The 72,089-nt window shown below is 36.5% G+C and overlaps 2 long non-coding RNA genes across 2 annotated transcripts; one reads left to right on the top strand and one right to left on the bottom strand.

Moving 5' to 3' along the window:
- The first annotated feature begins 16,321 nt into the window (after positions 1 to 16,321).
- Positions 16,322 to 26,421, top strand: LOC134737098 (uncharacterized). The gene is made up of 3 exons (XR_010121671.1): positions 16,322 to 16,513; positions 16,992 to 17,067; positions 26,056 to 26,421. It is a non-coding gene; the product is annotated as an uncharacterized lncRNA (long non-coding RNA).
- Positions 26,422 to 34,782: 8,361 nt separating this feature from the next.
- Positions 34,783 to 53,753, bottom strand: LOC129486053 (uncharacterized). The gene is made up of 4 exons (XR_008658844.2): positions 53,634 to 53,753; positions 51,085 to 51,148; positions 35,595 to 35,776; positions 34,783 to 35,000 (listed from the first exon to the last, which is right to left on the bottom strand). It is a non-coding gene; the product is annotated as an uncharacterized lncRNA (long non-coding RNA).
- Positions 53,754 to 72,089: the final 18,336 nt, after the last annotated feature.

Genomic DNA, 72,089 nt, shown 5'->3' with positions numbered 1-72,089 from the left:
GTTATGTGTGAATTTGATCCTATAATTATGATGTTAGTTGGTTATTTTGCTCGTTAGTTGATGCAGTTTCTTCCTAGCCTCAATGGTCTTTACAATTTGGCATGTTTTTGCAGTGGCTGGTACCGGTTGTTCCTTTCCATGTTTAGTGCTTCCTTCAGGAGCTCTTTTAGGGCAGGCCTGGTGGTGACAAAATCACTCAGCGTTTGCTTGTCTGTAAAGTATTTTATTTCTCCTTCACTTATGAAGCTTAGTTTGGCTGGATATGAAATTCTGGGTTGAAAATTCTTTTCTTTAAGAATGTTGAATATCAGCCCCCACTCTCTTCTAGCTTGTAGAGTTTCTGCCAAGAGATCAGCTGTTAGTCTGATGGGCTTCCCTTTGTGGGTAACCCGACCTTTCTCTCTGGCTGCCCTTAACATTTTTTCCTTCATTTCAACTTTGGTGAATCTGACAATTATGTGTCTTGGAGTTGCTCTTCTCGAGGAGTATCTTTGTGGCATTCTCTGTATTTCCTGAATCTGAATGTTGGCCTGCCTTGCTAGATTGGGGAAGTTCTCCTGTATAATATCTTGCAGAGTGTTTTCCAACTTGGTTCCATTCTCCCCTTCATTTTTAGGTACACCAATCAGACGTAGGTTTGGTCTTTTCACATAGTCCCAAATTTCTTGGAGGCTTTGTTCATTTCTATTTATTCTTTTTTCTCTAAACTTCCCTTCTCGCTTCATTTCATTCATTTCATCTTCCATCACTGATACCCTTTCTTCCAGTTGATCGCATCGGCTACTGAGGCTTCTGCAATCTTTGCGTAGTTCTTGAAACTTGGCTTTCAGCTCCATCAGCTCCTTTAAGCCCTTCTCTCCATTGGTTATTCTAGTTATCCATTCTTCTAATTTTTTTTCAAAGTTTTTAACTTCTTTGCTATTGTTTTGAATTTCCTCCCGTGGCTCGGAGTAGTTTGATTGTCTGAAGCCTTCTTCTCTCAACACATCAAAGTCATTCTCCATCCAGCTTTGTTCCGTTGCTGGTGAGGAACTGCGTTCCTTTGGAGGAGGAGAGGTGCTCTGCTTTTTAGAGTTTCCAGTTTTTCTGCTCTGTTTTTTCCCCATCTTTGTGGTATTATCTACTTTTTGTCTTTGATGATGGTGATGTACAGATGGGCTTTTGGTGTGGATGTCCTTTCTGTTTGTTAGTTTTCCTTCTACCAGACAGGACCCTCAGCTGCAGGTCTGTTGGAGTTTGCTAGAGGTCCACTCCAGACCCTGTTTGGCTGGGTGTCAGCAGCAGTGGCTGCAGAACAGCAGATTTTCGTGAGACCACAAATTCAGCTTTCTGATAGTTCCTCTGGAAGTTTTGTCTCAGAGGAGTACCTGGCCGAGTGAGGAGTCAGTCTGTCCCTACTGGGAGGTGCCTCCCAGTTAGGCTGCTCGGGGGTCACGGACCCACTTTAGGAGGCAGTCTGTCCATTCTCAGATCTCCAGCTGCATGCTGGGAGAACCACTACTCTCTTCAAAGCTGTCAGTCAGACAGGGACATTTAAGTCTGCAGAGGTTCCTGCTGAATTTTTGTTTGTCTGTGCCCTGCCCCCAGAGGTGGAGCCTACAGAGGCAGACAGGCCTCCTTGAGCTGTGGTGGCCACCCAGTTCGAGCTTCCTGGCTGCTTTGTTTACCTAAGCAAGCCTGGGCAATGGCGAGCACCCCTCCCCCAGCCTCGCTGCTGCCTTGCAGTTTGATCTCAGACTGCTGTGCTAGCAATCAGGGAGACTCCGTGGGCTTAGGACCCTCCGAGCCAGGTGTGGGACACAATCTCCTGGTGTGCCGTTTTCCAAGCCTGTTGGAAAAGCGCAGTATTAGGGTGGGACTGACCTGATTTTCCAGGTGCCATCTGTTACCCCTCTCTTTGACTAGGAAAGGGAACTCCCTGACCCTTTGCACTTCCCGAGTGAGGCAATGCCTCGCCCTGCTTCGGCTCACGCACAGTGCGTTGCACCAACTGTCCTGCGCCCCCTCTTTGGCACTCCCTAGTGAGATGAACCAGGTACCTCAAATGGAAATGCAGAAATCATCCGTCTTCTGTGTCGCTCAGGCTGGAAGCTGTAGACCAGAGCTGTTCCTATTAGGCCATCTTGGCTCCACCCTCTGTTTAGTACTTTCAAGACCAATTTTTATAAATAAAAGTTACATAAACCAGATATTTTGAGGATAGCAATAGAATGCTATTGGAGGGGTAGCTTTCAGTATGAAATATTGGTAGCTAGACAACACAGAAGGAAAATGATGATTTCATAAATAAAAAAGGTGTTAGGAAATAAGGGTAAATCTGCACACCATTCATTTTGGGTATAAAAAGCATCTTTCTAAGAAAAATCCATATAAATCTCTGCAGAAAATAAAATTGGTTCCATATTCTAAAATGATTTTTTATTAATTTTATTTATTTTAAAATATATTTTCTTTTTATTTTATGATTTTTATGTAACATATCTTATTAAATTGATTTTTAAATTTTTATATTTTATGTATTCATTTTAAAATTTTTTAACTTTTATTTTAGATTCAAGGGTACATATGCAGGTTTGTTATATAGGTAAATTGCATGGAACGGTGTTTTGGTGTACAGATTATTTTACCACCCAGCTAATAAAGATTAGTATCTGATAGGTAGTCTTTTGATCCTCACCCTCCTCCCACCCTCCCCTCTCAAGCAGGCCCTGGTATCTGTTGTTGCCATCATTGTGTCCATATGTACTCAATATTTAGCTCTCACTTATAAGTGAGAAAATGTGGTATTTGTTTTTCTGCCCCTGTGTTAGTTCACTTAAGGTAATGAATTCCAACTCCATCCATGTTGCTGCAAAAGAGACAATTTTGTTCCTATATATGGCTGCCTAGTATTTCATGGTATGTATGTACCACATTTTCTTTATTCAGTCTGCTGTTCATGGGAATTTAGGTTGATTTCACATCTTTGCTGTTGTGACTAGTGCTTTAGTGAACATACACATGCATATGTCTTTATGGTAGAACAATTTCTATTCTTTTGGTTCTGTATCCATTAATGGGTTTGCTGGGTCAAATGCTGATTCTGCTTTGAGTTCTTTGAGAAATCCCCAAAGTGTTTTTAACAATGGCTGAACTAATTTATATTCCCACCATCAGTTTCTTCATAACTTCGCCAGCATCTGTAATTTTTTGACTTTTTAATAATAGCCATTCTGAGTAGTGTAATATGGTATCTTATTGTGGTTTTGATTTGCATTTCTCTAATAATTAGTGATGTTGAGCATTTTTTCATATGCTTCTTGGCTGGGCGTATGTCTTCTCTTGAAAAGTGTCTGCTCATGTCCTTTGCCCACTTTTTCATGTTTGTTTTTTGTTTGTAGATTTGTTTAAGTTCCTTATAGATTCTGGATAATACACCTTTGTCACATGCATAGTTTGCAAATACTGTTGCTCACTCCGTAGGTTATCTGTTTTCTCTGTTGATAGTTTCTTTTGCTCTGCAGAAGCTCTTTAGTTTAATTAGGTCCCATTTGTCAATTTTTGTTTTTGTTGCCATTGCTTTTGGTATCATCGTCTTGAAATCTTTGCCAGGTCTTATGTTTAGAACAGTATTTCGTAGATTATCCTCCAGGGTTTTTATAGTTTTAGGTTTTCTACTGAAGTTTTCAATCCATCTTGAGTTTATTTTTATATATGGTGTAAGGAAGGGGTCTAGTTTCAGTCTTATTCATATTACTAACCAGTTATCCCAGCACTATTTATTGAACAGGGAGTCCATTCCCCATTGCTTGTTTTTGTCACCTTTGTCAGATTTCAGATTGTTGTAGGTGTGAAGCATTATTTCTTGGCTCTATATTCTGTTCCATTAAGCTACGTGTCTGTCTTTCTCCCAGTACCATGCTGTTTTGGTGAGTGTGGCCTTGTGCAATTTGAAGTCAGGTAGCATGATGCCTCTAGCTTTTTTCTTTTTGCTTAGGATTGCTTTAGCTATTAAAGCTCTTTGTTTTTGACTCCATATGAATTTTTAAGTAGTTTTCTTCTAACTCTGTGAAGAATATCCTTAGGAGTTTGGTAGGAATAGCGCTGAATCTGTAAACTGCTTTGGGCCATTTAAAATGGCCATTTTAAAAATATTGATTCTTCTTATCTATGAGCACGAAATATTTTTACATTTGTTTGTATCATCTCTCACTTCTTTAAGTAGTGTTTTGTAATTCGCATTGTAGAGATATTTTTCCTCCCTGATTAGCTGTATTCCTAGATATTTTATTATTTTTGTGGCTATTGTGAATGGGATTGCATTCCTGACTTGGCTTTCAGCTTGGATGTTGTTGGTGTATAGTAATGTTCCTGACTTTTGTATGTTGATTTGGTGCCCTGAGACTTTGCTAAAGCTGTTTATCAGATCTAGAGGCTTTGGGGCAGAGACTGCAGGGTTTTCTAGGTATAGAATCATATAATCTGCAAATAGGGATAGTTTGACTTCCTTTCTTCCTATATGGATGCCTTTTTTTTTTCCTCATGCCTGATTGCTCTGGTGAGGGATTCCAGTACTGTGTTGAATAGGAGTGGTTTGAGGGGGCATTCTTATCTTGTTGTAGTTCTCAGAAAGAATGCTTCCAGCCTTTGCCCATTCAGTGTGATGCTGGCTGTGGGTTTGATATGGATAGCTTTTATTATGTTGAAGTATGTTCATTCAATGCCTAGTTTGTTGGGGCTTTTTTTAAGATAAAGCGATGTTGGATTTTATCAAAAGCATTTTCTGCATCTATTGAGATAATCATGTGGTTGTGTTTTTACTTCTGTTTATGTGATGAATCACATGTACTGGTTTATGTAGGTTGAACTAACCTTGCATCCCAGGGATAATGCTTACTTGATCATGGTGGATTAGCTTTTTCATGTGCTGCTGGATTCAGCTGGCTAGTATTTTGTTGAGGATTTTTACATCTATGTTCATCAAGGATATTGGCCTGAAGTTTGTGTGTGTATGTGTGTGTATCTCCCAAGCTTTGGTATCAGGATGATGCCTACCTCATAGAATGAGTTAGAGAGTAGCCCTTGCACCTCTATTTTCTGGAATAGTTTCACTAAGAATTGTACCAGCTTTTCTTTATATATCTGGTAGAATTTACTGTCAATCTGTCTGGTCCTGGGCTTTTTTTGGTTGGCAGACTTTTTATTACTGATTCAATTTTGGAACTCGTTATCAATCTGTTCAAGGATTCAATTCCTTCCTGCTTCAGTTTTTGGAGATTGTATGTATCCAGAAATTTACCCATTTATTTTAGGTTTTCTAGATTGTGTGCATAGAGATTTTTCTAATGGTCTCTTAGGGATTTTTTGTTTGTTTGTTTAAGGAATGAAGGGTTTTATTGAAAATGAAAGTACTCGACAGTGTGGGCCTGAACATAGGGGGTCAAAGGCCCTGTTACAGAGTTTTTGTGAGTTTAAATACCCTCTACTTGGGGTACGCCCTATGTAGATGGAGAGAACGAAGTAAAGTTACAAAGTCATTTACTCAGTGTCTGCCCTATGGAGAGGATATTTCCTGTTATAGGTGTAATGTGAATTGGCCTATGTTCCCTGCCAGACTCTATTTTCCTGCCTCATCTCCCCACTTAGAGATGTGATCCTCATAAATCTTTATGGGAGGCAAAGGGACCAGTGGTCTTTTTTTTCTGTAACTGCTTCATGCTGACTTGGGGCATAGTCTCTCCCTACTGGGGATCACAGAACTCTAGCCCTGCTCTATCTAGTGGAGGCAGGGTAGTTTCTTGATGGTCAGGGGTGGTGTCCACCTGGAACTGGCTGGACCCTTTGTTGCATGATCATCTGAAGCTTGATGGTCTCTCAGGGGTTCCAATGGGTGTACAGTTCCAAAAGTGTGGAGGGACCCTTCTCAGTTGCAAGACCATGAACCCAAAGTTCAAGGTCCCAAAGTTTTGTTGTAGTGTGGATGGCAAGGACAGCCTTTCTCTGATGTTTCCAGAAGATTCAAATCATAAATAGCTTTCTTTACCCTTTTGCCAGCATGCCAGGCTTCTGGGTTCTCTCTCCCTGAGCAGCCCTGGTGAACCTGCATTACTCTTCCTCCTGGCTGGCTCACCAAAATATGTTAACGGTGGAGGGTGTCCAAGTTCTTGGCATCTTGAATAAAGAATTGGACAAAATGCACAAAGCAAGGAAGGAATGAAGGGTTTTATTGAAAGTGAAAGTATATTCCACAGTCTGGGAGTGGGCCTGAGCATTGGGGCTCAAAGTCCTCTCTGAGGGTCTTTTTGTGTTTCTGTCAGATCAGTGGTCATGTCTCTTTTGATTTGTCTGATTGTGTTTATTTGAATCTTCTTTCTTTTTTCTTTATTCATCTAGCTCACACTCTATATATCTTATTATTTATTTCAAATAAACCAGCTCCTGTATTTGTTAATCTTTTGTATAATTTTTTGCATCTCAGTTGACTTCAATTCAGGTTTGGTTTTGGTTATTTCTTGTCTTATGCTAGCTTTGGGGTTGGTTTGCTTTTGTTTTTCTAGTTCCTCTAGTTGCAATGTTAGGTTGTTAATTTAAGATCTTTTTAAAATTTTTGATGTGGGCTTTTAGTGCTGTAAACTTCCCTCTTAACCCTGCCTTAGCTGTTTCCAAGGTTCTGGTGTGTTGTATCTTTGTCCATATTATTTTCAATGTATTTCTTGATTTCTTTCTTAATTTCATTATTTACCCAATAGTCATTCAGGAGCAGGTTGTTTAATTTCCATGTAATTATATGGTTTTGAGCAATTTTATTAATATTGACTTCTATTTTTGTTGTGCTTTGGTCCAAGAGCATGGTTAGTATGATTTTGATTTTCTTGAAATTTGCTGAGAATTATTTTGTGTCCAATTGTGTGGTTGATTTTAGAGTTTCTGCTGTATACAGATGAGAAGAATGTATATTCTTTATTTTTGGGTGGAATATTCTATAGATCTCTATTAGGTCCATTTGGTCAAGTATTGAGTTCAGTTCCTGAATATCTTTGTTCGTTTTCTGCTTTAATGATCTGTCTAATACTACCATTAGGGTATTTAAATCTCCTGCAATTATTTTGTATTTATCTAATTCTCTTCACTGGTCTCTAAGAACTTGTTTTATAAATCTGGGTGCTCCTCTGTTGGGTGTATATATATATTTAGGATATTTAGGTCTTCTTGTTGGATTGAGCCCTTTACCATTATGCAATGCCTTTCTTTTTCTTCTTTGATCTTTACTGGTTTAAACTCTGCTTCCTCTGAAATTAGAATAGTAACACCTGCTTATTTCTGTTTTCCATTTGCTCGGGAGATTGTTCTCTATTCCTTTACTTTGAGCTTATGAGTGTCATTGCATGTGGGATGGGTCTCAGTCTCTTGAAGACAGCATACCACTGGGTCTTGATCCTTTGTCCAGCCTACCACTCTGTGCCTTTTAATTGGGCCATTTAACCCATTTACATTCAAATTTAGTATTGATATGTATGGATTTGTTTCTGTCATCATGTTGTTAGCTGGTTATCACGCAGGCTTGTTTATATGGATGCTTTATAGTGTCGCTACTCTACATAGTTAAGTGTGTTTTTGTAGCGGCCAGTAACGGTCTTTCCTTTCCATGTTTAGCACTCCCTTCAGGACTTCTTATAATGTAAGTCTGGTGGTAACAAAATCCTTTAGCATTTTCTTATCTGAAAATGATCTTATTTCTCCTTCACTTATGAATCTTAGTTGGCTGAATATAAAATTCTTGCTTGGAAATTATTTTCTTTAAGAAAGTTGAGTATAGGTCCCCATTCTCTTTCGGCTTGTTAGGGTTTCTGGTGAAATGTCTGTTGTTAGCCTGATGGGATTCCCTTTGTAGATGGCTTTCCCCTTCTCTCTAACTGCCTTTGTGCTTTTTCTTTCATTTAGACCTTGGAGAATCTGATGACTATGTGTCTTGAGAATGGTATTCTTGTGTAGTATGTCACAGGAGTTATCTGCATTTCCTGAGTTTAAATATAGGCCTCTCGAGAGATTTTGTGGAAATTTTCATGGATGATATCCTGAAATATGTTTCCCATGTTTTGTTCCTATCTCTTTCAGGGATGCCAGTGAGCCATAGATTTGGTCTGCTCACATAATTCCATATTTCTCAGAGACTTTATTCTTTCTTTTTTACTATTTTTATTATTTTTGGCTGAGTTAGTTTGGAGAACCAATTTCAAGCTCTGAGATTCTTTCCTCAGCTGGATCTTTTCTACTGTTAATATTTGTGATTGCATTATGAAATTCTTAAACTGTGTTTTTCAGTTTTACCAGATCAGTTTTGTTCTTTCGATAATGGCCGTTTAGTCTATAAGCTTCTCTATCATTTTGTTGTAATCCTTAGATTCCTTCAATTGAGTTTCAACGTTCCCCCAAATCCTGATGATCTTTGTTCTTATTTATGTTTTGAATCCAATTTATGTCATTTCAACCATTTAAGTTTGGTTAAGAACCCTTGCTGGGGAACTAGTGAGGTCATTTGGATGAAAGAGGACACTCTGGCTTTTTGAATTGTCAGAGTTTCTTGGGCTGGTTCTTTCTCATCTGTGTGGACTGATGATCCTCTAACTGTGGTGTGATTTGAGTACAGTTGGTAGACTACTTTTCTGGATGTTTTCAGTGGGCCAAGGCTTTGTCCAGGGTTTATCTTTGTAGCGGAATTCTTGCCCTTAGCTTTACAGGGGAGTATATCAACAAAGTATTTTTGGTGTTGAAGTTTGGGCTGTGATCTAGCATATGATGCTTAAGTAAAATGGTAGTAGGTACTCTCTTGCTCAGCCAGGTGGCCCCTCTGTATTTCCTCAGGATTGCAGCCATGTTCCCTCTCAGTGCTCTGAAAGGGTGAGCTCCTTTCCCACTCAAGTGCTGGCTGCAGGTCTCACCTTGACACTCTGGAGTTACACACCACAGTTATAGGGTGAGCTCAGGCTTTATGTTCCTTCCCAGCTGGAGGGAGCAGGGGAAGGTAATTTGACAGTTGCTGTGGCAGACCCCTTTCACTTGTTTCTTGGGGATCCACCCCAGAGAAATGCAGAGCTGCTACCAATCAGTGCAGTTGGCCCAGTGTGGGGTGGTTGCATTGTGGGCCCAAGCCTAGGGCCCCACCTGGTGACAAGCAGGGAGTGCAGGAGGCTTGTTAGGCAGACAAACTGGCCTCTCCTCCTTAGGGCAGCTTTGGTCTGCTGGAGGTGTGATTAAAGTACTCAGAGTCTTCATTCCTTCCCCAGTCCAAGGGCAATAGGGGCAGTACCACTGCAGCAGCAGGGGCACAGGGGCTTTCAGTTGACCCAGGGAGCTGCACCTCAGAGAAACTGCTATGGGGAGTGTTCAGCCAGAGGTGCTGAGGCTGAACGCTCACATGGAAAACAGTCTGGCCATTTTTCCATAAGACAGTTGCACTGTGTTGGGGGTCTGCATTAGTCCCTCATCACTACATGCCCTCTGGAGCCTAAAGGCAACAGGAGCGAGGGATGCAGAGTAGCAAAATGGTGTCCTGCCTGCTCCCTCTGGGAGCTCTGTCCCACAGAAATGCAGAGCTGCTACTGGCCCAAGAGCCCAGGTCAGTGATGGCTGGAGTCCAGGTCAAGAGGCCCTGCCCAGTGAGGAGTAACAGGGTTGGAGACTCTTGTAGAAAACAGTCTGGCTGCTCTCCATAAAGTGACTGCTCTCTGCTGGGGGTCTGCTTTAGCTAAAATGACTTAATGAAACATCAGACACATAGACTTTAAAAATCAGACCTGTACTTGACTGAAGCATTGCTCTTTTTGTAAATTGGGTAATAATGATACCATAGTCACCAGGTGGTAAAATCTGACCATTTAAAGGGTTACAAAGCATCCATTTTTAATAGGAAAATCAAAAACTCCTAAAATTCCCAAATTTGACTGTTGGCAAAATCATGTTTTAGGGGGTGCAGGGGGAGATAGAGGTAGAAGAATTTATGAAAGCAAGAAATCTACTGTAATAAAATGCCAGGAAGCTTCAGAGAAATGAGATACTAATGTTGACTGAGGTAGAAAGAATATGAATGATTCAATCTAAACTTTGTTTAGGAAAGATAGGGTTCATGCAGTTGTACAATGCCTGATACTTAGGCCCTATGCTTTGATTAATGCATTATTATTGCCATCTTGAAATTCTTAATAATACTTGTACAGGGAGGCTTGGCTTGCATTTTCTTTGCACTGGACCAAGCGAATTATATACCCACTTTTGAGGACAAATCATTATTAGAAGGATTTGCAAAAAAGTTAAGAAAATAACACAAGCAAAGGATTATGAGGGGGCAGTGAGTTCAATTTTAGTAGAGTGAAAATTTCATAGCAAGGCAAGAGTGTTTTTCTAAAGGAAAGGAAGGATATTAGACATGAACCCCAACAGCATAGGGCAACTCATATCTCTTCATTCTCATCTGCCACCTGTCCTTCCAGGTGCTAACCCATTAGTCAAAATAATATTTAGTTTGCAAAGCTGCAATTTATAATATCTACCTCTGTCTATCTATCTGCTTTTTAATTACTGGATTCTGATTTACACAGCATGATCAATGCTGCAATGCTAATGTCTTGAGGAGTCAGGATTTATTTTATCATGAACTAGTTATGCAAATGAAATAAAATGACTCAGGAAGAGAAAGGGAGAAGGAGAAGACACATAAAAAAGCCCTGGTTTGATTACTTGCTGTAGCTCTCTTCTCTCATATTCTACCCAAATAACCTTGTGACATTCTGATTGTCCAAGACCTTTGATGTTATTAACCAGGTTTCTAAGTGTTTATTAGTATTGTGAATAATCAAACTAGCATCATGTGAATAATATCCACAATTAAAATCTATTCTGCTACTATGTATCTTACACACAAATGTGGAACAGTGAAGAAGTAATAAGGGGATAGGGCATGCTATCTGTACATGGACAAGGACAAGATATTGCTCATTTTAATAAGAATTGACCAGTATGATTGTGTCAGAGTCATTGTTCTACTGAAAGCATGTTTTAAGATTTAAATTATTTTTGGTAGTTTGCATTAACTTCAGATAAGTGTTCTCAGTGATAATATCACAATACATAGTACATTCAGACAGATAATTATTCACATAGTGACATGGCAAAACCCTGGATTGTTTCTTGTCCAAAAAGCAATCATTTCTAGTGGACTCATCTTCGACAAAGAAGCAAAGACAACTCTATTGAGAAAGGATAGTCTTTCAACAAATGGTGCTACAAAAAATGGACATCCACACATTACAAAAATGAATTTAGATGTTGATTTTACATCTTTCATAAAAACTAACTCCAGAAGGGTCATAGATCTAAATGTAAAACACAAAAGTATAAAACTCCTAGAAGATAGCATAGGAGAAAATCTAGGTCACCCTAGGTTGGTAAAGCATTTTTAAAGCACAATCCATGAAGGAAAAGAATTATGAGTTGGACTTCACTAAAATATAAATCTGCTCTGTGAAATATACATTTAAGAAAATGTAAAGACAAGCCACAGACTAGGAGAAAATATTTGCAAAAAACATATCTGGTAAATAACTTGTATCCAAAATATACAAAGAATTCTTAAAACTCAATAAAAAGACAGCAAACAACCAGCCTAGCCAATATGGCAAAACCCTGACTCCACTGAAAAAAAATTAAAAATTATCTGGGCATGGCGGTGCATGCTTGTAGTCCCAACTCTTCAGGAGACTAAGGCAAAAGAATTGTTTGAACCCAGGAGGTAGAGTTTGCAGTGTGCTGAGATTGTGCCACTGCACTCCAACCTGGGTGACAAAGCAACTCTCTGTCTGAAAAATAACAACAACAACAACAACAAATAGAAAGCAAACAAACCAATTAAAAGTGAGCAGAAGCTCTCCAAGGAGACCTCCCTGAAAGAGCTATGGAGATGGCAAACAACCGTATGAAAGGATGATCAATATTATATGTTATTAGAGAACTACCAATTAAAGCAACAATGAGATACCCCACACACCTATTAGATCAGCTAAAGCCCAAAACTGACAACACCAAATGCTGACAAGTATGTAGAGCAACAGGAACTCTCATTTATTACTGGTGGGAATGAAACATGATGTAGCCACTTTGGAAGACAGTTTTGCAGTTTCTTCCAAAGGTAAACACAGTCTTACAATACAAAAATTATGCTCCTAGGTATTTACCCACACCTAGGAGCATGATTTTTGTATTATAAGATAAGACTGTGTTGAAAACTTATGTCATGTAAAAACTTGTACATAAAGGATTATAACACTGTTACTCATAATTGCCCCAAATTGGAAGCAACCAAGATGTCCTTCAATATGTAAATAGATAAACACTGGTATATCTGTACAGTTGAACATGATTCAGTGATAGGCACAGAAAGACAAATACTGCATGCTCTCACTCATATGTGGAATCTAACATAAAGTTGAACTCACAGAATCAGAGAGTAGAATGGTGGTTACCAGGTGCTCGGGGAGAGGAGGCAGGACTACTGGAGAGATGTTAGTCAAAGGATACAAAATTTCAGTTAGGAGGAATAAGCTGAAGAGATCTATTGCATAACCTGGTGACTATAGTTAATAACATTGTATTGTGTTCTTGCAAATTGCTAAGAGAATAAATTTTAAGTTTTCATCACAAAAAATGATAAATATATGAAGTGATGCATATGTTGATTAGCTCAGTTTAACTGTTCCACAATGTATGCATATTTCAAAATGTCATGCTGTCCATGATATGACATGATATAGAGATAACAATTATCTCTATAATTGTTAAACAATTGTTTAATTGTTGTCAATTAAATTAAGAATTAACAAAAGAAATGAAAAATAAATCGGCCATGATTTCTTGATAAAGCCACAAAACGACATGGAACAGCCTTAAATGCATATTGGTAGGTGAAAAGGGCCAGTCTGAAAGGGCTACAAACTATGTGATTCTGACTATAAGGCATTCTAACAAAGGCAGAACTATAAAGACAGTAAGAAGATCCATGGTCATTAGGATTCAGGTGGAAGGAGAGAAGAATGAATGGGGGGAACCCAGAGGATTTTTAGGTAAATGAAACTATTATGCATAATACCGTAATTGTAGATACATGACATTATGCATTTGACAAAATCCACAGAATGTGCAACACCAAGAATTAAACCTAGTGTAAACTGTGGACTTTAGTTAACAATAATACATCATTTTTGGTTCACCAATTGTAACAAATGTACCACACAAATAAAGTATAATAATAGGGGAAAATGGGTGAGTGCAGAGGGTAGGGGATGGTGAGAGAGAGGGCACATGTGGGAACTCTCTGTATTTCTACTGAATTTTTCTGTAAACCTAAAACTGCTCTATAAGGTAAAATCTATTAATGCTTTTTAAAAATGGTTATGGCAGTCTTCTAAGAAAGGCTGTATTTTCAGATTGAATATTTAGACTAATCATCATGAATTTTAGTGGACATACTGTTACATTTTCTAGAAATTATACTTTTAAGCATTGAAACTGTATGAAAGAAAAAAGATATATCACAGGCATTATGGCATAGTAGAAATTCCAACAAATTAGAGGCCAAAACTGGAGCTTTCACTCTATCTCTGTACCTTATTAGCCTTTTAAATAAGTTGAGTCTATTTATCTCCCTAAGCTTTATTTTCCAGATGCATTAAAATTAAATAATACTGAATGTAGTAATAGCATTACAAAAATATACATAGCAATGCAGAGGGTTGGTTCAGAAGAAAATGGCCAGCAGGCAGCTTCCGAAGATTCCTTGGGCGAATTTGCCCAGCTTAGGAACTTGCCTTACAGGCTCAGAAAAGTGAAGATGTGAACAGTGGCTTCACTGAGAGTGAGGTACCAATGCAGATAACTCTTTAAGTCATATAGAGAAGGAAATAACCATTTAGAGTTTGGAACATTCAAAGTCCCATGCTAGCTTATTTTCTCCTTATAGGAAACCAAATCATTAGTGAACCTATAGAAAATTAAATCATTATCAGAAGTTTCTTTAGAGGATATCAGCTTAACCAGAACAAAAAGAGTTCAACGAATTGAAAAGTTAACAGTCAGGAAAGAATACTCTAACTCATCCACTTCACATTAGGGATGGTCTTTCCATGGGACCGGGTTCTCAAGGCCAATTAGCTAAGAGGGTGGACTCCATTAATGAATGGCCATGTATGTGTTTGCTCTGCAGTAATCTTATTCCACACTGGCATACTCTCCAAGACTTCTTTTAAGTAATATCTAATTTCTTTAGGTTGATGACTGTATCTTCAACAAGGAAGAAGAGCCCGGCTTACTAAAGGAGCTTTTGTGTATATAGGCTCTGGAAGACTCTGTGCTGTTAGAGTTGTGGTTTTATATATATACGTATAATATGTATATATATATATATATATAAAATAAGTTCTAGGGTACATGTGCACAACATGCAGGTTTGTTACATATGTATACATATGCCATGTTGGTGTGCTGCACCCATTAACTCGTCATTTACACTAGGTATATCTCCTAATGCTATCCCTCCCCACTCCCCCGACCCCACAACAGGCCCCGGTGTGTGATGTTCCCCACCCTGTGTCCAAGTGTTCTCATTGTTCAATTCCAACCTATGAGTGAGAACATGCGGTGTTTGGTTTTTTGTCCTTGCAATAGTTTGCTGAGAGTGATGGTTTCCAGCTTCATCCATGTCCCTACAGAGGACATGAACTCATCATTTTTTATGGCTGCATAGTATTCCATGGTGTATATGTGCCACATTTTCTTAATCCAGTCTATCATTGTTGGACATTTGACTTGGTTCCAAGTCTTTGCTATTGTGAATAGTGCCACAATAAACATACACGTGCATGTGTCTTTATAGCAGCATGATTTATAATCCTTTGGGTATATACCCAGTAATGGGATGGCTGGGTCAAGTGGTATTTCTAGTTCTAGATCCCTGAGGAATCGCCACACTGTCTTCCACAATGGTTGAACTAGTTTACACTCCCACCAACAGTGTAAAAGTGTTCCTATTTCTCCACATCTCTCCAGCACCTGTTGTTTCCTGACTTCTTAATGACCGCCATTCTAACTGGTGTGAGATGGTATCTCATGGTGGTTTTGATTTGCATTTCTCTGATTGCCAGTGATGATGAGCATATTTTCATGTGTCTGTTGGCTGCATAAATGTCTTCTTTTGAGAAGTGTCTGTTCATATCCTTCGCCCACATTGACAAAGGACTAATATCCAGAATCTACAAAGAACTCAAACAAATTTATAAGAGTTGTGTTTTACGTACATGTTCCTCTATTTGACTATTTGAGTTCAAATCTTGGCTCCACTTCTCCAGTACTTGGCTCTTTTGTTTATTTGACCTTAAGCAATTGGTTCAATATTCTAGGCCTCAGTTTCCTTGCCATTAAATTGTTACAGTAGCAATGATTATTTCATATTAGCTGTTATAAAAGTTGAAAGAAATTATGAAAATATAGCACATAGCTCAGTTTCTGACATCACTTAAACACTCAATAAATTGTATCCTGTTTTATTATTAAAAAGCAAGCTTATTTCCAATTTGGGGGGATGCCTTACCTTTTGTCTTCAAACAATGGACCAAATATATACTTACACTTCTTTGCAGGAAAGAGTATTTTGGCCACCATGTCTTTCTTCTTTGGAATCAGCATCTAGAAGTTTAGGTGCCATCCCTCATCCCTGTGGTTTAAGTGGGGTTCAAACTGACCTTCAGGGTAGAATATTTTGGTTCGTATACTACCAAATATGACTCAATTAATACACCAAAATGCCCCTGGCCAGAGGGGATAGATGTATGTCTCCGGCACAAAACTACAATATTAAGAGGGGCAAATTATTCATTCAAAATCAACTAGGATATGGGAGGATGAGTCGGAGAATGAAGCCAGTGGAAAGTGGTAGTGAGTGTTGAATGTCGTCTGAATCTCTGGATTAAGCCACACTTGAAAGAAATTAGGCTTTTCACTTTGATGAACCAACATTTTCCCTGCCAATACTAGTTTAAGTTGAATTTTCTTTTACTTGCAAACTACAGTTTCTTAACTGATACAACATAAGGTGCAGGGCTGTTTCTTAGTGAGAGAAATGAGAGACATATAACAACACTTAGTAAACTGACAAAAATAGAAAAAATATTATATAACAACGTGACACTTTTGTTATCCATTTTAATATCATTATCATTTCAAATATAATCTTTAGAGCCAGAAGATTATTAATTAAATGGAGTAGAAGATATGTGATAATACATTTCTCACAAAGCTCCTGCGGAACTCTTCCTCCTCCTTGTTGCCTGGGGACCAACAGCTGAGAACCAAGCTGAGGATTCTCTAGTATAGCCAGTCCCAATGCAGCTGTGTAAACGTGGTCTCCTGAATGTGGAAAAAGGAGACTAGACCACCTAAGAGCAAAGTTCCTGTAGCTGAGAAACTTACAGTTCTGCTTCCTCGTGCCTTGGTGTACTTGTGGATTTCATACCTCTTGTGATAACAGATAATCTACAGAACTGAGGGGAATGGGATCTACCCTTAAGCAAAATCTTAACTGGCTGTGTAGCGTTATGTTTCTCACTTTTCTTAACAAGGTCTAGTTCCAATCCCAATGTCCAATAGGAAAGGGGCAGTGTATTTATATCTAAATAAATAAGCTTTAACCAATACTTCTTTGGTATCGTGTAACTCAATAATTATTTTGTGGTTTTGACTAAATTTTCATAGGTTTCAAATAATTATTGACAACACTTGTAAATACTTATTAAAACTGTCACTATAAAAAGTTGCATTTATACATAAATAATACTTTTAGGCATGTTTACTTCTAGTTTTATAGAAATAATTTTAAATGTGTTTTTTTTCCAATTAATATATGTTAAAAATCTTTTAACATTTTAGAATACTTTTTAATCTATGGTCCTATCTTCCTTTGTCTCCAAAAGAAGAAATGTTTAGAGAAGCCTTTATGAATCTGAGTAATGGAATTCCATGGTTCACTTTCATCTTGCAATACCAAAGGTCTGTTTACAATTTTGGAATCAGGATAATATTTCTAAGCTAATAGTCTTTCCTTAAAATAGCTGTTTAAATATACAAGTTGAGGATTCTTAATCTAAAAAACTGAATTCTGAAATGCTCCAAGATCCTGAACTTTTTGAGCACTGATGTGAGGCCTTATGTGGTAAATTCCATACCTGACTTCATGTAATGGGCTGCTATGGTTTGGGTGTTTGTCCTTGCTAAACTTCAAGTTGGAATTGATTCCTATTATTGGAAGTGGGGCCTAATGGGATGTGTTGGGGTCATAGGTCTAGAACCCTCATGAAAAAATTAATGCCGTCCTTTGGAGGTTGGTGAGTGAGTTCTCACTTCTTAGTTTTCTCTAGATCTGGTTGTTAAAAAGAGCCCAGCATCTCCCCCATTCCTCTTGCTTCTTTTTGTGTCATGTGGCCTCTGCACATTGCTGGCTCCCCTTTGCCTTCTACCATGAGAGGAAGCAGACTGACACCCTCGCCAGATGTAGATGTCGGTGCCATGCTTGTTGTACACTCTGCAGAACCATGAGCCAAACAAATCTCATTTCTTCATAAGTTACCTAGCCTGAAGTATTCCTATGCAGCAACACAAACTGGACAAGGACATGGGTCACAGTCAAAATGCTGTCAACACTTTGTTTCATGCACAAAATTGTTAACCATATTGCATAAAATTATCTTCAGGCAATCTATAAAAGGCGTATATAAAACAAAAACATTTCATATTTAGACTTGGTTTTCCATTCTCAAGATATGTAATTATATATAGGCAAATATTAAAACATCTGAAAAGATCCTAAGTCCAAAACACTTCTGGTCTGTGTGTGTGTGTATGTGTATATATATATATATATATATATATATATATATATATATATATATACACACACACATATACGTACATATATATACATATGTATGTTATACATGTGTATATATATGTATCTATATACATATACATACATATACGTACAGATTTATGACCACAACACATCCCATTAGGCCCCACTTCCATTAATAGGGATCAAATTCCACTTGAAGTTTAGCAGGGACAAACACCCAAACCATAGCGGCCCATTACATGAAGTCAGGTGTGGAATTTTCCACTTGAGGCCTCACATCAGTGCTCAAAAAGTTCAGGATCTTGGAGCATTTCAGAATATATATATAAAATTTATATACATATATATTTATAAATTTATAAATATATATATAATTTTCATCTCATTGCTATTAACAATTTGTTGTATATATTAACCCCAATTAAACAAGCTAGTTTATAGCTTTATTCCTATCATATATTTTTCACTTAAAAATACTGAACTTTGAATTAAAAATGCACACTGGGACATTACCACATTCAGATGAAAATAGGCTTAAAGGTGGTCAGACTAGGATTTACTAAATTAGTAATTAATACTAAAAATTTTCCCAGAGGCACTTAGAATAAATATGTGGGAATAACAGATTGTTTGTATGAGACATCTCTCTTTCTATCTCTCTCTTCCTATCTCTGTCTGTGTGTGTTTCTCTCTATTTTTTACTATCCTTTTAATCCTCCCTCCTGCCTGCCACCAGGGTCCACATGCTGAGCCTGACCTTTATTTAGTAAGCACCAGAAAGTAGTGTCTCATACTCCAGCTTTAAACATCTTTTTTTGTTCCCTGTCACAACCTAGTTATCACTTGTTTCTTTCTCTAAGAAACTTGCAAGAAAATACGTTATTGCATCTCTAATTAATTAGCTCACATAAATGCAGTAATGACTTAGGATTTTGTTTGTTTTCTCATTTTAAAAAATTGTCTCCTGGGAGTATTTGTTATTCAAAAGGGAACTCCTAGAGACTTGAAGACAATACCATAGATTAAATCATGATTGGTAGAAATTTATGAGGCCTAGGAGAGAAATATATTATGAAAGGAAGGAATCTTTTATAACATTTATCAAATTGCCCCAGATAGACAATCTTCCCTCTGTTCTAATGTAAGATACATCCTAACTCAAAACCATTAAACCTTTTTGATGGTGTCACTCACATCATGAAGTCTCCACAGTTTAAAAAATCAACAAGAAGAAAAAGAAATAGAAAATAAACAGAAGAAAGAGAATGTGGAGAGATCAAGTAATATCTCTGTCTTTCTCAGGAATTCACGGCTCAGATACAGGGTCACTGAGATTTTTAAACCTGGCACATTAGTAACAGCACAGACAAACAAAATGCAAAATGGACATGACAAATTTGATTTATTCCAGGCAGAGATTCACCAAGCGAGAGATATCTATTGTTATATGAAATTATAAATGCTACCATCACATGCTGGAGAAGATAAACAATCTCTTACTCACTTTAATTTTTCACGTGCAAATTTAAACTGGAAAAAATGCTTTCCATTTATGTTGCATTTAAAGGTTAAATCCTATGACCAAAGTAAAAATAAGCACAGAAAATGGAGTTTGATTTAAGTAGTGCTGCTAAACCTCCTCCTTCTCATTCCAGTAGAAGTGATTTATTGCTAGATTGTGAGTTAAGGCATGTGATCGTTAGCAGATTATTTATTTATTTTTTGTTCAAACTGTTTTTACCTCATGCCAAGTCCAAGCTCATTTAAATGAGGTCAAGATTGTAGCTGGTTCCTGGATGTGTTAAATGATTTTCCTACAGCAGGTGACTTCTTTCCTTCAGTTATTTGTCCTTGCAGAAATTCTTGCACCTTCCCCAAGGAAATGGGAGGAGGGACTTTTTAAAAGGTTAGTGGATGAATCAGTAGTTAAATTATCTTCAAATATTTAATAGGCCTCTAAGGTATTAAAGTTATGTCTGGATTGGTTTGACTGCTATTATCAATTCGAGGTGGCTAATTTTCTTCATCAAAGAAAGGGAATCTTTGCTGGCCTCTGCAAAATATGCTTAATCTTTCATTGTTGACATTTCCACTTGCGAAATAATCAATGTAATTATCAGGATTATCCTTGAGTATGGCTAAATGGAATCAGGAAATGATTGGGATTTCTTCAGAAAAGTTGAAAACATTTCAGAGAATTTCTCATTTAAAATGTCTATTGAAGCCAATTGCAGATAATTCGTCTATATATATAATTGATGAATTTTTATATTATATAATATATAATTATACGTATACAATTATATATTTTCTCATATATATGAGAAAAGAAACTCAAAATATTTTGGTTTATGTATTTATAGAGGCATCAACAATAAAAACTGCTTCAGTCAGTAAGTTTTAGTCTTGAGATAGGCTTGATATGCAAAGGATAGACATTAAGGTACACATATTTCTCCTTATGACAGGGAGTGAGATGGGGTAGATGAAACATAGTATATCAGTACAATTCTTGTGGGAACATGACAAGGAAACAAATTCAAACCGATATAAGAGCAGCAAGTAGAATTTATTGGCTGGTAAAGTCCAGAAAAATGTTTCACAACCAAACCAAGAGAAAATGCCAGGATGCTGCTTGGTGCTAGGTGCACGTGGGGCCAGGAAACCAGATACCCCTGGTGTTCCCTAGCTCTTCTCTCTCACTACAGACCAGCTTTGTCCAAAGGACAATGTAGGAAAAGAATCCACTCTAGCTCATTTCAACCGAAAGATATTTATTACGTTTGTTAAATAGATTATGAATTATTGGGAAAGCTAAAAAAAATAGAACCTAGGCTGAATTTCCAGGAACAGCTTCCAAAGGCTCATTGCAGTACTGCGTAGCCAAGAGCACTGCTGCCTCTAACCTAACTGAAAACTGCCAACCAAACTGGAAGTCGCCACTGCAGCTGTTCATTGCTAAACTTTCTGCCTCTGTCCCACCCTACACTAGTAAAACCTCTGCCTTTTTCACTGGAAATTCAGTTTTGAATTCATGTCTCATCCATGTGTGCTTAATTGGTAGAGTCCAAAGTTCACCTAGAACCCTCACTGAAAGGAAGTCTGGAAGAGGAAGTCTTAGGTGGTTTTAGCCCTTCAGCTTCAGCAGTGCAAGAAGACACTCTAGAAGGAGATTGGAAGAGATAAGGGATATTGAGTCAATGCATAATACACTTCCTGGTCATGAAATACGCCTGGTATGTTCTGAGTTTCCAGTTTAGAAATTCAACCATTACAAAGAGATTAAGTCAATGCTTTTGCAAGTTTTAAAATTCCCAAGGCATAATAATCCACCTTTTCCTCATCGGATAATCACCTCTTGTCAGTGGAAAGGGTCACTCTGAATAGAATGCTCACTCCTACGGTGATGGTGCTGATGGGGCCACAGCTGCTGGAAAAGGAGTGCGGGGTCAACAACCCCATAGATTTTCATTTGGTGTATCTATGTGTGTATACATATATATGTATGTATTTGTCATTTACGTGTGTGTGACTATTTACTTTACCCTTTATATATGTATATTACATGACTAGGTATTCAGATATCTAAATTCAAATATGCTACAGTGGATAGTAAATACCAATCAAGTGATATTGTCATTACCAAAATTTGGTGTTTAGAGTTTGTATAAAAGTTATACAAGCTTGTTATTTGCTGCTGAGCCATCAAGTTGCATGTTTCTCAGGCAAGGCTCATAATATAAGCAAAGGTGCAGTTTGAGGATCATGACGGACATTTGCTAGAGGCTCGGAAGACTGGGAGAAATTTTGAAAAGGAAAACCTGTAGCCAGATTTTACTAGCCCTAGAACTACTGGAAAACCAATTTAGATGTTCTCTTCTAAGTAATGTATTGCACATAAAAGCATTAAACACAATTTCTGAAGGTTAATCTAGTAGTGGTATAAAAAACAAATGTGGAAGAGAACAGACGCAGAAAGACCAGAAAGGAGGATAAAGCCACTAATCTAGAGACAAATTGATGTAACTAAAGAGGGTAGTGGAAGGAACAAAAAAAAAGATGAGGCAAATGAACCGTGGTTTTCATAAACATGGTTTTAAAATGATAACTTCAATTTATTTCACGTTTTTGGGAAAATGTATGAAACTGCTTTAGATCAAGGAATGTAAAACCATCATTGCAAAACTTATTTTATTTCATTTTTGAGACAGAGTCCAGCTCTGTTGCCCAGGCTGGAGTGTGGTGGCATGATCGTGGCTCACTGCAACCTCCACCTCCCAGGGTTCAAGCGATTCTTCTGCCTCAGCCTCCCGAGTAGCTGGGACTACAGGTGTCCGCCACCACACCTAACTAATTTTTGTATTTTTAACAGAGGTGGGGTTTTGCCATGTTGGTCAGGCTGGTCTGGAACTCCTGACTTCAATTGATCCACTCTCCTTGGCCTCCCAAAGTGACAAAACTTATTTTTAATACATTAACACTGTATTGCTTGATATACTTAATAAAATGATACCTTTAAATTTGGAAAGCCATTGAGACTCACATAAGCCCAATTTTCCGAAGTAAAATTATGGAAGTTAAATTATTGAACGGAAGTCAACACAGCTTCCAATTAGAGAAGGAAGAAGTAGAGTTCCTAGAAAGTGGTCAAGTAATCAGTATTCCAACTTAGCATTTCCAAGGGAAGCCAGCTTTGAAGATGCACGCAGTCTCATAACTTGTGACTTAAAGTATTTTGCCTAGTATCAGAGGGGAGACTTAAAAGGCTCACTGTTACCTTGGGAGAAAAGTTCTAAAAAATTTACATAAGAAAAACATGGCCGGATGCGGTGGCTCACGCTTGTAATCCCAGCACTTTGGGAGGCTGAGGCGGGCGGATCACGAGGTCAGGGGATCGAGACCACGGTGAAACACCGTCTCTACTAAAAATACAAAAAAAATTAGCCGGGCGCGGTGGTGGGCGCCTGTAGTCCCAGCTACTCAGAGAGGCTGAGGCAGGAGAATGGCGTGAACCCGGGAGGCGGAGCTTGCAGTGAGCCAAGATTGCGCCACTGCACTCCAGCCTGGGCGACAGAGCAAGACTCCGCCTCAAAAAAAAAAAAAAAAGAAAAACATGGAAGTAAATAGCAGTACACAAAAATCTTGACAACTACTCTTGTTATTGTAGGCTTTCCATTTCTGTAGGTAAGTTGACCTGTTTCAAGATGGTTTTACCCTCATGTAAGTCCTAAACATATTTTCTTTCTACTGGATCTGTTGTTGCCACCATTCAAATGGTTGTGAGCCTGGTAGGTAAGAACCAGAGATGGCTGGCACAGAAATAATTCTCCTTTCTTGCTTGGCTACCTTAAGTTTACCTTCCTGATTATGGAAATTAAAATTCAGGATGATTTTTAACAGTCTTCTAATTGTGTTTTACCACTCCGCGTTTTAAACTAGAGTATCAGTGTGAAATAAGAGGATTTATAACAGCCATGTTTCTCTGGTTTCTTAGAAGGATACACATGAGTAATCAATACACAGTAATGAAATGGAACACTTGTGTCATGGATTTTTCGGATTCAAATTTCACTGGGAGCAAATGCAGCAAAAGAAGTTTCCTATCCAGGCCTTGTCTAATAAACAGACCTGACAGTATATTACACAGCAGTCTTTCTCAACTCCTGTGGGCTGAGACTTTGGCTCATTTTCAATGTGTTGCTCTTCAAGTTAATTCTGTAGCTATGTATCTATGCCATTTACTTGATATTCATTGAAAGTTATACCTTATTCCAAGTTTGATTATTTCCTGCTTTTTAGTCTTAAGATCTTAGAGTTTTACTCTAAGCCCATGATCCTTAAAAGAGTATTTGGAAAAGATACATGCCTATGTTTTTCATATTACCCGCATAAGAAAAGATGCTTAAAAACTTTTCTCAATAAGAAAATAATTCAACTTTATGTGAAATATTAATCAATGCCAGTATTTCCATATGCCTACGATTTGCTACATTAAAGCATTCATCGATATTCATTAATAATGGTTAGTCCTTTATTCATGCTGAATGCTGTTCTTTTTCTTTTTTCTCCTAACAAACAAACAAGAAAAAGAATATAATCACAGCTTCCAATATTAAAACATAATTTAACAACAGAAAAGTTAAGTCCAATTCTTTTCTTTTCTTACTGTAGCTTGGCTCAGAATATAATTTGGAAGAGGCTTAAAGCCTCAATTTCAATTGGCCTTGCTTATTCTCAGTGCAACCTTGAAATAAATTTATTGTTTTTCGTTTATATTTAAGGTCAGATGAAAGATAAGTTAGGATCTATTGCACTGGCTGTAACAACCAATAAAATAGCTCACCACAGCCTGAAGAATACCTAGTTCCTAATCACAAATGGTGTGAAACATAGTCCCTTACAGAAGTTACCATTTGGCACTACATTCATGTCCTATGTAAGAAAATAATTTATATTCTTATCTGTGGAGCTAATGTTCATATGATAGAGGTAGAATGATATAACTGCTTAGAAATTCTATTAGCTTGGCTGTTAGAATTCTTTTAGTTGGGTAAGTTGGAGAATAGCAGCATTTAAATGAATAATATTCATTAAAATAAATATTCATATTAAAAGTAAAAACACTTTCACTAATAAAACAGCCAGTACATTTCTTTTCATCTATATCACCTATATACATATTTTTAGACCCAAATTGTCTAAAACAAGTGAGGCAAAATTAACAAAATTAACAAGTAAATGTCTCCCTCCCAATACTATCTTAATAGTACCCTGTAGCATATTGATCATTTAATAAATCTAATTTTCTTTAGAAAATTTATAAATAACCCTTGAGATAATATTTTTGACCTATAATTTATGTGCAACAAATTCACCAATGTTAATTGTATAATTTGGTGTGTTTTAACAAATGTATAATATAGTGTTGTAAGTCACACCAAAATCATGATATAGAATATTTTCATTGCTCCGAGAAACTCCCTTGTGCTCTTTTTGTAGAGAGTGTACTACAAATTTATTTGCACATCTGACAGGCTTTTATCTGTAATTCCTGAATCAGGGCATTTAGAATAAGAGCTCCCACTGGATAATGGCAGAATGGTAGGTTTTGTGAGGTGGGAACAAAGAAACAGAATAATAGAAAACAAAAAAACAGATTGACTTTTCAGTTAGCCAGCTTTTGGTTTCATTGAGTTTCTTTGTTGTCTTCACTTTTTTTATTTCATTGATTGCTGCTATTTTCTTCTTATTGTTTCTTGTGTTTATTGTACTTATTTTCCTTCTGCTTACTGGATTCAATTAGCTCTTTTGCCTGATATTCCCCTTTGTCTTAAGTTTTTAAAGTTGAAGTCTTAAATTATTAATTGAGCCCTTTCATCTGTTCTACCATAAGTGTTTGATGCTATGCATTTTCCTCTGTGCACCGCTTTTGCTCTACTCTGAAAAGTCTGATAATGTTATGTTTTTACCTGGTTTACTTTTATTTTATTTTTATTTTCATCTGGTAAAGACATTTCTTGTTTTACTTTGTCCTTTCTCCCATGAGGTATTTAGGAAGTGTTGTTTAATTTCCACATATTTCAGGGATTTTCCAGATACTTTTTAGTTATTGAATTCTAATTTAACTCCATTGTGATCAGAGGGCATGATTTTCTGGGATTTCAGTTTTCTTAAGTATATTGAGATTTGTTTTATAGCCCAGAATATGGTGTATTTTGGCAAATATTCTGTGCACACATAGAAATAATGTGTATTTTGTTGTTGTTGAGTGGAGAGTTCATTGGGTCAAGATGATTGATAGTGTTGTTTAAGTCTTGCATACACAGTTTATCCTTGAATAACCCTTGAGAGTTAAAGTGCCAACTTCCTGTGTAGTCAAAAAATCTTTGTGTAACTTTCAACTTTCCAAAATCTTAACTAGTATAACCTGCTGTTGACCATAAGCCTTACTGGTAACATAAACAGTTGATTAACATTATTTGGTATGTTATGTGTATTTTATAGAATAAAGTTAGCTAGATAAAACAAAAAGTAATTTAAAATCATAAGGAAGAAAAAATGTATCTACTATTCATTAAGTTGAAATGTATCATAAAAGTCTTCATCTTCAGTTTCTTTGTGTTAAGTAGGCTGAGGAAGAGGAGGAGTTGGTCTTCCTGTCTCAGGTGACAGAGGCAGAAGAGGTGGAGGAGGTAGAAGAGGATGCAGGAGATGAAGGCATACTTGGTGTAAATTTTATTGAGAAACATCTGAGTATAAGTGGATCTACACAGTTCAGACTCATATTATTCAAGGGTCAACTATCCTAACTGATTTTCTGTCTACTTTTATATCAGTTACCAAGACAGATGGGTTGAAATTTTGTACAGTAATTCCCAAGAAAGGAAATCTTCTCATTGGACAGGACAGACAAAAAAAATTGGCTCTTCAAGATGTGAATAAGAATTTAACAGGATGTTAACTACAGAAAGGATATCATAGAGTTAAAAACAAGAAATTGGGTCTTTCAAAATGTGAATAAGAGTGCAACAGAATGTTAACTACACAAAGGATATCCTAGAGTAAAATGTACGTACATTAAATGTTAGCTGGATAACATTACAAAGTTTTACCCATTTTCCAACTACAGCTATCTAAGAAGTGCTTTGGATCATAGATGAGAGTAAGAAGAGGTTAGAAATAATGGCATTTGGGGGTTTTTATGTAAATGTCTTACTTTATTATTTTCTTAATGCTACTTAATACACCTAAAGTTATAGAAGAAAAAAGTAAGGAAATTTATATTTTGTTATATTGAGATAATGTTAAATATCTTGAAGTATACAGAATGTGACTACAAAAAAAATTTAAAAACCACCACCATTTCCACCAAAAACATTTTCTGCAAAATGTGAAGTATGTCTGAAGGAGGAGGGAAATGGGCGATGTGGCAGCTTAAAACGAGGACCAGTTCATGAAGTGCCTGGCAGTCATTCTAAGAGCTTGATATTTTATCCTGATGGCAAAAGGAATCACTGAAGGACTTTAGGGATTGAATTACTAATGGGCTAATGTATTAATATATATGGGATTTGTCAAGACCACTTTGGCAGAAAAATGGAGGATTCAAGGCAAAGAGTAACAATTAGACATTTAGAACGTATGTAATTTTACTGAAAGTCAATGAAAACCTAAATGGAGGGGGGTGGTGTCCAATTTTGGAAGAAGATTTCTGAAGAAAATTCATTTGAGTATCACTTGAAGGTGTATAATTAGATAGAGATTCCAATAAATTTAAATCTAATAAAAAGTTGTAGAAATCAAGCTAAAAATACAAAAATATTCTTTTTTTTTTTTTTTTTTTTTTTTTTGAGACGGAGTCTTGCTCTGTCGCCCAGGCTGGAGTGCAGTGGCGCAATCTCGGCTCACTGCAAGCTCCGCCTCCCGGGTTCACACTATTCTCCTGCCTCAGCCTCTCTGAGTAGCTGGGACTACAGGCGCCCGCCACCACGCCCGGCTAATTTTTTTTTTTTTGTATTTTCAGTAGAGACGGGGTTTCACCGTGGTCTCGATCTCCTGACCTCGTGATCCGCCCGCCTCAGCCTCCCAAAGTGCTGGGATTACAAGTGTGAGCCACCGCGCATGGCCGACCTTGTCTTTTATTACAGTCTCTTAATGATTTTGGAGATTAGTTTTGATGTCAACATACATGCATGAGAAATGTATTATTTCTAGGGGACCATTTTTCTAGCATTACAGTATGAGTTAGGAGAATACTCAGGACCAAATTTTCCCCCCAAATTAGAGACACATGTTGTTATTTAATTATTAAAAGACTTCTGGTATGTTAAAATCATTAAGAACAATTTTAGATGTTAAACTTTAAATATTTTCTTCCAGAAATTCAGCAATCTTACCCCCTGCTACCGTAATAACCACCATCAGAGATGGTGAAACACACCATCCAGTACTTCAAGCCATCACATGCATTGCAGTAATCATGAGAGCAAAATAAAGAAGTATGCTCCTACTAAACTTGTGAGGTATTTACTCCCTCCCCAACACACACACCGACTATTTTGTTTTATTTCCAGTGGGGTCACAACATTTGCTGGGACTGCCGCCTAACCACTAGGCTAATTAAGTTGCTTCCTTGGCGGTCTCCCCTTTTCCCTCCAATCCATTTAGTTCATCTAACGTATCTCTGCCAGGTTGATATTCTTAAAAAGGCTCTCTTTCATCATGTTATCAGAACAAAGTGGTCTGCCCTCCATGAACTTTGTATCTAGAATCTAGAAGAGATAAATACGCATGTTAAGTAAGAGAGGAGGGACTAAACCTGCCCAGGACTGACTGAAACATTAAAGAGATGATTATTGATAGTCCGAGGAGAAATATATTTCCTTAGCAACTTTTATTTTACATTTAGACTTACTGAACTCTTCATCCAAAAAAAATCTTATTTATTTAACACCAGGACATTTTATTCCTAACAATAATAGTTAAGCCTTACTTCTTATTTCTTCTGCTCCTCGTAGCACTCTGTTCACTAACACGTTCTTTCCTTTAATTTTGATAGTTCTCCAAATAGATGTCATACTTCTACCACTCCATCCATCTGTTGATGGAGTGGTGTCTCCACATTTTTTTTTTGCTTTGCAAAAGCCTGTGCATCTGATAGGGTGGCCTTTAAATATTTCCATGTATGCTTGTCTGATATTCTCAGACAGAAATAGCTACTTGTCTTATCATGGCTTATTCATCATATCATCAGTTGGCATAAATCTATAAACTATAGCAAGCTATAGTCCTAAATAGGAATCTAATAAATATTCAGTAGAACCTCTGACCATATTTATTTTTTATTCAAAAAACATTTACTGATAGTTGACTACCTTGAGGAAATACAGTAAATGTACAGTGCTAACAATTATTGAGCTCTTATTTCTCTAAGACACAGTACCCAGAACTTGACATGTATCACATTTCCATTAATCCTCAAAAACTCACAAAGGTGTTATTATCCCCATTGACAAGATGGGGAAACTGAGGTACATGGAAACAAAAGAGTTTGCTAGTGCAGCCCAGCTGGGAATGGCGGACATCTTAAAGCTCAAAGCAATACTGCTTTCTCTTACACATACCTCACTTTATATTCATGAGTCTTATTTAGCAAGGACTGCCACAACTATCTATAGGCCCTGGGGCACTATGGAACTTGCCCAAGATCACTGGGATTTAAGGCACAGCTGAGATTAGGAAACAGCTTTTGAGACTGAACAACTATATTCTTTTCACAGCCCCTCACTGTCTCACAATGATATCCTTCTTCAGTTAATGATTTTGACTTTCTGATGTTAAGTTACAGTAAAAACCCAACCAACCAAAAAAAAAACACCTGTGCAATTTTGCATGTTTTTAAACAGAATTGTTTCTCGATGTTATGATTTCCCTCAATGCTCTAAGTGCCTAAATTTCCCCATTACACGTCAAGAAAAACTAAATTTACTAACACTTCAATAACTTTATAATGTCACATTACAAAAATCTGTGTCCATGACTCCATTTTTCCAAAGGAATTTCCTTTTTCTGAGCTTTATTTTATGTTTTTAAACTAAATGAAATACAGAAAGCAATGGTTTAGTATACAGCATGGGTTTGCCAACAGTAGTTCACATTAGACCTGCCAGCTAAACCTCATTTCTCACCTGTGAGTCCAACAGATAAATTATAAATGCTGGCACAATATTTATATCATTATTTTTGTAGCCCACAATTTACAACTCTGGCTGTCCTTGAGAGGCTCTGTGTATTTGTTACGGTTCCCCTCCAGGGAGGATTCATCAAATGACGACTCAACATCTGTGCTCAGGGAAAATTCAGGCTCCGTCTACTATATTCCATTATCCCAAGAAACGTTATTATTCCTCATTGATTGTGTAACGGAGGATTAATTATGCTGTCACTTAGTGTATTTACATCCTTGGTGGTTGTATTGGCTTGCTGACTTTAAAAGGGCCAGTCTACGTCCTGCAGAGGGACATATCTGTTTTATAAACTGCCTTCTTGCTGCTTATTGCTACTGCACAGGTGCTGTGTCTGTATTTCAAAACAACCAATGGAATAGGAAAAGTCTTCATCAGCTGGTTATTTTTAACTCTTAAAAGAAACTGGGTTGGTGTGTTTTTCACTAAATTAACCACTGGTGCTGGTGGGGTGCCGTGGCTGATGCCTGGAATCCCAGCACTTTGGAAGCCCCAGGAGGGAGGATTGTTTTAATCCGGGAGTTCAAGAACAGCCTAGGCAACATTGGGAGACCCCACCTTTACAGAAAACGTTTTAAAAAATTAGCCAGGTGTGGTGGTGTGCACCTGTAGTCCCAGCTATTTGGGAGGCTGAGACATGGGGATGTCTTCATCCCTGGAAGTTGAAGCTGCAGTGAGCCTTGATTGTGTCACTGCACTCCAGCCTGGGCAAGAGAGAGAGAGAGACCCTGTCTCAAAAACCTTAAGTAAATAAATAAATAAATATTATACACTGGTGGACAGTGATTAAGAGTAAAATAACCGGCCGGGTGCAGTGGCTCATGCCTGTAATCCCAGCACTTTGAGAGGCTGAGGCGGGCGGATCACGAGGTCAGGAGATCAAGACTATCCTGGCTAACATGGTGAAACCCCATCTCTACTAAAAATACACAAAATTAACTACATGTGGTGGCAGTCGCCTGTAGTCCCAGCTACTTGGGAGGCTGAGGCAGGAGAATGGCATGAACGCGGGAGGCAGAGCTTGCAGTGAGCCGAGATCGCACCACTGCACTCCAGCCTGGGCGACAGCGTGAGACTCCGTCTCAAAAAAAAAGAAGAAAAACCTAGGCTGAAGTCCCAACTTTATCAGTTATTGGCTCTGTGACTTACTAAGGGTAAGTAAATTAAAATTCTGTGCCTAAAATGTCCTCAACTTTAAAAACACAGGTGATAATAATGTCCATATGACATAGAGTGACCAAGAGTAAATGAGATAAAGCACATCACCTAACAGTGTCTGGTAACTGACACTCAAAAATGTAGCCATCATTTTATGCAACGAGTATTACTCAGAGCTGCTGTTTAGTGAATTCATAAGTGTACAGTCACTACAGCAGTGATTGCAAGCCTTTATTATGTCTTTCAAATAATATATCTAGACTTAATCTTTGTTTATTTATATAGTATATCTATTTTCCTCAAAAATTAAAAATGGCCACAGGTCAAAATATTTCTTCCTATTTTCAGATGTACAGACTATGCTTAAATAATTGCGAGTTTTACAACTGCCTAAAAGTAGACCAGTGATTAACCTTGAAATATGATTGTTTCTTTTCACTTGTGTCAGTTAATGGGTTTTTTGGACATGGCCAACATCACCAGACAACTTTGTCTATCTTACTGTCACACTCAACCAAACACTGGGATATCTAAATGGCACAGTCATGTGGTGTGTCTCACAGTTCCACCCTAGGCATCATGGGACATTCTATTTCATCACTTTCCTATAGTCCAGCAACAGCCTTGTCTCCCCTTTTTCATCTGTGCCCTGAAGAAACTAGAGTGTTCTTAAACTATAAAAGAACCCATATTGTTAACTTAGTCAACACTCATCAGTAGCCTTCTATCACACTTAGGATAAAATCCAAACTCCTTACCACAGCCTACATGGCCTTCTGGAAGTTGATCCTTGCCATTCTGTCTACTCTCTGATCTCTTCCCCTGGTATTTTTTCCTTGAACACCAAGTTCCAGTCATCCTGATCTTCTTGCTTTTTAAACATACCAAGTTCATGCCTTACCCAGGATCTTTGTACTTGTTCCTTCTCCTAGAAGTCTTTTTATAGATTTTCAAATACCTTCCAAAGTCTTGTCCTCAAGATGTCTGCCAATACGTTACCTTATCTCCTTTGAAATAACTTCTTTGACCAGAGTCTCTAGAATACTCCCCGTTTCCCCATTCCTCCCCATTACCTTGTTTCTTTTCATGGTATTTACCACTATTTGCAATTTTAATAATGTATTTATTCATCTATTTTCATCTGTTTCTTCTGCCAAAACACAATCTATAGAAAGGCAAAGACTTTCAGCATTTTGTTTATGGCTACATCCCTCCAGCCCAGAGCCTAGAGCTGTGAAAGAAGCAGCTCAGAGAAAGTAGTCAGTCAAGAACAGGAATGATCTAAAACAGAGCCTACCTTGTATCTGTAAGTCATAAATACCACTTGATTGCAGAGGGGAGTAACCACAACATGTATTATTTAAAAGCCTAAACATACTTTTTGTTGTATAGTTTATTGTGCTTTTATTTTCATAAGGATGGCACCAACTCTATTGATGCTAATTTACCTATTTAATTATGCAAACACTATTTAATGAGTTAACCCAAAATGTATATTTTATCATGTGATGCTTAAAATGCTGCTGGATGAAAAATTAAGAGTCATGAATCATTTAAATATATTCAAGGTTATATTATTCAGCTATATAACAACAAAAGTCTGAACTACTATTTCAGTAAAAGTCAATCACATTCCTTTTACCGAAATAGTATTTTCACTCTGAGTTTTTTAAAAAACACAATTGTGAGCATGTGAGCTAGTTTGGCTATGATATCTTATTAGTGTAGCTGAATTTTAATCAGAACATGGAGTTATGTGGGGCGAAAAACACAATAATTTGTATTTGATGCAGTACTGCTAGCTATACTGCAAATAATTAGATCCTAGTATCCAAACGTGAAAATTCAGTATAAGTGAACTTAAAGTAGTATTTGAGAACAAACCAGTAAAACAAAATGAAATTCGTACTACACTTGTGACCTTAAGCTATGCATATTAGAGCAATTACTCTCTACTGTCCTGCATATGCAATCAGCCTGAAATGTAGAACAACTTAGTACTACCTAAAACTTATTTCCTCCAAGGTTAAATTACAGATCTATCTCTTTATAATATATTCATTACAGTACATTTCAACAAAAGCAGTATAGGCTGTAACAAAACATTAAGGATAAAGCTCCTTTCATTAAAGAAGAATTTGAATAATATCCCCCAATAATCTGAGAGAATGTAGATATAGATTTGTCAATATATGAACAGAATCTTATAGAAATAACACAATTTTCAGAAATAATTATAATCTGCTTAAAAATAAGAACCTCCTCCTTATAAAAGTTCTCCCCATCCCATGAGAGATGGATTGAAGGAATGAAGGAGTCGTGCTTTCATTCTGTAATTCTTTATTGATTATCTTTTATGTCTCCACATCCCAGACAAGGTGTTGGGAATCAAAGATAAGCAATCCCTAGAGGTTCTCGATGTTTGCTAGGTGAGCTGGATACACACGCCTAATCAAAGCATGTCTCTCCCCCTAACTCTAAGAAGAGGTGCGCCTCCCAGGATCTGCTAGGAATTGCCTATATTCTTCTCCCAATGTAGTCAACACTTATGACTGTACCTAATAATTTAGCACTTAATGAAATGTCTTGTCCAGTGTCTAGATGTATTGTTCTTTATTCTCAATTCATATTTTGTAATGTGCAACCATGATTTAGTATTTTTTGATTTATTTTAAATGCCCAGGACAATAAAAGACTGACAGTGGACACTTATCAAACAAAAAGATCATGATATATACAATCTAGGTCATAGTACAGGGGAGTCACCCTTTATATTAGCATATCAAAGGAAGAATTCTATATCATATCATCTTTGAGCACCTATTTAAAATCAAATTTCAGAATTCCAGATTTCCTTTAAAAGAGAAAAGTTATCTACATTGCTTGTCATTACCAAGTTCTTACTTTATTTACTCATTTTGTTTATTGAATCTTCCCTAATAGAATGTAAGCTCCATGGGACAGGGATTTTTCTCCTATCCCAAATTACTAAAAAAGTGCCTGGCACATAGAAGGTACTCAATAAATATCTTTAGAATGAATAAAGGAAGGAATAATTTCCATTATCAAAACAAGTCAGAAGAATGTTATTGATGTTATCTACATTATACATATGGAGAGAGGCACATATACGAAATACTTATATGTATAGGATATATAGGGAAATATATATATAAATGGGATATATTATATATATAAAAATATATATAAGTAAATAAAAGAACAAACTTTCATAAGGTCAGTAAATGAACAAAACTTAATAATTATATCATAGGTCAATGGAATGTCCTGACATACTTCCTCAGTACTAACATGTGTATAATATAGCTTAGTATTTTGGGAATCAGACTGCATTTTTAAATTCATTTGTACATGTAATATGATGGCATTTTAATTGTTTTTTTCCCCATCTAAAGGCTATTAGTCATTTTTATGGCCCGTGTGTTCCAATTGATGCTTTATTAGAATTGAGGAAGTATGTTCATTTGCTGTGTACTGATGATCAGTATCATGTTATTATAACCATGGTAAGCATCCCTGACACTGGCAATATGAATAGGTATGATGTCCAGAGGAAGGTACTTTCTTTGTAGAATTTTCTCAACAATTCAGATAGCTGCCCCTGGGTAGCTTATTATATGTTGCTGTATAATGTGATCCTGGGAGGTAGTTATTTTTAGATAATATTAGTTAAATAGGAAAGACTGAACTCAAATTTTATTAATTTTATTGCAATATTTTTTAAAAAGCATAAAAATGCTAACTAAATAGCAGAAGAGCAGTAATTTTTTTTCACATTGCCACACTAGATTTAAATAAAACACCAGTAGGATAGCAAACAAAAGAAACAGAAATATCCAGGTGCAAACTACTTCTGCTTCAATGGATGCTCAATGTGTTATGATGTTAGATGATGAACACAGTATTTGTTGAACACTCAGTATATATGGTGGGTTCTTTGAAAAGTGCTATTCATTTATTGTGATCCCTGCTTTGTGGAGGAGGAGACTGAGACTGAGAGAGTGAATAACTCATCCAGGGTCATACTTACAGTCAGCATTAGAGCCAGAATTGGAATTAAGATGCCCCTTCATTCAACTTCATTCAACTTGCTCTCTTCTTTACAGTGCTGGTTTAATTTGACAGCAGTCTAGGGCCAGTCCAGGAGCTACCTGCAGGAGCAAGACCAGATTCATAGACATGCAACCTGTATAGTCCCACTTAGAACCCCACTCCCCATTATCCACACCTATCCTCACTGCATTCCCCTCCCCCAACCAGTTTAAGGCTCTGCTGTCACTATTTTGACAATTTGAAATTCTTAAAAACTTTGAATAAGCAAACTTGCACTTTCATTTTGCACTGAACTTTGCAAATTAAATAACCAATTCTATTCAGTATAGAAATTTCACAGAATACTTTCACCTTGATTATTGCTTTTTGAATTATTTTCCTTTTGAAAAAGATAATCCAAGCAGGCTGAATTTTCCTCCCTATATGGGTATGAATTAGCAATTTGTTCCTGTAATCCCATTTATAATCTACATAATTTCAAACTGACTCTACTAGGCATAGACTCTTTGGTCAGTTTTTTTGGAATCTTTAGTCCCTCTTAAGGTTGACCTATGGATTAACCCTTTTATTTTTCTCTTTTTCAGAAGGTTTGTCACAGGGTTTTCTCTTTCTTCAGCTAATTTCCTCCCTCAGATTGTGACTGAGGCTATTAATTCAATTAGTTATTAAAAAGTAATGAAAAAAATACTTACTGCAAAGGTTGCACACTGTCACCAGCACACTCTTCAAAGACCAGTTGCAATTCGACCTTTTGATCAAAAGAAATGCACCAACCTGATGCTGCACTTGCTCTTGCAGTTGTTCCTGTTATATTATTTATTTCCTCTCTTTTTGACCAGCTGGAGTTATAGTATGCTTTGAGTCGCTAAAGGGGCTTTTAAGAAAGCAAGAGAAATGCATTTATGTCATATGGAGGTTGCATGCTAATTACTAATCTGACAGGGTGTAATAACAATACAAAAGCATCAGTAAGAGAAAAAGATGAGCAGAATATCCAATTATTTTATGAAAGAGTTTCTTTCCTGGAGGGAGAAATCTGCACTTTTACCATCTGTAACAAAGGAGATGTTGAGCTACATAAGTGAATTACCCCAGCTCTGAGTTCATGTGTATATGTAATGGGATGAACTTGAAATGACATTAAGTAATTTCATTATTGTCAAAAAAATACAAATAAAGAACACTAAAAGCCATGACTAATATAGTGAACTCCACAGATGGATTTTCAAAGTTTTTTCAAAGGGCTACAGTAATTTATATGAGAAATCAAATGTGATATAACGTAATATACATTTTCCCAGATTACAAAAATATATATTGCATAAAGCTATCATTATTCTTCATAACACATGTGAACAGAATATCCACAATATGCTGTAAGGGAAAGGAATCAGCCCATTAACACTGCAGCCTAAGAGTCAGAAGTTTCATTTCTCATAGCACATTTAGCCACAGAGTTAAATAATCTCGAAAATGACTCTGGTTAATATTTAGAAACAGTCTTACTTTAAATGACCATAGTGCAAAAGGGTTTTCATGCCAGCCTCAAACACAACATTTAAGTGTTTACCTGAGTCTCTGTAAGTCTCTTTCAAGGACTTTCCAAAAAAAATAAAAAGAAAAATAGTTACTCTTCCCCCAAAAATTGCCATGTTAATAGACAATAGAAACATTGCTTCAATAATACAATCTAACATTTCTCCATCCTTAAAAGTACAAATTTTTGTCTTTCTGTTTCTAACATTCAGGATGCTAAATATTCCATATGGCTATATGTTTATTCTTTTAATGAGAATGAATGTACTTTAAACATATGGAGACGCAGACATGTATTAATGTTAACTGGTCTGTGAATCGTAACACCTAGTAGTATCACATCTCTCTTTTGTAGGATCAGAACAACTCTACCTCTATCCTCTTAGCATTCCGATTGGGTCTGAGAATTAAATTTACAAAAATTAGATTAACAAGAGAAAAGCAAAATGTAAGTTTTATATGGCATGGGAGCCCTCGTTAAAAAAAAAAAAAAAAAAGACCTAAAGAAACAGTTAGAATCTATTACTTATATAATAGTGAATAAGACAAAGAGTAGTAAAAGTGAAGAAGCAACTATATTATATATGGAGACTTCAGAGTTATATTAGCAATGTCTGCATAGAATTCTCTCAGTTTCGACTTCCTGCCCTTGAGGATAAGGACGTTGCCTCTTTCTAACATAGGAAGAGCACCTTTCACATGGGAATTTCTTGTTCTGCTTTTGAGAAACAGCACAAGGTCAACGTGATCTTTTCACATCTGCTGTTTTTCAAGTGTCTTTAACTTAAGTAGTCAATATGCAGGAATAGCACATTTTAACCCCTTCACCATCCACCTAGAGCACTCAGATAGCTGCAGAGAACTGTTCAAAACATTATTCTTTAGCTTGGGCTACATGCCAGAACAATGATTAAAAGATTGGAAGACAAGCATGTTTAGGAAAAAGAAGTGCCTTAAATCACCTATGCTGTTGTTGCCTTTACCCTTTACTCTTTCTTTCTCCTGAGATTATTTCATGACTTCAGGTATGCCTTGCATAGTTATTTAATTTTGTTATATTTTTGTTTTGTAATTTTTAAAAAAAAACTTATGAAACATAAGTCAAACATTAATTGTATTTAGTAGATGTCTCTGAGCTCTAATGTAAATGACTTGTGTTGTGGCGCCTCAGAGGAGCATTCTTCCCTTACAGACTGTCCATACATGACATCAGTTTATTAGGTTGGTGCAAATGTAATTGCGGTTGGACCGTGAATTTTAAATCATTATAACTAGGCTCAAACACATCTTTATTAGTCAAAATAGCAACCATTACAATCTACACCTTTTTGCCAGCGAGAAATAAGTTTGTTTATTCTTGTAGTGTAAAAATCATTCTTTGGGACTTGACGACCTCTTGGAAAGCATGCTTGGCATCCTGCTGGTCATGGAAGCATTTTTCCTAACAAAAGTTGTCTCGATACTTGAAGAAGTGGTATTCAGTTGGCGAGATGTCATGTGAATATGGTGGATGAGGCAAAACTTTGTAACCCAATTCATTCAACTTTTGAAACATTGGTTGTGCAACGAACGTGTGGTCGGGCATAGTCGTGGAGAAGAATTGGGCCCTTTCTGTTGACCAATGCCAGCTGCGGGCATTGCAGTTTTCAGTGCGTTTCATCAATCTGTTGTGCGTACTTTTCAGATATAGTGGCTTCACCGGGATTCAGAAACTGTAGTGGATCAGACAGGCAGCAGACCAGCAAACAGGGACTATGACCTTTTCTTGGTGCAAGTTTGGCTTTGAGACGTACTTTGGAGCCTCTTGTTGGTTTAACCACTGAGCTGGTCGTTGCTGATTGCCGTATAAAATCCACTTTTCATCACATGTCACATTTTTTTTTTAGTTGTTTTTTTGTTTGTTTTTTCTTTTGAGACAGAGTCTCATTCTGTCGCCCAGGCTGGAGTGCAGTGGCACGATCTCGGCTTATTGCAACCTCCACCTCCTGGGTTCAAGCAATTCTCCTGTCTCAGCCTCCTGAGTAGCTGGGAGGGACTACAGGTGCACACCACTGCACACGGCTAATTTTTGTATTTTTAGTAGAGATGGGGTTTCGCCATATTGGTCAGGCTGGTCTCGAACTCCTGACATGAGGTGATCCAGCCACCATGGCCTCCCAAAGTGTTGGGATTACAGGCATGAGCCACCACACCTGGCCACTCATGTCACATCTGATCGAGAAATGGTTTATTGTTGTTGCACAGAATAAGAGAAGACAACACTTCAAGACAATGATTTCTTTGATTTTCGCTCGGCTCATGAGGCACCCAATTATGGAGCTTTTTCACCTTTCCAATTTGCTTCAAATGCTGAATGACCATAGAATGGTAGATGTTGAATTCTTCAGCAACTTCTTGTGTAACTGTAAGATGATCCCCGTCAACGACTGCACTCAATTGGTTGTTGTCAACTTCCAATGGCCTGCCACTACACACCTCATCTTCAAGGCTCTCCTCCTTTTCAAAACTTCTTGACCAACCACTGCACTGTACGTTGCTTAGCAGTTCCTGGGCTAAATGTGTTGTTGATGTTGTGAGTTGTCTCCGCTGCTTTATTACCCATTTTGAACTCAAATAAGAAAATCGCGGCCGGGCACGGTGGCTCATGCCTGTAATCCCAGCAGTTTGGGGGGCTGAGGCGGGCAGATCACGAGGTCAGGAGATCGAGACCATCCTGGCCAACATGGTGAAACCTGTCTCTACTAAAAATACAAAAATTAGCTGAGCGTAGTGGCGGGCGCCTGTAGTCCAGCTACTCAGGAGGCTGAGGCAGGAGAATCGCTTGTACCAGGGAGTTAGAGGTTGCAGTGAGCCAAGATCATGCCACTGCACTCCAGCCTGATGACATAGCAAGACTCTGTCTCAAAAAAAAAAAAGAGAGAGAAAAAATCGCTCAGATTTGCTTTTTGTCTAACATCATTTCCATAGTCTAAAATAAATATAAAATAAACAACAAGTAATAAGTCATTAGCAAAAAAAAAAGTGAGAAATACACATTAAAATGCTGTAAACATAACCACATTTAAGAATGTGTTCCAATATCAAACAGCAAATTTCAGCAATGCAAAAACCGCAATTACTCTTTCACCAACCTGCACCATCTGCATTTTCCACAGTAAATATTTCTGAGAAGAAAACAAAAATAATATTATCTGAAAATAATTTATAAAGCAGTTTTTAAATTGTAATTCCATCTTTGGGTATTATTTTTTCTTTGTGCTGATGTATGTCATCTTCTAATCCCACATATGTCTCATTCTTATTCTAGTATTGCTGTACAATTCATAATTTGAAAAATTACTTAAATATATTCATTTACTATAATAGCCCTGAAAGGTGAAAAAAAAAGCAGTACCCAGTATAGCTTATGCAACATGACATAAGTTTTATAAAAAGTACATGTAAACATGCATAAAGAAATCCAGAAACATGTATTATATACAAAAAGATGTGATGTATCCAGTGGAGCTTAATTCTACCAGTGTTGTCACCATTTGTAAACATTTGGAAGACTGGGATCCGATCTGCTCAACTAGAGTTTGTAAGTGACTAGGACGGATCACTGCTTATTAAGCACACAATATAAAAAACACACGTTTGTCTTGCTTGGTTGATTTCATGCTCGTAGAGTAAGCAGAAAGGAAATGCACCATCAGGCAGGTGAACAGTATTCCTCATATGTGAACCTTTTGAGAACTGGATGAGTTTTTAGTTATCCTGTATTATGTTAGTCTCATGTTTCATTACTTTTTTTTATTGAGTCTGGTTTCTTGAAAGTTTCTCTCTGAATATATTTAAGGGTGAACTCATTGACATTTTTTTCTTCCGTTCATCTAGATTATTCAGCATCTTGAAAATAATCACAGGAAATCAGTGCGATTCTAATTTCAATATTGCTTTATTGATAAAACTTTACATTTACTTCAAATTCATTTTATTGATGACAATGGATATTTCAAGAAGATATACATGAGTCATCCCCTAGCCCAGTGATAAAGTGGGAGAAGGTGAAAAAGCATTAATTTCCTTCCTCCTTTCCTTCTGCACCAATTCCCAATCCCCTTAGAATTTTCTTGTGCTGTGTCAAAAAGGACATATAGGGCTTCACATAGGTGAGGCATAATTTCTTTTCTGAATTTTTGAACATTTGAACTGTTTCATTCCCCAGAGTGTTCACTGTGGCATCACTTTTAAGGCACTAGCTGTCTCACATTGTGATGTTTCTTGCCCAAGCTCAAGCTTTGTACTATGCCTTATTTTCCTGTGATCATCTTCATATGAATGTTTCAAGGATGTTTATAATTACATCAGTAATAAGGGCTGAATATTATCACTCCTTCAGTCAAAAACTATTTTTGAACATCAAAAAAGCTTGATTTATATCATGTTTTCGTGTATTTATTTTGAACAATAGAACTGCTTAAACCTGAGAAATAGTTTTTTGTGTAGTATAAGCCACATTTCTGGTTATCATATTCTATTACTATAACATCATTTTTTGGTAAGAAATTACTTATTAAACATAGTCAAAAGTCCACTACTGAAAAGTGGTGACATAAAACAGTTTTATTGTTCTGCTCAGTATACTGCCACCTACTTTGTTGCAGGTGAAATTCATTAAGAGAATTAGAGAATTTCAACAGAGGCAAAATTTTTTTCAGCTAAGATCTGATTTCCTTAAAAATTTACTATCTTTTAAAATATCGTGGTCTATCTCTGTGGATTATGACACACATTCTGTAGACTCAGAATTTATCTTCCTGTTCAAATTTGAGTAATGCCAAAATGTTTTACAATGAAAAGCAAGGTATTTAATAAGATTGTTTGTTGAGAATTGACTATTAATATATTCTAAAAGTCTTTTTAGAACTCTATTTAGAATTTTAGAAATAATGTAGTCAAAAGATTCTTTGCCTACATTATTTCATTTGATTTCCAATGGAATCCCATAGCAACTGTATTTTTGTCCCTATTTCACAAGAAATGCAGATTTATATACAGTAAAAGGTAGGGCCAAATCCAAAATATATGCTCATCTTACAATTGTGTGATTATTAATGAGCAACATAATTGGTGATGCATACTTTATTCATGGTACCTTTTGTTTTCAATATAATGGAAGAAAGTGTTACTCCAAATAAAATTGATCACAGCTTAATGTTTCTCTCATGAGATCTTCCCTTCTATTTTTATCTTATCTATTCACTTTTTAAAAAACCCTTCTATATTCTCTACCCCACCTCAGGGCTCGTCTCTACATCATAGTTTTCCACTTAAAATATGTTCATTTTGTTATTAATTCTGAGTTCATATTCTCAAGAGAAGAAAGCTCATAGGCTAAATTCATATTTTGGTGTGATATCAGAACATAATGGCACTGGTCGATCTATTTGTTTTGTTGTTGCCTCTGAGTTACATTTGTTTCGGGTACAGTCAGCTTAGGTTCAATATAGAGGACCATGTGGCAAGCATTGTTACCTAAAATTTACCCCCTTCACTAGGTATCTATAGGACGATCGTGGACGCCTAGAATAACCAATGGGAAAGAGGGGGTTAGGTGTGCAGATGATGGGTGAATATTTTTCTTGATATTTATAATGATAAAACTTAATCAGCAATGTCATATTTTAAAATGATAAACTGCATTAAAAGACACAGCACTGCTAGGAATGACAAATGGCAAATGCTTCATTCAGGGCTCAATTTTTATTTGATACTGAGAGCTTATACTGCCACTCAGATAAGCTCAATACAGAAAACTTTCAAAATGGAATCCTTTGTAATCCCTGGAAATTCCCGGGGAGGACCTCTGGATGAGGATACTTGACTGTTACCTAAGCCTTCTTCCATTTCTACAGTTTACATTCTTAGTTGCATTTCTTTAAGATTTTGTACTACAGAACACTTTATAACCACAGCATTTTTGCTGTTCTAGTACAAACTTGACTTTTTTATCTGAAGAGCAGAGATCGAGAAATGTAAGCAGTTTGTAAAAGTCATCTAACCAAGGAGAGCTATGAATTCAAATACTTGTATTATCAGATGTTAGGTTTTCTTAAACTGCTCTTCTTCTCTCCAAAGCTAAATTTAAAAATATTCTAAATAATTGGACACACCTGTTATTCAATTTGTTTGGAAACAAAGTGAACTAACCGAATACTCTGATTTCTGAAGATATTTTATGTATCAACTCTTTGGGTAGTTAATTTTCAATATTGAGGAAACAGTAAGCTATATTATAATGAAAACTAAAACTTGTTTGAAATCTCTCTTTGATTCATAAGGAATTCCAGTGACACTTATATGAACATTTTTGCTGTGTTCAGAGTGCTTATTCTTCCACAATTTTAAATTGAAACCTAATCTCTGATGTGGCAGTATTAAGAGGTAGGGCCTTTAGGAAGTGATTAGATTATGAAGTCTCTGCCCTCATAAAGGGGGTAGTGTCCTTATCAAAGAGGCTTGAGGGAGATCTTTTGCCCTTCCACCATGTGTGAACACAGCTATAAGGCACTGTCTAGGAGAAGCAGACCCTTACCAGACTCTGAATCTGCTGGTGCTTTGATTTGGCCTTTCCAGTCTTCAGAACTGTGAGCAGTAAGTTTTTATTGTTTATAAATTACCAAGTTGAAGGTATTTTGCTATAACAGCCAAAATGGACTAAGACAGAAATTGGTACAAAGAAATGGGGGTACTGTATTTGCTGTAAGAAATATCTTAAAATGTGGAGTGGCATTGGAACTGGTTAATTGGTAGAGGCTGGAGGTACATACTAGAAAAAGCCTATATCATCATGAATGGAGCGTTAAGGGCGATTTGGGTGAAGGCTCAGAAGAGAGCTATAGAGAAAGTCTTAGTCTTAAGAGATTGCTTGAGTGGTCATGATCAGAATGTTGGTAGGAATGTGGATAGTGAAGACTGTTCTGGTGAAGTTTCAGCTGCAACTAAGGAACATGTTATTGGAAACTGAAGGAAAGGCCATCCTTTTTATAAAGTGGCAATGAACTTGGTTGAGTCGTGTTAGTGCTCTAGTGCTTTGTGGAAGTGATGAAATTGGATAGTTAGCAGAATAAATATCTAAGCAAGGTGTTGAGAGGTTGAGGGTATGGAGTGGCCTCTCTTGATTATTTACAGTAAAATGGAAGAAGAGAGAACAAATTAAAAATGGAATTTATAATCAAAAGGAATCAGTATTTAAGATTTCAAAAATTCTTAGCCTGACCATATTGTAAAATATGAAAAAGGGAGTTTCAGAGAGAACACCAAGGATATGGCCAAGCAAACCTTGCGAACAACTCTTGAATAAGGAGATTTGCATGAATAGAAAGAATCTAGGTGCTGCTCCTCAAGAAAAAATAAAAGAATGACCCTGGGCCAGGCACGGTGGCTCACACCTTTAATTCCAGCACTTTGGGAGGCTGAGGCAGGCAGATCAGTTGAGGCCAGGAATTCAAGACCAGCCTGGCCAACATGGTAAACCCTGTCTCTACTAAAAATACAAAAAATTAGCCAGGTGCGGTGGCACATGCCTGTGGTCCCAGCTACTCATGAGGCTGAAGCATGAGAATCACTTGAACCTGGGAGGCAGAGGTTGCAGAGAGCCAAGATTGTAGAATTGTGCTACTGCATTCCGGCATGGGCTACAGAGCGAGACTCTGTCTCAAAAAACAAAAGCAAACAAACCCAGAATGACTGTAAGGCCTTTCAGAGAGCTTCAGGACTACCTTTCCCATCACAGGCCCAGAATTCCAGGGTCTTCAGAGGCAGAGTCATTTGAAAGGTCTACCCTACCTGTGACTTCAGCAGGTAGAAGTGCACTTCCAGCTGCCCCTCCAGAGGGCACAGCTAATGTACCTCGGTAGTGTTTGAAAGGTGCTATTTCTGCTGGCATGCAGAGTACACAAGCCCTAGGCACATAATTATCTCCACTTAGGTTTCAAATAATACTCCAGAGAGACTTGAAGCTTAAGAATAATCTCCCACTTGATGTCTCAACCTTCCAAAGAAACCGGGGTGGTAAATGGGCCCTCAAGGCTCCAGGCAGCAATGTCCCCATGGTTTTGCTGGGCACAGCTCATACAGAAGCTCTGATACATGGAAGTCACACTCCTGCATCTCTCCCAAGCAGGAGTTGCACACTGGTAGCTCTACTGGTCTCTTGTCTTGGGAATATTCTTCCCTCCACAGTTCTCCTGGGCCTGTTGTTTGCCCTGTTGGATTTTGGACTTTCTTGAGATCAGGTACCTCTTGCTTTCTTACTTTTTCTCACTTTTGAAATGGGAATGTCTATGTATGTCTGTTTCACCATTGTATTTTGGAAACACATCACTTGTTTGATTTCCCAAGCTCACAGCTGGGAAGAAATTTGCTTCAGAATGAATCACAACCTTAAATTTCACTTATATCTTATTTAGATGATATTTAGATGCATGTTTGGACTTAGACTTTAAAGTTGATGCTGGAATAAGATAAGACTTTTGGAGTATTTGAATGAAGTAAATGTATTTTGCAAATAAGAAGGATGTTAACTTTAGGGGGCCAGGGACAGAATGCTGTGATTTTAATGCTTGTCCCCTAAAATTTATAGATTAACACTTAATCCTCAAGTGACAGTATTAATAAATGAAACTTTTAGGAGGTGATTAGGTCAGGAGGGAAGAGCTCTTCCCTCCTGAATATGATTTCTGACCTAATAAAAGAGGATTGAGGGAGACCTTTTGCCCTTCTGCCATGTGAGGTGCTGTTTAGAGCAACTGACTCTCACCAAACACTCAATCTGCTGGTAACTTGATCTTGGACTTCCCAGCCTCCAGAACTGTAAGTAATAAATATCTATTTTTTTGTAAATTACCCAGTCTAAGGAATTTTGTTATAACACCCCAAACAGTCTAAGACCATCTTTGAATCCAGAAAACTGGATTCAATCTATGCATGACCCAGAAGCAGTTTTGGTTTTCAGTGAATAAATACTTAAGTTTTCTTACTTGTCATTCATCCTTTTTGCATACAAGTGAAGTGCAGAAATTTTCAGTTGCATAGCCCCTGTATATCTGTTCAATTAGCTTGTTCTTAAGGATCACATAGGGAACAAAATGAAAGAATATAGAAGTGTGTGCTATCAGCTGTGCAAGTTTTCACTTTCCTGATTCTGGAATCTGCAGTAGGTTCCCTGGGTCCCTGGAAAAGTTCTTGGCCACATCTAGGTCAGTAAATTGCTTCAGTAGGTTACACCCTTCTTTGTTGACTTTGCATTTTTATGTCTCAAAGACAAGAGGTATATTAATTTTAAAAATTGTACTAGCACTGTCCAAAGTAATACAAAGTGGGCCACAAATGCATTGTTGATTTTCTAGTAGCCACGTTTCAAAAATAAATCCAATTAAATTAAAGATTAAGATAATTTTCAAAATATATTTTATTTGCCTAGTGTTCAAAAATATTTTCATTTCAAATAAAATCAATATGACATGATTCATGAGATATTAATATTCCTTTCCTTCATACTAAGTCATCGAAATCCAATGTGTATTTTACTCTTATTACACTACTCAGTTTGAACTTGCCCCATTTCACATTCCCAAATACCACACATGGCTCCTGGTGACCATACTGGATGCTGCAGGTCTAAACTCTCACTTCTAATCATTTTCTGAGGCAAAGGAGTAGGAATGATTTTGCTATGACCAATTAATACATTATGGAAAAACTTTACAGTGATCATTTTCACATACTGTAGTTTTATATGTTAAGGTATATGGAAATCTTTTATGTAAATGCATATTACTAAATTATGATAGGAAATGAAAAAAATTGACTATAGGGACTAAAGTAAGTGGAGGTGTATTCATAATACCAGATTATCCAAATGATATTATAAACAAACACGACTATATAAATATAGCCCTTATATTATTAGTTGAAAAAAAAGAGGACATCTGCATTTTCCATAGTAAATATTTCTGAGAATAAAACAAAAATAATATTAACTGAAAATAATTTATAAAATGGTTTTTAAGTTGTAATTCCATCTGTGTGTATTAATTATTTTTGTGCTGACATATGTCTTATTCTAATTCCACATATGTCTAATACTTATTCTAGTATTACTGTACTATTCATAATTTGAAAAATTAAATGTATGCATTTACTACCATAACCGCTTAAAGTGAAAAAAAGCAGTATGCAGGATAGTTTATGTAATATGATCTAAGTTTTATAAAAAGTATATGTAAACATGCATGAAGAAATCCAGAAACATGTAGCATGTTATTAGCAGCTGTTTTCTCTTGGTGTTAGAATGGGAAGGCCAAAAAAGAAATAACACCACTTTTCTTGTTGTGTTTAATATTTTTTTAGTGAGAAATTTATGGGAGATTTTTACATTTTTGTTTTCATATCTTTCCAGTTAAATAAAAATATAAAAGGAAAGCTATCTAAAGTAGATACTTATTTGTGTCTTTATTTATGTTGCCATCAAAATGTCATTTTGGTGCTCTGTCTTTCCAAGGCTATCGAAAATTCAAACAGATGCTACAAGTGTTCTAGACTATTTAGATAGTCCAAATAGGGGAAAATGAAAACATTTATTCACACAAGGCACTAAATAATGTAATAATCACATAACATTTTCATTTCTGACAAGCTTCTGCAGATCTAGGAACTACTAAAATGACAGTTAAAATAATAAAAATTCAGTATTTGATGTGTTCAACCAGAGTGGATCACTCTCCCTCTCGGAGACTAGAGCCCTTGATTTTCTGGAGAAGCAAATGGTTTATGGTTGTTTAAAATTATTGGGACTATTATATTCATTTATTGATAAAGAATATGTTCATGATGGTTTTTTTTTGTCTTTAAAAAGTAAGTTTAGTAAGCAAGGGTGATTTTAAAAAAATTAAAGATAAAACTCTTTAAGAGGCCAAGTGTTGACAGGATTGGTGGGAATAACCAGCTTTACTATAAAACAGAGTGGAAACCCAGCAAAATAAAGATCACAGGAGCATTTAACTGTTTTTTCCCTGAGTATCTGCTAATCTAAGTAAACCGAGCTTTGAGGTTTGTTGCTCTGCTGGGCAGAAGGAGGAAAGTCAAAGTCAGTGCCTGCCATGTGGGGCTGGGAACCCCATGGGAAACCAAACCCACATTAAATAGGGACCACAAAATACCACGCCCTCAGGAAGAGAGGAAGGACTCATGATTCCCATTGTCAGAAATGGGGATGAAGGTGGAGGGAAAGTCTCCATGTACCGTTTAGAGAAGAAGAAAAAGGAAAACAAGTAAACAAAGCAATCTTGAGTTGTGGCTATGGGCTGTAAATTATTATAACATCTTTGTCTTTTACTCTCAATGAATTAGTGGCCCTTATGGGGCTTGGGACAGAAAAGTAATAGGATCTGAATTAAGTTCTAGAAGTATCCCCTGGGCTGCTGTGTGGGAGATGGTCTATAGGAGGAAGGGTGGATGCAAAGAGGCCAGTTAGTTTGCTGGTGCAGTAACTTATCAAGAGGATGTCCAGACCACAGTGACAAGTAGAAATGATAAAAAGAGTCATGCCTAGACATTTTTCACAGGTACAACAGTTTGGATTTTCTGACTATGAATATGGAATGTGAGCAAAAGGAGTCTGACACCAAAGTAGTTGAAAACACATACACCCTTCAATCCAGCAATTTCACTCAAAAGTATATTTGTTAGAACTACTCCTACTTACGTCAGCAAGGAGACCTGTACACGAATATATTATTAAACATTGTTTATTATTGTTCATTTTGTTCCCATTACCAGGGGAATAAACAAAATACAATATTTTACAATCATGTAATACTATTCAACAATTAAAGTGAAATAGATCTATGTCCATTAACATGGCTAATCTCAAAAATAAAATGAAAAAAATTAATAGGTACAGTATAACACTATGTAAAGAATAAAATCCAAATTTAATATTATACATTGAATAGAAATGTACACATTTTAGGAAACATACAGAAACTTGAATTAGATGGACATGCATAGCTTCATGGAAGCAATAATTTTTTGGCAATGAAGACAATTAAGAAAATCAAGATTAGTATCTTGGCATTTGTTACGATAATCTACATTTCTCTATATTTTCTAAAAAGATTCATTACATTTATCAAAGTCTTGGAAAAAAAGCTGTTTCAAACAGAATTCTAACCAATAAAATTGCAAGTCATTTGATGGCATGGATATAATTTTATATAGTTAGCTCCCAAGCTTGTAGCTACTCAAATTATGTTCAACAATTTTAGCAAAATTCATCGAGAACCTACTGTGATCAGAGAATCCTCAAAGAATGCAATTCTGACCCCAAGAAACACAATCAGGTTATGTTTCTTGTTTTTCTTAAAATAGATACATTCCTCAAATGGGATAAGTAAAATTGTAGGCAAAGTATGGGAGATGTGTATTTATTCTGATTGGGGGCAATTTTTGATGGGGAAAGAAGTCCATATAATATTAATTTAGAAATGTATTACATTGTTAGAATAAAAACAGAGGTTCCCAATTCCACAGAATCATAGAAAGAAAGCCATATTTCAAGTGAATGAATTCAGTAGGTAAAGCAGCAAACTCTTCAGAACTGAATCTCAAACCTAAAAAAAAAGTGTATTCTGTGTTTTTTTCCCCAAAAGATAGTTGAGTTGCAGCACCTGAATTTTATATGTCATTCCTAAGCCTTAAAATTGCGGATGTTAAGCCTATCTTAATTAAACATACATAAAATGTTAAATAACATATGTATGAATATTTTATGTATGAAAACATTTTGAAAGCTCTGCTGTGCCACACAAATCTAAGGTACCCAGTTTTATAAACATAGATATATGAATCTAAGAATAATAATAAAAGCTATTTTAATGCTCACTTACTTAGGGTCATGCATAATAGAAATTAAACTATTAAACTACCTCTGTGCATTACATTATTAAATTATTACTTCAGACCTAAGAGGTTGTAAGTACTAACACGAATGCTGCATTACAGATAATTAGCATGAAGTTTAGAGAGAATAAATGACTAGCTCAGTTAGTAAGTGGTTCTCTGAAGTTCTGTAACCCAGTTACTGGGACCTCTGTAGTTACTGAGTAGGTTATTTGTGGTCCTTTCTATGGATGGCAGTATAACCTGATGGCTAAAATTTTGGGGGATCTGGGTTCAAACTCTAGCTCAATGACTTACCATCTTAACTGCCTCAAAGGTGTTAAATTCTTAAGCTTTATGTTTCTTATTTATGAAATTACTGATTATACTACAATAGACATGTTGTATGTTGTACAAATAGTGTGAGAATTAAAGTAACGCCTGGGTTTAAAATAGTTCCTAGTGTCTAGTAAAAATGTGTTCAATTTCTGTTATTATATATTTTTAAACATTATTATCAAGTAGATATGAAGTTAATGTTCAGCCTCAGGTTAACAAATTAATTGAACAACAGTTAACAGACAAGAACAAATAAGGAAACTTCCCATAATCTCAGATTATTCTGTCATGAATAGTTTTGTCATCATTTGTGATAAAGCCCTTTCTTAAAACATTCAACATGTTAAGAATCATATTCAAAATCTAAGTACTAATAATATTGTAGTATTAAGCATAGATTAAATTTTGATTGTTGTAACTGTCTTTTGTGAATATTGAGAAATGATCACAATAGCATTTTTATTCATGTATTTAATCATTCATGGCATTACATGTGAAGACCAACAATATTCGAGTGTGAAAATTGATGATTTAATTTTTATTAGCTCTCATTTCTTTCTTTTCTTCCTTGTATTATCTTACTTACCTTATCTAATCTTAAAACCTCACAGTTTTTTGAGAGAGATACTTTGCGAAAATTCACAGAATTTATCATGTCATGAAGAAAATAGCATATTTGTAAGATACACTATTCTGCTGTTTTATTGGATCAAAAGTAAATCTTACTGATGATTATCACCACGTGCAAAAATAATTTTGCGAAGTATTATATTTCTATTGGCATCCTTTCTCATATTCAAGTGATAAAGTTGATTTCCAAACATCCTTTCACAAATCCCTAAAACAATAGCCAGTTTACACTTGAAATGCACATGGTCTCTGTTTTTCTCTCTCTCTGTTTTTCTCTCTCTCTTTCCTTAATCCCTTCACCTATCCATTAAGTACATATATAATTAGGCCTTAATTGTATTTTCTATATCAGTTTCTCTTTCACTGTTTCTTAAAGGAATTCACTCTGAAACTAGACTACATATACATTTGTGTCTTCTCAAAATGGCAAAACTACCATCTACTCACTTTTCCTCAAATATGTAAATAATCAGCATAGTCTAAAATCACCATTGTCTCTAGTAAAATACTCTTGTTCAAATTAAAAGCTAAACTTTTCATAAGTTCAAGCAGCAGCATGCTCTTCTATTAACTTAATTCACTTTGCACTAAAAACCTCTCATATAAGCAAGCAGGCCACATCATGACCTGATTAAGAAAGTCAAATCTTAATGCCCCTTGGAAGAAATTATCTCATGAAAATAAGGCTTGAAAGAATGACAATAACCAAGCTCCTTTAGCTTGATCTCTAAGCTCTTTTAGGTTGATGGTTACCTGATCTCTCATTAATTCCTCAGTGTTCAAGCCCTCACCAATATCTTCTGTTAAAGTAAAATTCCTGAAAAACAAACAAAAACACATTGTAGTTATAATAGAAGAATTCTATCAAAACTGATCATGGTATTAAAAAATGCCATTAGGAAGAAAATATAGCACACTAGGTGGAAATATGGACTCTGACATTTAATAGACATGGATAAATACCCCATCTACTAATTTAATAGGTGTCTTGTATCCCAATCTAATCTAATTCAAGATCCAACTCTAGTGCTTTCTTATCCATGAAGCTCTCATACAGAACACTACAGACCAACTTCTTCCCCAGATAAGTTTTTCTCTTTTCATTTTTATTTCATACGTAATATTCATCTCTATAGGATATATAATTACATATATAATTTAAGTTTAGGCTTCCCATCTAGACTATGAGCAACTTGATGAAAATGGGGTGATATTCCCCACAGTGGTGCCTGGCACAGTGCCTTGCACAAAGTTTGTATTCATAAATATTTCCTTCCCATGTTGCTAAAAAACAGCCATCTGGGTTCAAGATAGAAGATTAAAATTTTGATCTCATAAGTTTATAAGCAGCAGAACAAAATGTAAGTTTTTAATCAAAAACAATTTTAACATTTGTTTTCATGATTGCTAAAAACAGTATTTAAATCACATTCAAAAATAAGCAAGTTTACCAAAAAAGCAAATAAATGGAACAGAGGAAGGAAAAGGAGATGAAGTTTACGTAAGAGCTACATTAATCAACATAGGAATGGTTATTTAATCTAGATCAAATAATCCTAACTATGTGTGTTTAATTTTAAGACCAAATCTATTTCTACCCAAGACTTTAGATGTATAAGTTATCTTTCTTTTGTCTCCAGGTAGAAAGAAAAAAAGATGTACTATTTTCAGGCAGAGAAACATATAATTTTAAAAATGGTCTAGCATTTTCAAATTATTTATACCCTACCTACTTATATTGCTTGTGCCAGATGTACAGATTTTACATCTGAATAATAAAACCATGTGTTCTTGTCTGTGAAGCTGAAATTTTACTTCAGCAGTAGGAATTTGAGACCATTAGTGACTACTCCAAATGTATCTTGCACATTTCAAATAAATTCACAAGCTAGAATATTCTGTTCTCCCTACTGCCCAGGGATTTGTACATGCTACTTCTTTAGCCTGGATGCTTCTTCCTTACGCAGTCCACAACACGTACCTGCCTTTTGCCTCAGCAACATTTATTTATTTTTCAGCTCCCTTTAAATCTCACTTAATCAGAATAAAACCTTCCTCAATTTCTTCTACTCCTAGGCCAGCATCATTTATGATGAACTCTCCTAGTGATTGCTTCTGATTTGGAATTCTTATCTAGTTGTTAAATGTAGGGGTCATTGTGTGATAATTTCATTTACTCCTTGCCTCCTCTATTAGACTGAAAACTAGAGAGGTGATGATCAGTCGTAGATGCTTTTATTCACAGTGTCAGATACACAGTAAGGTAGGTACCCTTATTAAATAATAAACTGGAATTATTTACTTGAAAATATCAATTCATTTTTAAAGTACGGTGCAACCTCTTCACTTCAGTGTGGCATGAATACCAATTATTTTGGAATCAAATTATATTAATGGAATTTTTTAAAATTGTCTACAGCAATGATTTATTTAATGCATTTGGTCTTTTTTCACTTACTCACCTCAGATTATGTTGTGCTCTTCACAAATCACCTATTATCAGGATGATGGAGTCTCACTCTGTCACCCAGGCTGGAGTGACATGACATGATCTCGGCTGCCCGCAACCTTCACCTCCTGGGTTCAAGCAATTCTCCTGCCTCAGCCTTCCGAGTAGCTGGGACTACAGGCGCGAGCCACTATACCCAGCTAATTTTTCTATTTTTAGTAGAGACGGGGTTTCACCATGTTGGCGAGGTTAGTCTCTTAACTCCTGACCTCAAGTGATCCAACCACATTGGCCCCCCAAAGTGCTGAGATTACAGGCGTGAGCCACTGCACCCCGCCCAGATAACTGTATTCTTATTTCTTCCTGTCTTCTCAAAACTACATTTTTGCCCAAAGCTTCCAATAGACCTTTCTCTCCCGCTATTTTTAGCACTGATTTTATCGAGGCCAGTCTCTTTCGGAGTCAAGAGCTTGTGGACATTATCCCTGCTTCAGTTGGTCACCGAAAATACTCAGTCCCCTCAACATCCCCTCTTCCTCATTTAGCCAGGTTCTGCTTATTTTAAACATTTAACTTCCATCCCTCCTTCCCGCTGACTACCCACCACACTCTGTTCATTCGCTTCAACTCTCAATTGCTATTGTACTTTTATGCTGTTCCATGCAATTTAGCACTTACTCATAAGATGTCTTGTATTATTAATGGATATTTTAGACATTCTAGCTTGCATCCCCCAACTAAAACACAAGCTTGCAGAGTGAGGAATTGTACAAAAACACTTCTGTATCCCAAGGCAGTTCCAAACACTTCATGGCCAGAGTCCAAATCTCCATCAGGGCTGATCGCTATTCACCTATCAAGTCTGAGTTTCAAATACATTCGTGAAGCCTTCATCTTCTCTCAGTACCTGGCACATACCTGTATTATGGTCATTTCAGCCCATTGTGTTGTCGTCTTTTTCTGCTTTTCTTTTGTCTCCCCACTAGGAGCAGAGCCTGTGAGGTAAAGGATTATGTATCTTATCACTACTATATCCTTAGTATCTAGCACAATGCCTAGTGGAGGATAGGGGCTCGCTATGTATTTGCTAAATGAATAAGTCAGTAATCTTGGTCTCTTTTCATTTATGCAGGCATAAGATATTTTTCCTTTATAAGAAGATTCAGAAAATCTGGATAAACTTTGAAAAAATTACCTGCTTAGATCTTTAAAACCTAGGTAAAAACAAGTAGAATTTCTTATTGACATTTTGTTCTGTGCACAGAGTGTAATATAGTGGTTAAATAGACTTGAGCTTTGCAATCAAACTTGTCTGCATTCTGATTCTGCATGACCTTGAGGAAGTTCCATAGCCTTCATAAGTCTCAGTGACCTCATAAAAAAGTGAGAATTGACTGACTACCTCACAGTGTTGTAAAAATTAAGTAGTGTAATGCATGTAGAACTCCTGGCAAATTGACTAGCACAGAACGAGCCTTCAGATCGTTTTAATCAATTATTCTTTGTTAAGGCAATTTAATAGGAGAAAAGACTAAATGTTATTTCTTGTGCTTCACAGATGTATTCCAGATGAATATACATTTAAAAATATACAAAGCATAAACACAGACAAGTAGAATACCTTTGATTACACAGCTACAAAAATCTGACCACCTTGAAATACTATGTCAGGGTTAGCAAACTTTCTCTATAAGGCCAAATAGTAAAAGTCTCAGGCTTTGTGAACTATGTGATTTCTGCCACAACTCTTGAACTCTGTCATCATAGCATAAAAGTAGCCACAGACAACACATACACAAATGAGCATAGCTATGACCCAATAAAATATTATTTACTAAAACAGATAGTGGGCTACATTTGCCAATTATTGTACTATATAGATACACTTTCTCTCACAAGAGAATTCTACCATAGGTGATAATTTTATATTTGTATGTTTGTGCAATGATGCCAAAACTTAAATGAACAGAAATGTTTTAAAAACGTGGTTTTTTTAAACATTGTTAAAAAAACAAGACCAAAACATAGTGTTTAAGAAACATGAATGTATATTTCCATCTTTAAAGGCATTTGAATACAGTACATGAAATTTGTAACCTCAGTTGTGGATTCACTATTCACCAATGACAAGGTTTAAGTTCTTCAGTGGCCATGAGTAAGTTAAGTTTGTCATCACTTTTTGCCCTGGTGTAGTATTTTCCAAATAGTAAATGCTCAATTCACATATACGTTAAAGTAAATACTAAGAAAACCCTCACATTTAACTAGACACAATTCTACTCATGTATCTTTGAAATCAACTGGAGACATTATCAATTAATGCAAAGATCTTGGGCTTTCAATCCAAATGAGCTTACCTCTCTGCTCCAGATGCTCATCTTGCTGGCTGTGTGTCTCTCCCGGTAAGTTCTGTAATGGAGCAGAAATCATAATATTTGTCCTAAAGCAGTGGTTGTCAGCCAGAGTGCAGTTTTTCCCCCAGGGCACATTTGCAATGTCCGAAGACATTTTCATTTTTTTTTTTTTTTTTTTTTTTTTTTTGAGACAGAGTCTTGCCCTGTTGCCCAGGCTGCAATGCAAGTGTGCAGTCTCGGCTCACTGCAACCTCTGCCTCCCAGGCTCAAGAGATCCTCCCACCTCAGCCTCCTAAGTAACTGGGACTACAGGTGTGCACCACCACACCCAGCTAATTCTTATATTTCTTGTAGAGATGGGCTTTTGTCATTTTGTCCAGGCTGGTCTCCAACTCCTGGGCTCAAGTGATCCTCCTGCCTCAGCCTCCCAAAGTGCTGGGATTACAGGTGTGAGCCACCGCACTCTGTCTCATTTTCACTATTTGGGATGAGAGACGTTACTGGTTTCTAATGAGTAGAGGCCAGAAATTGTGCTTAATATCTTACAATACCCGGGACAATCCCTACCCTGAAAGAATTATCCAGCCCAAAATGTCAATAGTTCCAAGTTGGGCAAACTCTGCTCTAAGGTTTTTGTGAGGATTAATTCACATAGTGCTCTAAAGGTTTAGCAGAATGCTGGGCTCAATAAATCTTAACTGTTAATAAGACTGATTTCCATCGACTGGTAGAAAATATACCTTTATGCAAATTTTGAGTGAACACAAACGTATAAAAATAAATGAACTCTCTATTTTGGGGACTAGAAGCTTATTGAAGCATTTATTTAGATTAAATAATAAAATTAATACCTAGTCATGTATGTATTGACATCTAGAATCCATATGTTCTTTGTGAGCCTTGAAAGGTTTTGAATGATACTTGACTATTCTGTCATTGCCATGGTAAATGTTTTATCTTGTTGTTAATATCTGACTTATTTAAAATTCATGTGGGAAATCTGAAAGTTCTATTTCCTATCTTAAAAATCAATGACAACTTAATCAATGCTGCTAAAACAAGCCCCAATTCTTATGTAGTGGAAAAGTAAATAAGCTGGAGAATTAAAAGTGACAGAATCTTCACATCAAGGACAGAGAGCATATTTCTATCTCATTCTTCTATGTCTGCAGCCTGAAATATTCCATCTGCTTGCGTCTTTCCTCGGGGAATTGAAGCACCTTGAAAAGGATAAGAAAACTTCAACTTTACAACAATGTTTCATATTATTAGGCTCAAATTAAGTAAATAACAGAATCCTAAGCTGATGACACATCCTGAGTTTGCACTAATCATAATTTGAAATCTCCATCATTGTCATCAGAACCTTTTTGCCTAGCAACATCCCTGCTACTGCTTCTGTTCCGACCCTCTGGGTGCAACTGAAGAAGGAGGCAGTCAAAAGGAAAAACACAAATATCTCCAAGATGGCACTTACAAAAAGCAACAACAATGACAAAGTATAAACACAAACACACACCTTGAAGTTTATGTTCTTACTCAAATGCAAGCATCAACAATGGCCTACTGTCAGCAAGTTAAATGGCTGGGGTTGTGTCAGTCTCCCATTACATGAAGGTATGCAAACTCATGCTAATACCTATCAGTTGGTACCAAATGAGTGAGTGAGTCAGGAGTGATGAGTGAAGTGTGAGGGAAATTGCACTGTTCCTGTGCCATCTAAAAGGGTAATGGATATTCAGTTCTGCTTGTTTTTGGTCACTGCATATGAGTGCAGAGTGGTTAAGTCTTCCAATTTTTTTCTAAGACAGAAACCTGGAAAGGTTGACATAATTCCGTCAAGGAATGAAATTGAAATAAATATATAAACAATTAAACAGTAATGTAAAATAGTACAACAACTCTGGAAAACTGGCATTTTCTAATGAAGTTAAATGTACACCTACCATAGGACAATTCTACTTCTAGATATTTACCTTAGATAAATGGAAACATATATCCATGAAAATGATTTATATAAAAAATTCACAGCAGCTGTTTTATCATAATAGCCCCAAACCGGAAACAACTACCACTTCTCTTCCAGCCATTATTCAGATGACATGCTTCCCCACACTTCGATTACTCTCCTTTGAATACGTTTCCATTTGTCTGCCTTCCATTCATAATGTAAGATTTTCAGTGTTGTTAGACAGTACAGAGCACAGTGAAGCTGGTCTCTGCTTTATATTACTTTCCATATTTTCACAGACGTAGTCAAAGAAAATGCTAGGTATTTTGTTACATGTTTTCATTGATTTATGTTTTTTAATAGATTCATATTGAATATAGTTACTTACATGGTTCAAACACTTATATATCTGCCTCTAATTATCTGCCTTTTTTATTCTATTCCTGTGTAAAAACATTACTTGTTCTCTTATGCTTTTGCTCAAATGGCATATTGCAATTCATTTTAATCTTGTTTGATTTGATTTATCCATTTCTGTAAGCTATTTAACTTTATTGAAATGCTCTCTGGTTGTGAGAGGCAGTTTTATTTGGAACACCAGCATTGTGACTATCTCCATCCTGATGGGCATATACTATATGCTAAGTGCATTTATGTTAGTTATCCCACATCATTCATACAATGGGTAGATGGCCTTTCCAAATTATAGTTTTATAGATGAGGAAATTGAGGTTTAGAATAGTTAAATCACTTGACCAAAGCTACACATCTGATAAATGGCGAAGCCAGAACTCTCTTCCGGGTCTAACAGTTTCAAAATCCATATGCCTAATCGTTATGATTTTATTTATCTGTAATTTGAAAATAATTTCTTCTGATCATTCTATCCTTTGCTAAAATTTATAGTAAGACTTGGGTCAAAGTTCTAATGCTTTAAAAACATGATTCTTGAGTAACACACACATTTCTCACTTAGCTCAAGTAAGATAACAACCAACTAAATTTACAAAAATGCATTTCACCCACCCTGTTTCTAAAACCTAGTCCAAAAGGATATAATTAAAGGGTTGAATGAACACACCTGGACTTCAGCATAACGATCATGTTTATTCATAGTTTCCAATCTTGTTCTAGTCAACTCATGCGTGTTTAGCCTAAGACACTTCTCTTGCTTGTACACACTGTCTTATTTCTGAAACCAGATTGCTTCTAAAAATTGATATATATATATTTAATGCAACAGCATTTCTAAGAGTGATGTCCCATTGAGGAGCTAGGGTAACCTGTTGTGAATCTTTTGAATGCTGAAGGTTATGTTCCAGTCTATAGCTATCAATATTCTTCTTTTGAAAATGAGATCTACCTTTTTCTTCTCAACTTTCTTGTGCCTCTCCTATTGGTCCTTTATTCTCTTTGATTAACTCAACATCAAGTTTTCAATCTCATTGGTAAGTTTTCTCACTTTGGAACTTAGACACCCAAAGCCTGGCCACAAAGCCATTTATTCAGGGCAGAATGGTTCTCCCCAACCACTTTACCTGCATGGTACCTCAAGCACTTCTCTCAAGTGTTTGTTCCACTCTTGAGATGCTATGCTTTTGGATGGATAAAAAACGTGGCTTGTTAACCTCAAGCACTTTTTTGTTTTCTTCTTGTAAATGTAAAAACCTTGAAAGATGTTTTGTTTGTCCTTGTGTCCTTATAAACATCAGGTCTTTGAATTTCAGCTTTCCTGAATTTATTTGTAACTCAAAACTTCTATTTGTCTTTGTTCTTTATATGCATGCTTTAAAAAATCTAAGGTTAATATAGATTTCCTTATTCAACAATGTTTAAGAAAAACAAAACCTAGAATTTTAGAGTATTTATGAATTAGACATTCTAACTGTCTTACAAACTTACCTAATATAAACCTTCTAAAAATTGTAAACAGTTACCTCCATTTGACAGATACTGAAATTGAGGCTCAGAGAGTTTAATTTGCTCAAGTGACATAGCCATAAAATTGTAGAACTAATCCATTTAATTTTAAACCCCATGCTCTTAACTAACATTCTTGACAAAAGTCTCACCTTCTGTCAAGTCCTGTATTCTTTTCTTACCATCTTGCTTTCCATCATTCTCATCATTGCCACACAACAATGCCTACTTTTTCTCTCAACATTTAAAATTATTTCTAAAGACTTTAGAATTATATCTTCCTGGGTTGGGTGTGGTGGCTCACGCCTGTAATCTCAGCACTTTGGGAGGCCGAGGCGGGCGGGTCACAAAGTCAGGAGATCGAGACCATTCTGGCTAACACTGTGAAACCCCGTCTCTACTAAAAATACAAAAAATTAGCTGGGCTTGGTGGCAGGCGTCTGTAGTCCCAGCTTCTCGGAGGCTGAAGCAGGAGAATGGCGTGAACCCAGGAGGCAGAGCTTGCAGTGAGCCAAGATCAGGCCACTGCACTCCAGCCTGGGCGATAGAGCAAGACTCCGTCCCCCCCGCCCCGCCCCCCCCCAAAAAAGAATTATATCTTCCTTATTTATCCAGGTCATATTTGTCATAAGGAACAATTCAATCTAGCAGAATGATACTTAATAAATATAGGAAAGTTTATGCAAAATGTAGGATTTACACATACTTTTTACCATTCCTCTACTACATTGATCTGATTTACGTACTTTGGAATAAGTCAGACATATATTACAAAGAAATAGGATACAAAGTGGAATATTATAGTTTACATAAGAGATACATGTTCAAATAAGAGTTGGCAGGAGGGAAGCATGACTTCCCTCAGGGGAGACATGGAGGAACCAGACTCTTCACTCTGTAGCACGTATCACAGTTTTCTACTAAAACCCGTTACCTTCTTCCCTGTGGTAATAGGATTTTGCTGGATACCTGGTTAGAGTATGTTTCCCAGGCTCCCTTGCAGTTTTTTGGGGGCACTGGGGGTACTATGTAACAGAGTTTTCTCCAAGGGAATGTAAATACAAATGAAGTAACCTCCAAGCAACTTTTTAAAAATCAAATGAGTCTCTTGAACATTCTCTTTTTCCTTCTACTCTCTGGAGAAGGGCCTGGTAGTATAACAGAGCCAGGAGGTGGTAGGCACCAGGGTCCTCGAATCAGTATGGATGAGAGTTACCAGTAGACCAGAAACACCAGCATTGTATTATAAATGATCAAGAGATAACCTTCTATTATGGTAACCCACTGGTATTTGGAGAAAGGAGTCTGTAATGGCAGTTTCTCTTACTTTATAACATACTTTCCAAACATCTAACAAAATATATCTACCACCTTTCACAATTTTGCACCTGAAGGGTTAGGGAAAAGTATATCCTGGGGCCTCAGGGAAGAAGAAAAGAAAAGAAAAAAATTACAAATGGCTTAACACAGTAATTCTGTAGAAGATATAGTCAATGATAGCACACATGAAGGGGTAATCAGTTCTGCCTAAGAGAGTGTTTAAAAGATTCACAGGGGAGGAAACTTGAAGAATGAAGATATGTCTTCAGATAAGTTGGAAAATAACATAGGAAGTGAGAACAGCATGAACAAAATTTAGGGGTTAAAGAATGAACACTGGCCACTTCATGGGAAATTTAGTTTAGCCGAAACACTTGACACAAAAGAAGTGAGAATAGACCCTGGAAGGGGCTCAAGGATGGAAAGTAAAACTAGGCCAGATCTTGAAGCCCTTTGGATACCTTGTGTAGTCGGCAGAATAATGACTTCCCTAAATATATAAGTACGATAGGCTACAAGGCAAAGGGAATTAGGGTTGCAGATGGAATTACAGTTGCTAATAAGCTGACCTGAAGACATTAAGATAGGGAGACGATTTTGGATTACCTCAGTGGGCTCAACGTAATCACAAGGGTTTTTAAAAGGGTTAGAGAAAGATGTGACTATGAAAAACCAGAGAGATGGCAACAGGACAGAAGTTGGCCTGATAATGTCGGCTTTGAACACAGAGGAAGGGGCCACGAGCCAAGGCAAGCAGGTGGCCACTAAAAACTGGAAAAGGCAAGGTAATGTGTTCCTCCCACAGCTCCTGAAGGTAATCCAACTCTACTAATATTTTGATCTTAGCTCAGTGAGATCCAAGTCAGGCTTTTGAGCTACAGAAAATATGTTTGTATTCTTTAAGCTGCTCGGTTTGTGGTTATTTATCGTAGCAGCAATAGGAAACTAATACTTCTTGCTAAACCTGACCTTGGAGAACAGATGAATATTGGGATCAGAATTGCCCCCAAGAGGGTCCACCTGGGAGCAGTGTGCAAAATGGGTTAATTGGGCAGGACCAGAAAAAGAAAAATAGTCAGAGACCTATTAACAGATTAGACCTCCAATAAGATGTTGGAAGGCAACTAATGAAGCAGAAGTAAGGAAGCCAAGAGAAAGAATATGCTATGCAGTGAGAATAAGCTTGTTTTCTGAGTCTATGCTATCCAGAAAATTGGGGATTGGGGCAGATGCGATGTATTGTTAAAGCAATGTATTCTGTGAACTTATATCGATATAAGAGAATAATTCCAGTTTCGTGATACATTTCAAGATATTATTACAAATATTGAAAACAAAACCAAGGTTTCTTGCTCCTTTTCGTATTTCTGAAGCATTTGTAAATCTTGATGCTTTTCCCCTCGCATACTATTTGATGCACAATGCCGATGTAGCCTTACCCTGCAAATGCAGGCCTGTGTAAAAGTGACATCTTGTGTTGCTTTGATGCATTGCATTTCTTGTTCTCCCTGTCACGATTCCTCTGTTTTGGAAATTCTTTTACTTTTATTTTGCTAAAGAGCAAAGAAAGACTAAACTAAAATTATTGCAACATAAAGCGTATGACTCATGGTATTAAAAAATTACATTGTTCTCTACGTTATTTATAAATTATACAATGGTGACAGGTAAATCATTCCAATGACAGAATTTATATCTGCCCTTGTACTGGATTGTAAACCTGAGAGAGAAGAGTTTGATTTTTTAATTAAATTTAGTAGTTATCATGTAAATGCCTTAGAACAAAAGAAATCCACTGATTTGAAATGTCTAGAAACTAGCCTGTTTCAGGAGAATGGCGTGAACCCGGGACGCGGAGCTTGCAGTGAGCCGAGATTGCGCCACTGCACTCCAGCCTGGGCGAAAGAGCAAGACTCCGTCTCAAAAAAAAAAAAAAAGAAACTAGCCTGTTTTCTGTTTTCAGGAAATGTTACTTTTCATGGCTGATGAGGTCCTTGTGGTTTCAGGTGTGAGTATATTATCCTGTCTCTTGCTATAGATTCACTTCACTGCTAAGTTTGAGGCTCAATGGCAATTATATCAAAACTTGCCAATTCATTTTAGGCCACAGATAGGATACTCACACACTTGAGTAAATAAAAAGGTATTCAAAATTCTGGAAAAATATCTATGTGATCAATAAAATTAATTATGAGGATGTCAATTGTTCCCTTCTTCCCCATGGTTAGTTAACAGGCTGGTATCAGAAATACTAGAGATGGAAAATCTTTCCAGCAGGTTAGTAAGGATTAAGGTGGTATGATGCAATCTAGAATAATGGGGAACAGAAAAGAATATATGGTTGAACACGAAAAAGAAAACTAAATGAAAGAAACAGCATGCCATATGACCACCACAGATAGAGAGAGAGAGAAAAGCCCAAAGCTTAAAGCTAAAAGAGAAAGGAAGGTCTGAAATCTCGAATAATAAAACTAGGGGACTGCTGGGAAGAAACACTCTGGAGAAGAAAGAAAAGGTGCCTAGATCAAAGATAGACAGAATCTTAAACGAAGAGGAATAAATGGTTGTCAAAGGCAGAGAAAACCACAGAAACTAGAAGCCAGCTGTTGGAGAACATGATTACAGATCCCACCCTTAGATGGGAATGAGACCGAAGGATATAAGGGAAGGACATAGTTTCACTTGTATCATTAAACGGTAAATTGCAGCTGGTACAAACTCATCATTCATTCAAAGTTTACAGCCCCCGCAAAATGAAGTGAAATAACAACTGTTAGATGTGGTAAAGACAAAGTGATTTGTTAAATCAGACACCTAGGTTTGAAACTTGGATTTCATTTTTTTTTTTTTTTAACTTTGCAAGTTCCCTAACTATTCATCTTGTTTCCTCATCTGTAAAGTGAGGCCAACTGCAGCTTTTTCCTGAAGCTACTGTGAGGGAGAAGTGAGATAAGAAACCCTCCTTGGACCTAGTTGCCAGTAATCAGTAGACACTAAAACTTCAAGTAATAATTGGTTGAGAGATTGGCTTTAGCTCTTTCTTTCCTAAGTAAATCATAATGATACACACACACACACATGATCAGTAAGAGAAATAGATTTCTAAAATTGTTTTTGTATTACATGTGCAGATGAGGAAGACAATTACTCCCCTTTCTTGGTAAAAAAAAATAAATAAAAAATAAAGAATGAATCAAAGATAACAGAGAAGTTTGGGGCAGGCCACTTGTCAAAGGCAGAAGTTTTAATCTCTTTGCATATTGTTTCCCACATTAGCATATAGAAGTTGTGGTGGGAAGAATGCTATACAGTTGATCTTTGAATAATGCAGGGGTTAGGGGTGCCGACCTCCATGCAGTTGAAAAATTTATGCATAACTTTTAACTTCTCCAAAATTTAACTATTAATAGCCTACTGAGAAAGCAAGAGAAAAGACAGTGGTATTAAGAAAATCAGTATCATTTAAAGAGTCAGAATAGAAAATATATTTACTATTCACTAAGTGGAAGTGGATTATCATAAAGGTCTTCAACCTCATCTTCAACATTGAGTAAGCTGAAAAGGAGGAGGAAGAGGAGGGGTTGGTCTTGAGGGGTTGGCCTTGCTGTCTCAGGAGTGGCAGCGGGTGAACAAAATCTGTGTGCAGGTGGACCCACGAAGTTCAAATTTGTGTTGTTCAAGGGTCAGCTATACAGTTGGTTTTGTTTTATCCCCATAAGATCAAGGATAATTTACCTGGGATAAAGTATGGTCTGTGGGCTGCCTGCAACATTACCCACCATGATGCCTGTTCAAACTGCAAAGTCCTGGAGTCATACCCAGACTTTCCAAAACACATCTCTAGGAGTGGAGCTCAATGACCTAATGTTTATAGCAAGATCCCTGGGTAATTCTGGAGTACCCTAAAGTTTGAGACACTTGGCTAAGAGAGCTTGCAGCACCTTCATGTTTACATGGAAATTACCATCTTTTTTAGTGTGATTAACATACCAAATATTTTCTAGTTGATGAAAAACAATCTTTAATTTCTCAGAAACTTTCCCAAATTATTCCATTGATGGCATCTTCCTTTCCCTGAGCATTATTTTGAAGTTCAGTTAGCAATTTTAAGTTTATCAAGCTGCATTCATTGACTTTCTGAAACATTTAATATTTTAGGAGGAGTAGGTTTCAGTGGTGATAGGGTGGTAGTTTCTTAAAACAGGGAAGTTGGGTTGACCTTGTGCCACTTGATGATATATCTCCTAGTGATTCAGATAACTGTACTGCCTCTGTCCTGGCTGAGAACATTGTTTTCAGCAGCCCTTACATCCTATAGCAGCAAACTGGATTTGGGTTCTTGGCACGTTTCCTCAACTCATGCAATTATGTAAGTTGGTATAGGAGGATCTACTTCAGCACAGTCCAAATACCTGTTTGATGTGGCTTATTATGGCACTTCCTATTGGAAATAATGCAACTACTACAGAGCACAGGGCAACCAGGGTGAGTCTATAGAACAGTGGCGAGGCCTACGTGAATGAATTGGGTAAACTGTAGTGTGGAAACGCAGTCAACAGTAGGAGAATCTGGATAGAGGATCTGTGAAAACTTTATGCAGCATTCAGAAAACTAAAGAGAAGTAAGAAATAGAGTTTGTTTTACCAGCTTCAATTTTGCCAGCTGCATTAAGATCAATTCAAATAAGTTGGTTAAATGGAAGGAACTAAACATCTACCATGTCTGTAAAATCTCCTACCCATCTCTTAAGCATTTTACTTAATTGTCTCTAATCATTCTAATATCTTTACTCACCACACTCGGCCCAGAGACGATCATTTATTTCTTCAACCCATCACTGTGACTTGTAAATGCCTCCAGTATAACATCTGCTGTGTTATTCTACAACCATGTCTTTAAGTGTTTGTTTAATGCCCTGGAAAACGATGACCTACTTAAGACAGAGGCTAGGTCTCCTTTAGCTTTATACCCCCAGTACTTAGCACGGGGCCTGGCACATGATAGGAGACAAATATATATGTGTTTCATAACTGAAGTTATAGTAAGTGGTTGAATATGTTTTTCCAGTCTTTAAGGAGGACCATTTTAGTAAGAAGGTAAAGGCAAGCATACAAATTACTATGTTGTAAGGTAGAGTAAGGTTAGAGTCATCAGAGATTTCATCTAATTAAGGGGATTTCAAAAGGCTTCACAGAAAAGATGGTGCTCAAGATAGGACTTAGGGAATTAATAGATTTTCAACAAATGGAGTGTGTTTGGAAGAAAGTAGCTATTTCAGATAAATGAAACAGCACGAACAAAGATAGAGGCAAAATCTCAGGGAATATTGAGTGAACAAAGCGAAGGCCATCCTGAATAGAATTCATTGTAAGAATGGCAATTAGATTTTATCTCATAGGCCATATATGACAACTGGTAGAAGCTGCCTGTATTGAAGATCATTCCTGGGCCCAGTCTGAGTTCAGCATGCAAGAATGTCATAACCAAAAAAATTGTGGCAATGGATGCAGGAGAATACTATCTCTGATTTAAGGCCCTCAGAACCCACCATTTCTATATAAATGGAAGAATCCTAGATGACAAACACATGGCACATGTTCTTCAGGAATCTCGAGGTGCATGTAAAGCCTGTGTCTGGCTTCTCTCCACAGTGTGGAGGCTCACAGCTGTGCACAAAGTTTGACTATGTGCCAAACTCCAAACTAGATGCTGAACCAATATAACAGTAGCAAAGACAATGATGACACCTAAAAAGATTAAGCTTCCGTAGGAAATACAGTCATTAAATATTTTCACAAATAATTGTATAATTACAATTGTGATTATCATCATGAAGATCAATTATCAGGTGCTATGTCTTTGCAAGGGAGACTGTCCTGACAAAAGGGCCCAAGAAAACTGCCCTGGCAAAGGGATCTGTAAGCTGCTACTGGGAAGATCCCTCTCCCTAGGTGGGATATAGGGAGATCAGTGCTCCTTGATATCTGTTGGATGTTTCAAGTTTTGAGAGCCTCACATTTTTCCTTATTAATATAGCATTCTCACAATTAGTTAAAACATCTTAGAGAAGTGGACAAAAGAGGAATATATTTTCTTAAATTAGTAGTTCTCATACTGTGGGCCCTGGACCAGCAACATCATCCTCACCTGGAAAATTGTTAGGAATGTGTATTCTTGGATCTTACATCACACCTACTGAATCAGAAGTTCTAGAGGTGGAACCTAGCAAGATGTGTTTTAGCAGGCCTTCCTGGTGATTCTAATGCACACTAAGGTTTGATAACCACTTCCCTAAACTAAAATGCACACTTTCAAACAGAAGGAGGTTTTCAGGAAAGGGAGAATTTTCTTTTAAAGAGTTTCTTTCTCGGTAACAAAAAGAAAACTTACAGATATAAATGAAATTCCTTACTGAACACTTAGAAGGCACAAAGAGTTTGATATCAAGACATTTAGATATTTTGATATTCTAAGAAGGGACATAATTTGTTGGTGTCTGGTGATCCATTTACTTCTTGTAGGATCCTAGGAAATATGATTTGTGTTTAGGAAAAATTGACTGATCGTGACTGCTGTCTGTAAGATGAAACAGGCTTTTTCCTCCCCAAGGAGGAAACATGTAGTATGTTTGTGTATGCTCACTTTCACAAAAGTCTCAATGTGGATTAAAGAACAAGCATATTTGAAGAACTTCTGACACAGTGGAACAGAATGAATCACCACATTGCCCTGGACTGAGCCTCCAAAATGCTTTGGTCAAATGGCAAACTAAGACAAAAAAATTACAAATATCTTACAATTTACAATTGTAAATAGAGAAGACAGTGAAAACTCATGAAAATATCTTTCCAGCTTGGAAAGCTGTACTTTAGGAAATCTGTATTTTAGGAATGTAGAAAGAGAGAGAGAGATTTCTGTTTTTACTGTGGTATGCTGGTCCAACTGAAGGTGTGATTTATGAGTAGAAAACTCTGGTGTCTAGAAAATCTGTGAGAGTTGCAATTATTAAAGACATCATGTTACAGTTACTCTTGGATTATCAATGTCATCTAAACCCTTGCTACTCAAAGTAGCATCAGCATCACCAGGAAGCTTGTTAAAAATGTAGAATCTCAGACCCCACCTCACATCCACTAAATCACAATCTGTGGATTACCGTGATCTGCCAGTGTATTAGTTCACTCTCAGGCTGCCAATAAAGACATACCTAAGACTGGGTAATTTATAAAAGACCGAGGTTTAATGGACTCACAGTTACACGTGGCTGGGGTGGCCTCACAATCATGGTGGAAGACGAAGAAAGAGCAAGGGACGTATTACGTGACGCCAGGCAGGAGAGAGCATGTGCAGGGGAACTCTCCTTTATAAAACTGTCAGATCCCGTGAGATTTATTCCCTATCACAAGAACAGCACAGGAAAGACCTGCCCCCATGATTCAATTACTTCCCACCTGGTCCCTCCCACAACAGGTGAGAATTATGGAAGCTACAATTCAAGATGAGATTTGGGTAAGGACACAGCAAAACCGTTATTCAGATACCCATTAAAGTTTGAGAAGTACTGATGAGCTTACATCATCCAAGTTTGAGAAGTACTGACAGACTTACATCATTCTTGAGTTGATGCCAGATTTCCATCACCTATAGGAAAATTTTCCTGTTGGAAATTTTCCTGTATGGAATTCTGGCATCAGCTCAAGAATCTGTTATTGCATACTAATCTAAAAATGGTTAATTGCAAATACTGGCAATAGAAGATACTCTGAGTTTCAACATAAGATAATGATGAAAAAATTTTTAAAAGCCAAATCAATATAATTAAAGGTATTTGAAAATTGTTTATTGAGGAAGAGTAAGTGAAAACGAATTGGTCTATAATATTGCAATAGCTCAGTGATAAGGTCTATTTTATATGACACTTCCCAAGAGATTCCATTAGAGCAGAAGTCAAAGAAAATCCCTTTTGCTAAAAAGAAAAGGCTTAGAGGAAGATAAAAGATAATTAATTATACCTGAAACCTGCACAATGAACTGAGAGTAATATACCATTGAAAACCAAAGGATTATTGCAGCCTATTAATGGTAAGAGTGTCTACTGTACTAGAAAAAAAAACCTTAATTTTTATAGTTTATGACTATGTTAATTCCCCAAACAGATATCTGGGCAACATTTATGGTAACTCTGGAAAATTTTCCCTCGCTTTAAACACTGAAATTTGCACTTTCTAATGTCACATACATGGTAAAACATTGTCATGGAGGGAGTAAGTTATTCAGAAGTAGATTTACACTACAATAATATCAACACTTTCATTTCCAAGCTCATTGATTTTTTTTTTTTTTTTACCTTAATGAGTACTGGAATTAGTAGAGTACAAAAAGCCCTATATCGGTTGAAAATCTTCTCACAACTCAATTTAATTTAATTTGAAAATAGCTGTTTTACTGTCTCTCAAACTAAATTTAAGAAATCAAACAGAGCATTAACATGTTAATTAATAAGAGGTTCAGTGGGAAGGTAGGAAATGATTAGTTGCATTACGATTCCTTCAGAATTTCTCTAGGAAACTCATTAAAGGGCTCTTCAGAAGTGCTTTCCTGAAAAGATGACAAACACATGGCACATGTTCTTCAGGAATCTCGAGGTGCATGTAAAGCCTGTGTCTGGCTTCTCTCCACAGTGTGGAGGCTCACAGCTGTGTTCAAAAGGGGACACTCACCACAGTGGCATTTAATGAGTGACACACAGCATGTCCTAGGTCAGACATATGCACCAATTTGGAAGGCAAGAGGTCAAAGTCAATGTTTCCAATGCAAAGGGGAGCAGTTTTCTTTGGGTTGGCCAAGGAAGACATGTTCTATGTTTTTCTTCTAGGAATCAGAGATGAGATGAAGAATTCTCTAATTAATCTACATTTTATAGCTCTTTACATTTAAATTTTTCATAAATATTAACTTATTTGATCTCAGCCACTCTGATAATTAGATATGGTGGGCATAATTCCCAGAGGAAGCAAAGTATTGTTAAACTCACTTTAGGTGCCCTGTTCCAGGCGTTTAATAAGCTTCTGTTTCTGTCTCTGCCTCATTACCTTTCTTTCCACATCTAAGCAGACAACTTTCCAAAAAAGTATTTTAGATGCTTAAATGAATATATACAATTTCAGATAAAATATGATTTAGGTATCAGTATAAAAAGGTAGAGGTTATGAAACTAGTACTGATCATACGAAGTCTTATATTCTTGCTAGAGGAAAACCCCAGGATTGGATCTCACCCTTGTGCCAGCCAGTGGAAGAAAAAAACCAAATGTCCTTTTAGCAGTGGTTCTCCAAAGTATGGTTCCCAACCCATAGTATCAGCATCACTTTGGAACTTGTCAGAAATGCACATGTTGTGGCTCCACTCCAGACCTACTAAATTAGAAACTCTAGATGTGGGCACTTGTCCTCTCTAACAAGTCCTGCGGGTTATCTGATACATGCTCAAATTTGAGAACTACTATATTATGAAATTAGCCATAAGAGAAAAGTTGAATAGTTGCTTATGAGAGGATTATCTTCATGAGATGGGGTCTTTTCTATTTTGTTCTCCTTTGCATTTTTACCACAGAAACCATCGTATAGCACACATTATATAATTTCTTGAATCAATACGCCATTCCTCAAGATATGTTACGAAAGTTCTTTTAGAGTATGTACCGTTTAATGTAGCAAACAAATTTTTAGTAATAAACACAGCAGCACAGTTCACAGGATTTTTATAATAATGATAAATGTAGTCATGACTTAAACTAATTGCATAAATAGCCAGTACTACATAAGCTAGAATGGCTGTTCTCAAACTTAGCTATTCAGACCTGGCCTGATCATCAGAATTACCTGGGGTGGTCCCAATAATTCTGATACCTTCAGTAGGTCTAAAGTGGACCCAGAAATTGGAATTTTAAAATGATGCTCTCTAAATCCTTTTATGGGCATATGTGTGTAAACACATACGCTCCCATATACCTATATAACTGTTTTCAAGAATTTTGTTACTGTTTCAGTTAAACATATAATTAAATATACACACACATTTTATTGGAAAAGTGGTGCTTGCTCATTTGAAAGCAAGCACAGAAATTTATAAAAGTGAAACTCCCTCTGTCCCATCTCACTCTTCAGGAAGAACCACAATTTATAGTCTGGTAGCTTTTTCTGAGCACAAATTTTTGTCTGTGTTAACTCAAATTAGATGTGTTTTCTTTGCAGAAAATGAATAAAAGAATTATTCTACTGTCTATCAACTTGCAGTTTTCATTTAATGTATTTTGGACAACATTACATGCTGATACAAAGAGGGCTAATTTATTTGTTTTAATGACTGCACAATATTCTAAAACATAAAGTAAGTGTACTTATTTGTGGACAGTGAAAACTACAAATAACATTACAATAAATATCATTTAGAATTTTTTACTGGAGAAATCTTAGAAATGGAATTTGGAAGTGAAGGAAACAAGTATGCACATTTAATTTAAAAATAAAATGAATTGAATTTAAATGATTTTAAGTGAAGGTATATTAATGAGAACGACTCAGAAAATAAACGACCTAGGAACCACAATGTTTCTGCAATTGGCCCAGGAGGGTAAAGGGAAGGTAAGTTTTCTGGAGGTTGATCATGAATGATTTCCTCCCATCTCTGTTGTACCCAAGCTGTGAGCAGCTGTGTTCCAGAATCTACCTGATAACCTTTTTTAACATCCAGAATCCCCATTCAACATAAATGTAAAGGCAGTATGCTTACATTTATTTTGAGATAACTAAAAATTTTACACAATAAGTTTTAATATTATAAAGTCTTGTGTTGACTCTTCTATTTTCTATTTGTGTATAACAAGACAGCAAAAAACAATGAAAGAGAAAAGCAGAAATAGAATCTGGCAGTCCTTGAGAAGCAAGAAACTAGATTACTCTAGTTATTTCACCCAACATTTTCATAATTTGATTTATAAAATTTCTTCTTACATCTTAATACTATGTATTTTGTGATTTTTTCTGTAAATTTAATAAAAATTAGTTTAATGTTCATAAGCTGTGTCACTTTACAGGTTTAAACTTACTGTAATAATTCATTTTTAATAAAACACAGAATCCTCAATGTCTTTGTATAGGGTAGTTTAGACAATCAATTTAGAATTAATTTTAGTGTACCTTTTTGTGTTCTTATAAAGTCAATAATTGATATGTTCTTTTATTGTTCTTTGAACCATGGTTTAGATAATTTTTTCGATTTAATTATCTCTATCAGAGAGACACATATACAGTTATAAAGACTGGCAGAGTTTGATCATAAACATTTATGTCTCACTTTTACAACTATAGATCATACTAATAACAAGACATGGCCTTTCTCAAAGTTTTGAGATTGAGCTAGACAAATGTCTACAAGATAGAGTTATAGTAAATTGATTACACACATCTTTGGTGTTATTTATTAGATTATGTAAATAAATTCCTTTAATTTTTAGGGACTTACGTAGTACTAATTCTGTGCCATGCTCTTTCAAAAGAGATTAATCAGTCAATGTATTCCTCCTAACAACGCCATAAAATAGATGCTTTTATTAATCCCACTTTATCAATGAGAAAACAAAGAAAATATGTTAGGAACATTGTTGTTAAGCAAATATCAAATCTTGATATTTTAAAAACATGTTAGAAAGAAAATTCTCAACAGATTACCTAAATGGTTAAAGGGATAAGAAATAGGGAGGAAG

This window comes from Symphalangus syndactylus, chromosome 7 (assembly GCF_028878055.3).
Source record: "Symphalangus syndactylus isolate Jambi chromosome 7, NHGRI_mSymSyn1-v2.1_pri, whole genome shotgun sequence".
Lineage (NCBI taxonomy): Eukaryota > Metazoa > Chordata > Mammalia > Primates > Hylobatidae > Symphalangus > Symphalangus syndactylus.
The sequence above is the reverse complement of the archived record's forward strand: the minus strand, read 5'-3'. Positions and strand labels throughout refer to the sequence as shown.